The sequence below is a fragment of the Mauremys mutica genome, chromosome 12, assembly GCF_020497125.1.
Source record: "Mauremys mutica isolate MM-2020 ecotype Southern chromosome 12, ASM2049712v1, whole genome shotgun sequence".
NCBI lineage: Eukaryota > Metazoa > Chordata > Testudines > Geoemydidae > Mauremys > Mauremys mutica.
The window spans coordinates 51,101,388-51,173,476 of NC_059083.1; the positions used below are offsets into that span (position 1 = coordinate 51,101,388).

Here is a 72,089-nt window from a genome sequence, read left to right on the forward strand (position 1 = left end):
CCATTGAGCCACCTTCTCCCAGCTCAAATCTACACACTTATAAAATGATTTTATTATGATTTGTGTGTCCGTCTATGGAGGACGAGGGACCCATTGTGCTGAGCTCTGTAGAGATGCTGAGAGAATAAACCTGAGGGGCTTACAATTGCGAGCCCTGACCCTGCAAACTCTTTACACACATCGCTCTTCTCCAACATCCTACCTTTCTTTGGGCAGGGCTGGGCTCTCCCATTGGACCTTCTCACTCTTTCATGGATGGAGGAGATGTTCTCCCTCTGACACCACCCCCCTCCCTTCTCTCTGGGCTGGGGATGGGGCTACCCCATCCAGTGCTGCCTCCTGCTCTCTGGTCTTAATTGGCTCTTCCCCAGTGCTGCCCCTTCCTCTCTGTTCCCTGGCCTGGGAGTGGAGGATGCTCCATTCCCAGCATTAGAGATACAGCAAGGAAGGTTTTAGTGAGGAGGAAGCAGAAGAGGCAGGTAATAGCTGTAAACCCCTGAGGGGAACCCCCACCCCCACCCCCACTAAAACCTTCCTGGCTGTGTCTCTGCCACTGGGAATGAAGCAGCCCCAGCAGGGGGAGGTGGGAGATGAAACCTCTGGAAGGAAATGAGAAACCAATGAAATCTGTCCCATTAAGCAGACTGAGGAACTGCAGTGACAGCTCTGCTCAGTGTCAGGTGCCCAGGACAGAGGCAGCTCCCTGGGACCCAGGACGGACCCAGCCAGGAGAGTGTGAGAAATGGTCCCAGCCTCCTCCAGAGCTAAGCTCTGCCCTAATGCTCTGATTCTCTCTCTCCCCAGTGAACGTGACTCTACATCCAGACATGACTCATCCCCAACTCATCCTGTCTGAGGATCAGAAAAGTGTGAGATGGGGAGACACACGGCAGCGACTACCCAACAACCCTGAGAGATTTGACCCTGAGCCCTGTGTGCTGGGCTGTGAGGGATTCACCTTGGGGAGACATTGCTGGGAGATGAAGGTGGGGGCTGGGGGATGCTGGGCTGTGGAGGTGGCCAGAGAGTCTGTGAGAAGGAAGGGACGGATCAGCCTTAACTCTAAGGGGGGGATCTGGGATTTGGAGGGGTGAAGGAGTCAGTTCCAGGCTCTCACCTTCCCTATGACCCCCCTGCCATTCAGCCAGGTCCCCAGCAGGATCCGGGTTTGTCTGGACTGTGACCAGGGGCAGGTGACATTTATCGATGCTGGGGATGACACCTCAATCTTCTCTTTCCCACCAGGCTCCGTTCCTGGAGAGAGAATCTGTCCCTGGATCTGGGTGCTGGGACCCCAGCTCAGACTGTGTTTCTGAGTCACAGGGGACAGGGGTGAGGGGGAATGTCCCACCTCAGTCAGTCAGACAGCGCAGGCTTTATGACTGCCTCCTGTGGAATTTCTATCATTCTGTCTCTGTGACCCTGGAGGCTGCATCAGGTCTCAACTCTGCAGCCTCTGCACTGCCAACCCATTGAGAGCATTGAGTGAGCGAGGTAGAGAAGCCAACCTCATGGCTCCAGGAATTGTGCAACTCTTCTGCCACTGTGTTCTGTGATCCAGGAGGATTCTCAGGATGCTGGGTGAGACAGTGTCAAAGAATCTGCCCCTGGTTCTGGGTGTGGCTGGGATCCTGGCTCAGAGTGTGTCCCTGAGACATGGAGGGTGGGGGGAATATCTCACTCAGGGCCCTGAAATCAGCCTCTCTAGCTTCAGATAAGCTTGTGGGGCGGGGCAGGGGAGGAAGCCGGTCAGTTCTGTTGTAGGAGCAGCAGTGATCTATATGCTCTATATAACCTGTAGGTTCGAAAGGTCTGTTACATCTCCGCCCCCTCCGCCTTTTTGTCTCTTCTCCCTCTCTGAATATCTGTGAAGTGGCTTTCCCCCTCCACCTCCCCCCTGGAATGCTGTGGGATGAATGGGCTGCTTGAACAGCTGGAAGATCAGGAGAGCTCCCAGGTAGACAAGGTGTCTGGGACTCTAATGAGGCAGCACTCACACACCCAGTGAATGGACACTGCATGGACACTGGCTGAGGTGGAGTGTGACCAAACAGATGCAGCCAAGTCATCTCTAGTCGCAGGCCATGAGGAGCAGGTCCTTAAAAGGGGAAGGGGCCATTTGCTCAGCAGTGCACTCATAAGCTTGTACCTCCCGTGGAGGCCCTTCATCCGGACCGCCTGGCCAGTGGTTCGCCGTGTTGCATTCCATCATGCCTCGGGAAGACTTATCTTCATCACACCATCCATTGCTGCACTGTGGGACACTTACCTTGAAGGATCCTGACACCTCCAGTGCTGTGCCTGTCCTGGGAGCATGAGTACGTGAGTGTGAGTGTAACCCCCCGCCCTCTTCTTTTGAGCTTTGCTATCAGTATAATAAACGTGATGCTTTCTGCCAAACTCTGGTGGGTCATTAGTCCTCCCTAAGCTTACTAGCTGGCCCAATTTCAGGTAACAAGTTCCAGGCTCTCACCTCCCCTCTGACCCCCCTGCCCCTGCGCCAGGTCCCCAGCAGGATCCGGATTTGTCTAGACTGTGAACAGGGGAAGGTGACATTTATTGATGCAATCAAAATGTGTGAGAAACGTTTGTAATGTGGAACACCTGCAGTTTGCTGCATGCCAGACCAGATGCTACAGATTATAACGGTTTAGTTATGGTCTGAATTAAAGAAAGCATTGAAATATCTGAAAATAAAATTATGACCTGCAACCACAAAATGACCCCTATTACTTGAGTTTCAGGAGTAATTGCTATTGTGCTCACACTGTATTTGTGTTACATTCAGGAGGCAGCATTTTATTGCCCTAGGCACAGGGCTAAGAAGATGGAGTCCCCTGAGAGCTGGCTCCTGCTCTGCCTCTGCTGCTCTGTAGATGAAACTCCCCCCATGGCCTGGAGAGCCACAGCAACCCCCCTCCCCAAATAATGAACCCCTAGAGACTGCGAGGGAGGCTGTACAGAGTGATCAGGCTGGGCTGCTGCGGCCCTGAGGACCATGGCACAGTTCTCCATTCACCCAAGTGCTGCAGAGGGGCTGCAGCCAGCACTCCTGCCCAGGGGCTGGGGGCACAGTGACTCTGGGAGGGTATGTCTACACTACGGAATTACTCCGAATTTACAGAATTTGATTTTGGGCAACCGATTGTATAAAGTCGAGTGCATGCAGCCACAGTAAGCACATTAATTTGGCAGTGTGCATCCATGTATCGAGGCTAGTGTCCATTTCTGGAGTGTTGCACTGTGGGTAGCTATCCCATAACTACCCCATAGTTCCCACAGTCTCCCCCACCCATTGGAATTCTGGGTTAAAATCCCAGCGCCTGATGGGGCAAAAAACATTATCGCGGGTGGTTCTGGGTACAGCCTCACCCCTTCCTCCGTGAAAGCAACGGCAGACAACCGTTTCACGCCTTTTTTCCTGGGTGACCTGCGCAGACACCATACCACGGCAAGCATGGACCCTGCTCAGCTCAAGTCAGCAGTCATGAACATTGTAAACACCTCACGCATTATCATGCAGTTTATGCTGAACCAGGACCTGAAAAACCAGGCGAGGAGGAGGCAGCTATGGCAGTGCGGCGACGAGAGCAATGAGGACATGGACATGGACACAGAATTCTCTCAAACCGCGGGCCCCAGCACGTTGGAGATCATGCTGGTAATGGGGCAGGTTCTAGCCATGGAACACTGATTTTGGGCCCGGGAAACAAGCACTGACTGGTGGGACCGCATAGTGTTGCAGGTGTGGGATGATTCCCAGTGGCTGCAAAACTTTCGCATGCGTAAGGGCACTTTCATGGAACTTTGTTACTTGCTTTCCCCTGCCCTGAAACGCCAGAATACCAAGATGAGAGCAGCCGTCACAGTTGAGAAGCGAGTGGCAATAGCCCTCTGGAAGCTTGCAACGCCAGACAGCTACCGGTCAGTTGGGAATCAATTTGGAGTGGGCAAATCAACTGTGGGGGCTGCTGTGATGCAAGTAGCCAAAGCAATTACTGAGCTGCTGCTACCAAAGGTAGTGACTCTGGGAAATGTGGAGGTCATAGTGGATGGCTTTGCTGCAATGGGATTCCCTAACTGTGGTGGGGCGATAGATGAAACCCATATCCCTATCTTGGCACCGGAGCACCAGGGCAGCCAGTATATAAAGCGCAAGGGGTACTTTTCCATGGTGCTGCAAGAACTGGTGGATCACAGGGGATGTTTCACCAACATCCACGTGGGATGGCCGGGAAGGGTTCATGATGCTCGCGTCTTCAGGAACACTACTCTGCTTAAACGGCTGCAGCAAGGGATTTACTTCCCAGACCAATTCGCCTATATATTTCCACTGAGGTTAATGGATCTTTTTTGACTGCAGGGATTGCAGCATTAATGCCAGATCGAGGGATCAGAGCAGTATATGCTAGTGTTTTACACATGATAAGTCGGGGAAGTTTCTCTTTATTTCCAACTTAAACAGAGGCTGAAATTAACCCCTAGTGAATTTCAATATCAGCTCTGCCCTGTAGTGACACATTGGAGGTGGGGTGTATGTGTGTGTGCTTGGGGTGTGTGTGTGGGGGGGGAATCTAACCTGTCTTGAAAAGTCAGTTTAATGTAATTTAGGACCACAGTAAAAACAGTAAAACATCTCAGTCAGACTCTGATGGTTATTACATGATGGTACTAGAGGGCTGAGCTAAGGTGGGTTGGGTGCCCTAACTATACATTTCCATATCTGACCATCTTTGGATTTATTTTATGGGGAACTTTAACTGTGCATTTATAATGCTCATTGTGTGGTTAACGACAACATCCCTGCAATGCATTTTACCCAAAGTCACTGATATGTCCTCTCCTCTGTAACTCCACTTTAACACAGTTTTTGTCAAGCGATAGATTAGATAATATCTATGCTGGAAAGGGGGAGGGGAAAGAGCCATCCAGATGATCATTACTTGTACCTTAGTCTCCTTCTTTACTTAACAATAAAACTTCCCAAGAAACAGACAGTTAATGTGACCATTGGGAACAAACACTATCGGAGCTGATAAGGGGAGTTTTCTTTTATTGCTGCCAAGTCTGAAGGTTAAATCAATTCCTGCTTCCAGAGATGGGAGGGACAAAGATTTTCACATAAACTGTGGTTCTAGGGTTTGAAGGACAATAATTCACAAAAAATTTGAAGCCAACATTCATATTTAGGCATCTAAATAAGTGGTCTGGCTTTCGAAGGTACTGAGTACTTGCACCTACCATTTAAGTTAGTTAGATGAGTTGTTGCTCCGTACCTTGGAAATCAGGGCACTTATTTAGGTGAGCAGGTCTCACATTTACTCTAAAATATGCAACATCTGCCCTGAAGCCCTATCAGGCTTAAAGCCTTGGAGATATGTGGAGATTCTTCCATGGATACAGACTTGGCTTTCTTCTGAATATTGCCCAGGACAGGGAACTCTGAAGACCTTGGGCAGGTCATTAACTGCTCTGTGCCTCAGTTTCCCCTTCTGAAATATGGGGATTATAACGTTCATCCACCTGTGAAAGCACTTTACAATTTGCAGTTGAAAAACTTGAATATCAGGGCTAACTATTACTATAGGTAGTGATGCCGGCAGTTCAGGATGCCTGGCAGTTCCCATTATAAGATTCTATTTTCAATTTCTGATAACTTTGATACACTTTCGCAGTTAAGACTAAAATTTTCCATGCTCGGTGTCTGCCTGCAGCTGAGCATTTCTGGAAAATTTCAGGAAAAATGGTTCAGCCATTTCTGAGAATGAGAACAGGGAAAAAATTATAAAAGGTTTAGAAAACCTGAGCTATGAGGAAAGGTTTAAAAAACCTGGACATGTTTAGTCTTGAGAAAAGAAGACTGAGGGGGGACTACTCACAGAGTAAATGTGAGACCTGCTCACCTAAATAAGTGCCCTGATTTCCAAGGTACGGAGCAACAACTCATCTAACTAACTTAAATGGTAGGTGCAAGTACTCAGTACCTTCGAAAGCCAGACCACTTATTTAGATGCCTAAATATGAATGTTGGTCTTCAACTATGTTAAGGCTGGTATAAAAGACACTGACCAATTATTCTCCATGTGCACTGATGGTAGAACAAGAAGTAACGGGCTTAATCTGCAGCAAAGGGGATTTAGGTTAGATATTAGGAGAAACATTCTAACACTAAGGGCAGTTAAGATCTCGAACAGGCTTCCAGCAGAGGTTGCAGAGTCCCTGATATTGGAGGTATTTAAGAGCAGGTTGGACAAACACCTGTCAGGGATGGTCTGGAGAGATGAGGTGGGTGCTGTAATATCTTTTATTGGACCAACTTCTTCCAATAAGAGATATTACGTCATTCATCTTGTCTCTTTAATATCCTGGGGCGGATACAACTACAACAACACTGCAGACAGGGATGGTCCAGGTTCACTTGGTCCTACCGCAGAGCAGGAGGCTGGACTTGATGACTTCCTGAGGTCCCTTCCAACCCTGCATTCTGTGATTGCCCTTGTGTAGCCGGGTGGTCACCCACTCCTGCCCTGAAGGGCTTCAAACAGCCTGGGGAGAGGACTGTGGCAGGGAAAACAGCTAATAGGCTGACTGAGGAAGCAACTGCAGCTGGGCCACGCCCAATCAGGCCTCAGCTGGCCCTATATAGGAGGCTGGGAGCCAGGAGCTCAGCAGTCTTCTTCTGCCGGGGGGGGGCGGGTATGGCTGCTGGGAAGCTCAGGGTGCCTAGAGTGAGGCAGGGCTGCGGAAAGGCCAGAGGGGCTGAGGCATTCCAGGCTGGCAACTCCCCAGGCTGCAGGGCCTTGTCCCAGGCCCTATAGAGGCACTGGGTTACAGAGAGAGGCAGCAGGTCCAGACTCAACCTTGCCTATGCTGAGTGGCTTTTACACTGCAGTCTGTGCCATGGAGTGGGGGCTTGATGATGACTGGCAGTAGCCCAGACTGAGGCAAGGTGGGGATTAGAGGGTTGGGGGTTCCCCAGAGAGGGGAGACCCAGAGGCAGAGTGTGGGGGTATTACCGGGGGCATCACCCCAGATAAAAGGGCACTGGGGTATGGGCGGGACATGGGGCCAGCGGCAAGCGGGACACCGGCCTGCAGAGCGTGCTCCAGAGGCTGGATGAGCTAATTCCCTGAGACACCAGCAGGAGGCGCTGCAGGGGTGCGTCCTGCACGTTTACACCTTGTCTAAAAAAAAATAAAAAATCTCACAGCTCTTTCACTGAGAAGGTCTCCTGCCTCCCTACTTTGGAGCAGGGACTAAAAATTTGGCAGGGGAGTCCACCTGGTGTCAGGGATGTGTCTTGTGCCGACCCAGTGAAAATCTGCCCAAATCTGGCCAATTCCTAAGCCTCTGAAAAATCACTGTTCACACATGCAGCTAAATTCTCTGTACTGAATGTTCTCCAGCCTCTCACAGCTCCTACCTGTGACTGATCTGCACATGTGCCACCCACACGGAGCAACTGAGCATGTTTCAGGCAAGACTGCAGGTGCTGAGCAGGAGGTTACCTACAATTGCACCTCCTGACTGCCAGGGGCCCTGTGGTGTCAGGCACTTGAACTGAGAGCAGGGAGACTCTCCTGAGTGTTCAGGTTGCAAAGTCGAGCTGTGAGTGAGGAAATGCCAATACTACAGTTGCCTGTGAAAACTTAATTCAGGCCTCTTCTGCATATGTATATGATACAGACTTTCATGACAAGGTCAGATGCTGTTTTTCCACAGGGTCTAGGATTTAACTTTATTTGAACTGCTGAGACTCCTCCCTTAGTTTCAGCCATCTGTAAGACACCGCTAAGCACCCCACCTATGGCAAACAAAGGGGGGTGGGCATGAGCCCAACCAGCAATTTTGAATCTGTTGGCAGAGGTTCCACAGGGTATTGTCTTTGGGGAGAGGCAGGTGAGTGGAGAAGCAAGACACAGACAGACAGACAGATACAGCTTGTACAAGCAGCTGGCAGCACAACCCTGGAAAACACCCAGAGGAAGTTTTGGGGGGCTGGCTGAAGAGTGGTTTGGGTGCTGTAAGCAAGGACACAGTCCCCTATTCTTGGCTCCTTCTGTGTTCAGGGAAACAGTTTTGTCCATTCCTTGTGAATAAACAAGATTGCACCAAAAGTCCCAGATTCCACCTTCAATTTCTCCTCCCACCTGGAAAACCAACAGAGCCCAAAATTTGAGTAGCTGCTCAGGCCAAAAGTGGTAGCGCTGTTTTATCTTCCCTCAGGAGCAGAAAGCTCTGGCAGAAGGTGCCATACAAACAGAATTTATTACTGTTATAGTGACCAGCGGAGAGCAGGAAAAGCAGATTTCAGAACTGACACGCCCCAGGTTGGCTCACATGGATCAAGGAGACTGCTGGCACCAGACCCGCCATCTCGGTGCTTGCTGAGGGTGTGTGCCCATCTTAGGGGACTTTGATCACTGTGCTGCAATCAGCCTGTCCCAGGGAGTCTATGATCATAACTTTCCAACCACTTTGTTACTTTCATTTTAGCAGCAGGTTGAAGCAGCAGGAGGCAGAACGTTCAGTTCAACTAAAAATACATTAAATGAATCAATAAAGTATGAAGAGTCTAGTCTGCAGCCCCTGGGCTCTGGGACTCCCTGTGCAGAATGGAGGAGACAGCCTCAGCAAGGGAAATGGACACTTATGATACAAGCACTTCCTAGAATGGCTGTGGATGGGAGCTCCCTGCAGAGACAGAAACAGCTGGCCAGCTTCTTTCCAAGGTGCAGCAGGTAAGGGAGCTCTGGAGTTTGGCGGGTCTGTCTGAGATTTCCTTACTCAGAGCACTTCTTCTCTAGAGCAGTGGTCCAAAAACTTTTCTGTCGCACCCCCCTTACCCCTCTCCATGCCCCCCTCTGCCCCAAGGAGCTGCGGTTGGAGCTGGGCCGGCAGCAAGGCCACAGCTCCCGGGAGGGGCGTGGGCAGGTGTAAGGGGGCCAGGCAGGGGCTGGAGCTGTGGCCAGGCCAGGAGCTGGGCTGAGGTCACAACTGCGGGGCAGGACAGGGGCTGAGAGTGGTGCCGGAAGCAGAGCTGCTGCCGGGGCTGGGAGTGGAGCTACAGCTGGGGCCATGGCCAGAGTACAGCTGGGAGCAGAGCAGGGCTGGGTGACGCTCCCTTCCTGCCCCCCATTGAGGGATGGCCCAGGGTCCACCGCACACACACCCCGCACAAATGTTCGCCACACAGTTTGGGGACCACTGCTCTAGGTGAGCTGTTACTGTCAAAGGGCCTCGTTCCTGGTGATCGCAGGGATAAGCCAGCGCCTCCTCACTCTGAATTTAAGCATGGCTGTGGAAATGTCCATGTAAATTCAGAGATATCTGCTCATTGGAACACAGACAGGGACACTGACACAGGGCTGGTTCTCCTTTTCACTCATCTGCTACAGTTACTAATATTAAATGTAGATAGGTGATCGGCCGCTTGCTGGATTGGGCCCCTCAGGCAAGTGTTCACAAAAAGAGTAGGCCTTCCCTCTAACCTCTAGCCCAGTGGTTTGGGTACTCACATGGGCAGTGGGAGACCCCCAGTTCAAATCCCCCTGTATCTAAGGGGGTAGACGGGATGTGACCTGGGATCTGTCACCTCTTAGGTAAGGGCCTTAACCTCTGAGCTGTGGGGTATGTCGATATGGGGCTTCCTCACTTCTGAGGCACGACCCCGCCAGACTACAGAGTTATTCTCATGTGGGTGCTCTCACTCTCTCTTGCCCAAATGGGAGAGCACAAGCTCCAGTATGATTCTGCAACCTGGTGGTTAAAACCCTCATCCAGTATGTGGGAGACCCAGGATCCAGTCCCCCACTGCAGTGATCCTCTCATTATTTATACACAGTGGAACGGCTTCACCGGGACAGACAGAGGGACCCCACAGCAGATATGCTGGAGCCCAGTGATTCAGGAACTGACGTGCAAGATGGCAGATCCCTGTTTAAATTACTTCTCACACTCTGCCTGACGGGGGACTTAAACCAGGGCCTGCCACACCCCAGGGGAGTGCCCTAACTGCTGGGCTAAAAGCTACGAGGGAGGAGCACCTCCTCCTTTCCCCACCCCCCAGCTTCTGGCTAAAATGGCAGAATTGCCCAGCTCCAAAGCCAGTCCCCCGCTGTTGGTCGCTACCAGAGCTAGGTGCCTCCCTGCAGCCCTGAGAGAGGGGCGGGGCTTAGCACACTCCCCCTCTCTGGCTCCTCCCCTGGGGTAGCTTGTGCAGCTCCCTGCCTAGTGTGCTGGCTTTTGTGAATGGCAGTCTAGGGCACCCACCTCTTCCTGTTCATTGTATGGGACCCTGGGCACCTAACTCAGGCTTTGTGAGTCCCTGTGATCTCCTAGCCACCTAAAAGTTAGGTGCTGTCGCTGTGATGCTGAGCTCACAAAGCCGAACTCCGGCCTGCGTCACTAAAGTGACATTCCACAGCGAGGGGGTGAAAGAGGAGAAGAGAAAAACCTTGGCCCAGATTCAGTGAATCCCTCCCAGCCCCTCCTGAGACTGCAGGGCCATTGTCCCAGAGAGCAGGTTCTGTTACTACGGGTGTCTGCCAGGGCAGGGGTTGCTTCACCTCCCCTAGAGCTCTGTCAGTGGGAGTCATGGGGAGTGGGGGAGGCCATGAATCTGCACCCTGGAGCCCTGGTCAGGCTCCCTTCCTGGCCAGAGCTGGCCACTCTGTGGGCAACACAGGCCCTGGTGGCTGTCCCTGTCTAGGGGCAGTTCCAGGCACAGTCTGGTTCCTGGCTGGGAGGACTTGACACCACCGCACAGCCTGGCAGGAGCTGTACAGTTGGGTGCAGGGTGAGCCTGAGTGACTCTAACACTTTATCTAAAGCTCTTTGTCTGTCACAGCAGTTTGGATGTTGCAGATCCCAGGAGGCACAGCCATGCCTCACTGAATTCATCCCTAACATTCAGGGGTGGATCTAGGCATTTTGCCACCCCAAGCACGCTGCCCTCGCGGCGCCGGCAGAGCACCCCCCGCGGCTTGCCGCCCCAAGCATGTGCTTGGCGTGCTGGGGCCTGGAGCTGCCCCTGCTGACATTGCACCAATGCTGGAGTCAGTGAAGATGGGTCACTGACACATAAAATCACCACAGCCACGTAGGGAGGTCCCCAGAAAGCCCTCACCTGGGACAGGTGTGGCTGGGAGGTGGGGCCACTTCGCCCCAACAATAACTTTATATTTAATATTGAAACGACTCCTCCACTTCCAGCTCTGGCTACTGCTCCCTCAGGCCTTGTCTACATTGGTTTTGTCTCTTAACGTGTCCCTGGATTGCTGCCATTGGTTTCCACGGGTGGTAGCCATGGTGCAAGCACTAATGAAGACAAGCAGCCACTGAATGTGGCATTTTAACCACCACGTCATCTAACCCTGGTCAGAGCAGGTGCAGACACGCCTGTTTCTCTGACTCCGTTCCCTTCTGGTACAGCACGTCTGACCTCCTCCCCATGCCCCGTGGAGCTGTCACTGCATCCCACTCACTCGCCGTCTGGTTTGTTATTTCTCCTGTTCCCCAGACCCAGCTACGATGACGGGGAAGGTTCTCACATTCTCCCCCGGCTCAACAGTGAGCTCCGCTCTGCCCGGCTACATCGCTGTCTGCTTCGCTCTACAGGTTCACAGGCTGGTGTCAGGTAGGAGCTGCGGCCTCCTCGCTGGGTTTGCTGCCTATTGCTATTATTGTTGGTCATCATCGTCCATCTCACATCACTGCCTTGTCTGATAAACAGCGTCTGCTCAACCCGCTGCCTGGTGTGTCTTTTGCTTGTTACACAACAATCAGCCACATGGAGAAACCACAGGGAACAGCTGGGTCCCCAGGAACCATGGTTACTATCTGTACGGAATCCTGTCAGGCCTACTACACACATGCTGCTGCTCTGACTGGTGGCTTCTAAAGCATAGCACATGGTGAGCATCATTACAGGGCCCACAGTCTATTTAAAGGGACACTACCCAATTCCTGTGCACTGCATTGCTGGACCGTATAAGTCACAGATCAGACTCTTCAGCCACAAACAAGTCATGAATCCCTGACTCTCCAGTTATGAAGTAACAACCCACAAGTCATTCACACTGTGCTAGGGCTAAGCACTAAATCTCATCTCAGAATGGGGATCTGAGGATATTTGCTGGTTTCTTCATTCTGTGCTCTCGGTGCAGCCCATTTCGTGACCTACTCCACACCTGGGGCTGCCTCCACAGCTACTCGGGCTCTGTGGTTTCCCCCCTGCTGTGGTTTCCAACCTGCTAATTTAACCAGTTGTCTCTGTGTCTCCTGATGCTGCATCTCTGCCCTGAGACCCCCTTTTCTGTGAAGTTCCATAACGGCTGGTTCTCTGCCCCCTGCTCTTTTCTATCTGCCTCCTCCCCACTCTCCATTATCTCACCTCTGACTTGCCTATAAAGCCACCAACTGGAGAGCGGTGATGAGTATCTGTTTTCACATCTTTACACCTTGCAGGCCCTTACACCATCCCTACACCAGCTGGGGAGGGCCCCGCACTGCAGCAGCATGAAAAGATCTTGGTGTATCAGAGAATCAGTCCTCCCAGTATCCTTTAACCCAAGGTGCCCAAGAGAAGGTTCAGCCCTATTCAGATATAATCAGGACATTGTCTAAAGTTCACATGTGACCTCTGTGTGACAGATATTGCAGCCACATGCGGCATTTAGGAGACTATCAAATTCACTTTATGAATGTTCCGTGTATTTTTCTACCCCCATCTATAAATAGTATCTATATGTGCTATGTGTAACTTTGTGGGCTCGGGATTGTAATCTACTCCATGGGAGATGGTCACCCCATCTCCTCCAGGATTTACACACCATGGGGAGTAATTACTTCTGGGACAGGTGACAGCTCCAGAGAAGTGCCACCTCTAGGGAGAATTGCACAGACTAGTTCAGACCAGGTCCCCAGAAGCCAAAGAGAACAAAGATTTTTGGAACAAACCCTTGAGGCCTGGGAACTTGGGCTACAAACTGACAGGATCTGTTAACCAAGAGGGCAAACCCTTAGAGAAAAGTTTGAAAGACTTTGGACCCTACCAGAGAGTCCCATGTGCCAGATGAGAATCCTTTGGGATAAGTGTAACGTGTTCAGACCTTCAGTTGGTTTATGGTAACTTTTCTCTGTCAGGCTTTTCTACTTCTATGTTCTGTGCTTTGGAAGAGCCATTTGGTTACTGGTAGCTGCTGGCACATGCTGTTCATAGCCCTGGGAGTGAAAGCAAAGTGCAGGTGCTGGTCTTTGGTCAGGCCTGCTGGGAAAACCACAGTGAATTGCAGGGAGACTGCAAGTGTAAAACCCCCATGTGGAGGGAGAGGTCCCTGGGTCCCTGCCCAGGAAGAGGTGACAGCTGGCGCTCTGAGACCTAAGGGGACATTTCTTGAGCAGGCCACAGAGGGGGTCAGAGATGCAGTTACCGCAAGCCTGTGACTCTCTGCACTCATAGACATGTGTAGGGAACTGCCTGGATATGGGGTGTTGACTTCTAACACAAGGTGTTCTCTTACTGGTGTCTGACTGCTGAATTAATGCCACCCCCAGCTCCTCACCGGTTTAACTTCCATTTTTTATTGTACAATTTCACAGCACAGTTCACAGTGACTGGACCTGACCATCCAGTCACTGCCTCCCTAGGTGGGGAGGCCGTCCTGTCCTGCCACCTCTCCCCCAGGATGAGCGCTGAGAACATGGAGGTGAGGTGGTTCCGATCCGAGTACTCGCCAGTTGTGCACCTGTACCGTGATGGGCAGGATCAGTACGGTGAGCAGATGCTGGAATATCGAGAAAGAACTGAGCTCTTGAAAAACGACATCACCACTGGGAGAGTTTCCCTGAGAATACGTGATATCCAACCCTCCGACAATGGGCAGTACAAGTGTTTTTTTAAATCCAGTGTGTCTTATGAAGATGCTTTATTGGAACTGCAGGTGGCAGGTCAGTGACTTCTTCTGATACTTTGATGTCTTCAAAAGGGTAATAAGGGGTCATTGTGAGATGACAGCTGATTTGTCTCATAGTGGGGCAGTAGCTCTGCTCTGGTTAAGGTTGATTCTAGTTTACTGTTTAACACAGGCCTGCACAACTTGTAAAGCGGCGAGGGCCATATTACTCCAAAGAAAACAGCTGAGGGCCGAACCCCCTCTGGCCCCGCCAACCCCCCCCCGGCGCTGCCAAACCCCCGCACCAGCTGGGATTGATCTTGGCTGGTGCCTGGCACCTACAGGGTTATAATGGTTGATGCACAGGGTCCTGTAGCCCAGAGCCTGGTATAAGAGTGGGAGAGTTGGGGAATCCCCCCCCGCAGATGGTTAAGGGCAGGAGGCCTGACCCCTGAACCAGAGAGACCGGAAGGGGACAGGTGTAGCTAGTTCTGTAATGGTGAAGTGAGGTTTAGGTCAGGTGCAGCAAACACCAGACTGCTGACAATCCCCATGGCAAGGAGACACCTCTGTGCACTTCTACTGACACAGCCTACAGACCTCAGCACTGAAATGTGGCAAACGTGATCCCTCTCCTCACATTGCAGTGACAGCTCTGCCAGCCTGCTTGAATGAATCCCTCCCCCAGTCACTACAGCGACTGCGAACACGGGGGAGGCAGTGGGAGTGCAGGCAGAGAGATGCTAGAATCCAAATCTGAGAAACACAACACCAGCAATGGCACCTTCTCACAGCCCTTCCTCATGCCTGTGTATTATGGCACCACACTCACTGAACCGTGCCCTGTTGCCAGTCCAGGAGGCAGAGTTAAGGTTGCAGGGCTGGGGTGCTGTAAGCCGTTACTTTGTATCTCTTGGGTTTCAGAAATTTAACTTTAGCCTCTCTCTGCATTTTGGAAAGGCACAAGGCCCTGCCGGGCAACCGTAATTCTGCATTGACGAGTATCTGTTGGGAACTAATATGTAACTATAGAGCCCCTGTGGCCGAGATGGAGTCTGCTCTGCAGAGCGGCTCCTGCCAGGAACAGGGACACAATGGAGCACAGCAGGGTAACTCCCTTCCAACCCAGGGCACAGGAGATGCGTTAGGGAGCATGCAGGGTCATGTGCTCACCCAGATTTGCTGCCTGGCTAGTAATACTGCTGAAGCCAGCTGCCCTCTCTCTGACTCCCCACCCCTCCACACACACACTGTCAGCAGGCACAAGTCGTCCCAGCCCCAGGGACACCTGCTCGAAATCCTCTGGGTAAGCGCACGCATGGGAATAGTACAACAAATATAGGAAGGGGAAACATTTATTTACAGAGGGACGAAGGTAGAAAAACAACTGGAGGACTATTGCGGGGGGAGGGGTGATAAAACAGGCTGAGATCCAACACGGGGCCCCAGTGGTACCACAACATACAAGGGTAGGCATCAAGCACTACGTCTACTCAGAGTTCAGAAGTTCTGGGCAGAGTTCCAGTCCAGTGGTGAGACTTGGGTGCTCCTGATGGTCTTTGGCGCCAGTGAACTTTCCCCACCAAACCCCTCCGGTGCCCTCTTCTGCCGCTCTCTGCAAAGCCACACAGGTGAGTCTTGCCCACATGCTCAGGGTTTAACAGATCGCCATATTTGGGGTCGGGAAGGAATTTTCCTCCAGGGCAGATTGGCAGAGGCCTGGAGGTTTTTCACCTTCCTCTGCAGCATGGGGCACAGGTCACTTGCTGGAGGATTCACTGCAGCTTGAGGTCTTCAAACCACAATCTGAGGACTTCAGTAACTCAGACATAGGTTAGGGGTTTGTTATTGAAGTGGGTGGGTGAGATTCTGCGGCCTGTATTGTGCAGGAAGTCAGACTAGATGATCATAATGGTCCCTTCTGACCTTAAAGTCTATGAGTCTATGAGCTACAAGCTCCCTACTTACCTGCCTACAGCCTCCCTCTTTATTCCCAATGCAAGGTCACAAGCCCCAGTACTCAGGGCACCATACAGCTCTGGGTGACAGGGATACTGGGTCCGGCTCTGGTTTGTCCTTCTCAGGTGATTCCTTCCCGTCACAATGCTCCTCCTGGCTCCTGTCCTGGGGTATCCCCAGTCAGCTGCTCTGTCCCTCCTGGGCTTCGGACAGGTTCTCAGCTGCTTCGCTTGTTGGGAGCTACAGACACACACACCCTGTCACTCTTCCTCTCTCCACCCTCCTCCCCATAGACGCCAACTCCATGGGTGCTCCGGGGCTTGAGCACCCATGGAAAAAAAATAGCGGGTGCTTAGCACCCACTGGCAGCCATCTACCCCCTTCCCCCAGCGCCTGCCATCTGCCGGTGGCCCCGCTGATCAATTCCTCCCCCTCCCTCCCAGCGCCTACCGCCCAATGCCATCAGCTGTTCCATGGTGTGCAGGAGGCGCTGGGAGGGAGGGGGAGGAGCAATGGCCAGGAGTGCTCAGGGGAGGGGGCGGGGCAGGAAGAGGTGAAGTGGGGGTGGGCACTTGGGATAAGGGGTGGGGGTGGGGCCTGGGTAGAGCCGGGGGTTGAGCACCCCTCACGGAGCCTGGAGGAAGCCAGTGCCCCAGGACAGGTTTTAAAGGGGCCATGCTCTCTAAACCCCAAGCGGGGGGGGGGGTACAAATATGTTTCTAAAATTAGCTTTGTAAGTGAAAGGAGTGGAAGAGTTTAGCCTTCGTGCTCATCCGTTAAGCAGTGCTCAGCTCCTTCCAATGGTTCTTCTTATTCAACCCTTTGTCCCTGCTGCACAGTGTATGGGAGATGCATTGTCTGTGATCATCAAAGGGAGAACCAATCCTTGTCCCCCCTCACCCTTCCGCTCAGGAAACTGCAGGATTATGGAGCAGCTCATCCACCATCACTAGAGAAAATGAAGTGTATGCACATAAGCTAGAACAGCACTGAATGAGAGGCATGGCTGCCTAGTGGATAGTGCAGTGGACTGCTGCCTGGTCTGCACTACAGAGTTGGGTCGATGTAAGACAGCTTACGTCAACCTAGTTATGTCAGTGTCCACACTACAGCCTTATCCTGCGGATGTAAGTGCTGTACTACAGCTCCACGAGAGGTGTAGGGCTTATGTCGGTGTAGTTAGGGAGACGCAGTGTCCATGCAGACAGTGGGGTTACTTACATCGACTGTTGTCTGTCTTGTCAATTTCACAGTTTCATGCTGGAGTCGTAAAATTGACAAGAAAGTCCGGCTCACAGCTTGGGCTGTCACCCCAGGGCAGGAGGGGACTCCAAATAGAGCCCAGCTGCCCCCCAGGCTCCCAGCTCCCCACTCCCAGATGGGCTTGTGCCCGGTTTTCCTGTCCAGAGCCAAGCTGTCGCCAGGATCCCCACTCCCTGGGGGGGTGGGGTGGGGCTGCTGCTCCCTAGGACCCTGCTGTGATCGGGGCTGATGCATGGACTCTGGGATTCCTGCTTCCTGCTGGGAGCCCGGGTGCTGCCTGAATTGGAGCCTCGGTGCAGCTGGGCTCCCAGCAGGGAGTCAAGGGCCCAGGGTGGGGGCAGCCAGACTCACAGCAGGGAGCCGAGGGTCCAGGAGACACCCAGGCGCCGAGCATGGGGATCCTGGTGGGGAGCTGGGAACCTCAGTGCAGTCAGGCTCTGGGCAGGCAATAGGGAGCCCATAGCCCAGGTGGCACCTGGACTCCTGCAGGGAGCCTGGACAGCAGCCTGGCTCAGATCAGGGAGTCTGGGGGTCAGCTGGGTTCCCAGTGGGGAGCTGTACATGGAGCTGTGTGTGGAGCTGAGAGCCCAGGCTCTCAGCCCCCCCCCTCATTGCTCCCCTTAAGAGAATGGAAGCGCTCCTGCGGAGGACGTGCACCACCGACGGACCTTAACCCTGCATTTCCTTGTTATTCAGGGTTTGTGTTTCTGTTTTGCTGAGTGTATTTCCTGGCTTTCAGAGGTACCCAGGGTAACTGGAACAGTGTGTATAGTAGGGGTGCTGAGATCCACTGAAACAAATTGTGAACACTGTATAAGATGGAAACCACTACAGCACCTATGGAGGTACCAGTTTTCTGCTACCCACTTATGCATTCTGGAAGGGCACAAGGAACTGCCAAGGCAACCCGAACTCCCCTATAATAAGGTTTTTATTAGTGAATTAATTTAAGGCTTCTCTACACATACATGTGCACTGGTTTCAATGCATGAGTGCAAACCTCTGCATGGACACTTTTAAATGAATTTGGAAATGGCTTATATTGATTTATCTTGAGTCAGTTCCTTCCTGATCTCAGAGTGTCCACACAGGGATTTGCTATTGATTAACTAAATCATTTTAGCTAAATTGGAGCAAATGTGTGCATAGAAAAGCCCTGACATTAACATTAAATCTACATGCTGTATATTAAATAGGAATCTGACCAGATTAACTAGCCAGCTGCACACGTGGACTCACATTCAATTATTAGTTTAATAGGAAATGGCTTTTGATAACGGTGTAATGAAGCTATTTGCTCATTATTGGGCACTGTAGAATTATCACAAGTTCATTTATTTCTTCTGTAGGGTTGGGCTCTGCTCCTGTCATCTCTGTGGAGGGACATCAGGACGGAGGGATCCGAGTTGTCTGTCGATCATCTGGATGGTACCCACAGCCCAAAGCTCAGTGGAGAGATCTCCAGAGGCAGCTCTTACCATCAGCCTCTGAAAAAATATCCCCAGAGGCCAATGGCCTGTTTCAAACAGAGATTGACATTGTTATAACAGAAGAGTCCAACCAGAAAGTGTCCTGCTGTGTCAGGAACCCCCGTCTCAACCAGGAGAGAGAGTCAGCGATTTCCATTGCAGGTCAGTGCCCGTCCATGCCACACATGGGTAGACTGAGATGCTGCAGACATAGGCAGAGAGTATTTATCATTGTGTCTCCTGTTTATTGGCCTGAACCTTCAAGGTGCTGAGCACGTCTTGTAAAGTTCTGAGCAATCTCAGTTCTCTTTGGATGTGTCTACACTGCAATTAGACACCCGCGGGTGGCCTGTGCCAGCTGGCTCAGGCTAAGGGCCTCAGTCTAAGGGGCTGTTAAATTCCAGTGTAGACATTCGGGCTGGGGCTGGAGTCCAGGCTTCAGACCCCTGTGAGGTAGGAAGGTCCCAGAGCTTGGGCTTCAGCTTGAGCCCAAATATCTACACTGCAGTTAAACATCCCCTTAGCCCGAGCCCCATGAGCCTGAGTCAGTTGGCAGGGGCCAGTAGCGGGTGCTAATTACAGTGTAGACGTGCCCTTTGACTCCAGTAGGAGCTGAGGGTGTTTAGCACCTGCAGGCGGGGATGTCATTGGCAAGACTGTCATAACAGCTCAGTACCCAGCAATCATCATTCTTCTCATTGGGGCTGGAGGAGGGAATTCTCCTTTGTTCTTGTGGTATAGAGAGGATTGTGTTGGAATTGCAAGCTATTGCTTTAAGAGAGGGGGGATTAAAGGGCTCTGTAGGAAAGTGTGTGAGCAGAATCAGGGCTTGTCTACAGGAACAGTTAGTTCACGGGGAGCTGGGGTGTAAATCTGTCTCACACTGGCCTGCTGGCCACTCTCTGTCTGTGTGGACCCTGCTACATGCACTAACAATTCCGTAGTGCGCTTTGATCTACTCTCCTTTGAAACCGGAACAGAGCAACGTGCACCAAGAAACGTTCAGTGCATGGCTGCAGGGTCCATATGGATAGTTAGTGGCAGCAGGCTAGTGTGAGGTGGATTTACACCCTAGCCTGCTGTTCACAAACTGTTCCTATAGACAAGCCAACATAAAGCAAGGTGGGGTGAGTTGTGCCCACTGCTTTGGGGAGCAGTGTTAGGATATAGATATTCAGGCCTGTCTGCAAAGGCCTATACTTTAAGAATGTAGGTGTATTCTTATCACTTAGCTAGTTATAGAGGTATAAAAGAAAGAATCAAAGATCAGTGTCTGTGGAATGGCCTTCTCTTACTGTGACAGGCTAAGGCCATCAGCTAAGATGTAGTTAGGCAGCCATGAGCTGGGAAGTGTATGGTCACATCCTCACATTCCAAACTAGTCACATTGAAATAAGGTGCTATTGGGCTGTTAGGAATACAATCCTGCCCTGATATTCCTATCACCTCCAGAGAAAGGGAAGAGCCTAGAAGATGTAAAAGGAAACTTGGTTTGATAGCGTCCTGTCTGGCAAGAACTCACGTATCAATAGACACAGCTGGAAAACCCTTATGTCTGTATAGATGTAGTTGTGAAATCCTCACTTCTGTATTGTTTTGTATGTTTATTTGCATGGTCTCTGTCTGGTTCTGTAATTGTTTCTGTCTGCTGTATAATTAATTTTGTTGGGTGTAAACCAATGAAGGTGGTGGAATATAATTGGTTAAATAACCATGTTACAATATGTTAGGATTGGTTAGTTAAATTTCAGTAAAATGATTGGCTAAGGAATAGCTAAGCAAAACTCAGGTTTTACTATATAGTCTGCAGTCAATCAGAAAGTGGGGTGGGGTGGGGGGAATGGGAACAGGGACTAGGGATGGGGGAATTAAAATCATGTCTTGCTAAAGGGGAAAATGGGAACAGGGGATGGGAACAGGAACAGGGACACAGGCAAGGCTCTGTGGTGTCAGAGCTGGGAAGGGGGACACTAAGGAAGGAAACTGGAATCATACTTGCTGGAAGTTCACCCCAATAAACATCAAATTGTTTGCGTCTTTGGACTTTGGGTATTGTTTCTCTCTGTTCATGCGAGAAGGACCAGGGAAGTGAGAGGGTGAAGGAATAAGCCCCCTAACAAGCAGCTCTCCCCCCACCCTCTGGTTTGGGTTCTTGTGTGTTGAGGTTCTGGATTCTAAGGGTACGTCTACACTACGGGACTATTCCGAATTTGCATAAACCGGTTTTGTAAAACAGATTTTATACAATCGATTGCGCGCGGCCACACTAAGCCCATTAATTCGGTGGTGTGCGTCCGCGGTCCGAGGCTAGCGTCGGCTTCTGGAGCGTTGCACTGTGGGTAGCTATTCCCTAGCTATCCCATAGTTCCCGCAGCCTCCCCCGCCCCTTGGAACTTCCGGGTTGAGATCCCAGTGCCTGATGGGGCAAAAATCATTGTCGCGGGTGGTTCTGGGTAAATGTCGTCGGTCACTCCTTCCTCTGGGAAAGCAACGGCAGACAAGCATTTCGCGCCTTTTTCCCCTGGATTGCCCTGGCAGATGCCATAGCATGGCAATCATGGAGCTTGTTTTGCCTTTTGTGACTCTCACCGTATGTGTACTAGATGCCGCTCACAGAGGCGATTCAGCAGCGCTACACAGAAGCATGCTTTTGCTTTTGCATGACAGCAGAGATGATTACCAGTCATACTGCACCATCCAAACCCTTCCATAAATTGGAACTGGTGAGGATGATCATGGCTACCAGTCCTTTTGTACCATTTGCTGCTGTCATAAGTGCCCCTGGCTGCTCTTAGCCAGGGGCACAAAAGCCAAAATTGGGAATGACTCCCTGAGTCAATCCCTCCTTTTTGGTATCTAAAAATAGAATCAGTCCTGCCTAGAATATAGGCAAGTGTACTAGATAACCACTGTATCATAGAACCAGAGAGCACAGCTGCTCTGTGTCAGATCCTGCAGAAACTATGATCTGTATGCTATTCACAGGGGGTGCTCCTGTAACAACCCCACCTGTTGATTCCGTTCTTCCCCCAGCCTTTCTGGGCTACCGTAGCATTGTCCCCCCACTTGTGTGATGAAGTAATAAAGAATGCAGGAATAAAAAGACATGGTGACTTGTTAGTGAGAAATGAGTGGAAGGCAGCCTCCAGCTGCTATGATAGTCCAGACAGGACATTAAGCAGTATGTAGGAGAGAAGCCCAGCATCCCTCTGCTAGTCCAGGGGCAACTGAATCTGTTCTTTACACATGAAGGGTGGGGGCTGATGGAGCTCAGCCCCCTGTTGCTATGATGACGATAGTTACCAGCCATACTGCACCATCCACCATCCACCAGAAAAAATTAGGGCCAGGCGCCCTTGATCGACCTGACGGATGCTAATCAGCATGGTTACTGCCCCATGTGCCAATAGGCTGATGACGAGGACGGTTACCAGTCCTTTTGTACCATCAGCCACCCATGGCAGGGGGGGGAGTGAGGATGTTGGTGTTGACGGCTGCAGCATCGTGTCTATCTGCAGCATTCAGTAAAGATAGGGTGACATGTAAAAGAGTCAGAGGATTGTTTTCCCTTTCGCTTCTGGGGGTGGGTCGGGGGGGGTGAGTAGATTGCCAAGCTATGCCCTGACCCACCGCGGACACTGTGTTTGACCCTAGAAGCATTTGGAGCTCAGCCAAGAATGCAAATACTTTTCGGAGGCTGCAGGAACTGTGGGATAGCTTCAGTCCTCCAGTCCATGAGCGTCCATTTGATTCTTTGGCTTTCCGTTACGCTTGTCACGCTGCAGTGTGCTGAGTCCCTGCTATGGCGTCTGTCTGGAGATTTTTAAAAAAGGATTCTGAATTTCATCTTCTGTAACGGAGCGCTGATAGAACGGATTTGCCTGCCCTTACAGCGATCACATCCGCATGGTCCGTGCTGGAGCTCTTTCTTTATTTTGATTTCGGACTGCATCGCCACCCGTGCTGATCGGAGCTCCACGCTGGGCAAACAGGAAATATTCCAAAGTTCGTGGGGCTTTTCCTGTCTACCTGACCGCTGCATCCGAGTTCAGATTGCGGTCCAGAGCGGTCACTGCTGCACTGTGGGATAGCTCCCGGAGGCCAATACCGTCGATCAGCGTCCACACTAACCCTAATCCGATATGTTAATACCGATACTAGCGTTACTCCTCTCGTTAGGGAGGAGTACAGAAACCGGTTTAAAGAGCCATTAAAATCGATATATGGTGCCTCCTAGTGTGGACGGTTGTGGCGTTAAATCGGTTTTACGCTCCTAAAACCGGTTTAAACGCCTAGTGTAGACCAGGCTTAAGACATAAAGTCGTGTTACGCTGCAACCTTCCAGCAAGAGTATTTATGTTTGTGTCTAACTTCTGTGTGTGCTGTGACCATCACAGTTCTCAGTGGGGGTGGGGGAGGGAATTTGCCTTTGTTCTCAGTCAGAGCTGCTGGGTACTGAGTATTTATGGAAATCTGGCTAATGAAGTCATTTTTCCTGACTAGCACAAGAGCCCCGGTTATGCTTTGCTTAGGTGACACCTGAAAACCCCACATCAGTGTGAGAGCTGCACGACGGGCCCTGTCCTGCAGTTCAGACTCTGACAAAACTCCCATTGGCTTAAATGAGAGTTTTGCCAGTCAGAACTGAGGATCAGGTTGTAACTTGTATTTAATTGCACAGAAGGCAGGAAACGCAGAGCTCCATGGCTAACATAATTCTGATCTCCCCGGTGAATGTCCATTATAGTTTTTCACTTTACAGTCACACAATGGCCCTGATCCTGCCTTTCTGCATAACCAAGTCGGTGTTGGGAGCATTGGGAGTGCTGGCAACAAAGGATCAGGTCCAAAATATTCAGAAACAAAATAATATGTAAGAGCAGCTTAATTTTTAGAAAAAAGGTTAATGTTTTATGTATTATCTATCAAATAACTTTGTTAATACAGAATGAATATTTCATCACTGTAATAATAAGAATATGGCGTTTGTAAAGTACTATTAATCTGAGATTTCAAAGTGCTGCACATGCTTTGTATGCTCAGAATGACTTGATTGTTATAGAATCACAGGACTGGAAGGGACCTCGAGAGGTCATCTAGTCCAGTCCCCCGCACTCATGGCAGGATTATCTAAACAATCCCTGACAGGAGTTTGTCCAACCTGCTCTTAAAAATCCCCAGTGGTGGAGATTCCACAGCCTCCCTAGGCAATTTATTTCAGAGCTTAACCACCCTGACAGTTAGGACATTTTATCTAATGTTCAACCTAAACTTCCCTTGCTGCAATTTAAGCCCATTGCTTCTTGTCCTAGCCTCAGAGGTTAAGAAGAAGAATTTTTCTTCATCCTCCTTGTAACAACCTTTTATGTACTTGAAAACTGTTATCATGTCCCCTCTCAGACTTCTCTTCTCCACACTACACAAACCCAGTTCTTTCAATCTTCCCTCATGGGTCATGTTTTCTAGACCTTTAAACATTTTTGTTGCTCTTCTCTGGACTTTCTCCAGTTTCTCAACTCCTTCCTGAAATGTGGCACCCAGAACTGGACACAATACTCCAGATGAGGCCGTATCAGCGCAGAGTAGTGCGGAAGAATTACTTCTCATGACTTGCTTACAATACTCCTGCTAATACATCCCAGAATGATGTTCACTTTTTTTGCAACAGCATTACACTGTTTACTCATATTTAGCTTGTGATCCACTATGACCCCCAGATCCCTTTCTGCAGTTCTCCTTCCTAGACAGTCATTTCCCATTTTGTATGTGTGCAACTGACTGTTCCTTCCTAAATGGAGTACTTTGCATTTGTTTTTACTGAATTTCATCCAGTTTACTTCAGACCATTTCTTCAGTTTGCCCAGATCATTTTGAATTTTAATCTTATTCTGCAAACTACTTGCAACCCCTCCCATCTTGGTATCATCTGCAAACTGGATGTGTGTTCTCTCTATACCATTATCTAAATCATTGATGAAGATATGGAACAGAACCAGACCCAGAACTGATCCCTGCGGGACCCCACTTGATATGCCCTTCCAGCTTGACTGTGAACCACTAACTACTCTTTGGGAATGGTTTTCCAACCAGTTATACACCCACCTTATAGTAGCTCCATCTAGGTTGTATTTCCCTAGTTTGTTTATGAGAAGTTCATACAAGACAGTATCAAAAGCCTCACTAAAGTCAAGATATACCAGGTTGACCACTTCCCCCCTATTCACAAGGCTTGTAACCCTGTCAAAGAAAGCTGTCCGGTTGGTTTGACACAATTTCTTTTTGACAAATCCATGCTGACTGTCACTTATCACCTTATTATCTATAGTTAATAAATCTGTTTATTTATTCTACCTGAAGCCGTGTGTTTGGTCTGAAACGTGTCAGAGACTCCCCTTGGGATAACAAGCCCGGTACATATCAATTTCTTTGTTACATTGATGAACTCGTATACGCTTGCAGCATCCAGTGGGGATAACTGGACACTGCAAGATGGAGGTTCCTAGGGTTGTGTATGGGACTGGAGATATTGGCTAGGGTCATTCGGTTGCAAGTAGCTGGGAGAAGCTTACATGCCAGAGGCCGTGCCTGAACAGCCCAGGAGTGGGGATTCTCACAGCAGAGCAGGGTAAGGCTGGCTCCCAGAGTTAAGGATTGGAGCGACCTACCAGATCACCTGTCCAGATAACACCAGAGGGGAAGGTCACAAAAAGTACTGAAGTGCAATCACTTTATCATGAAAGTTGAACTTACAAATGTAGAATTATGTACAAAAAAAACTGCATTAAAAATAAAACAATGTAAAACTTTAGAGTCTACAAGTCCACTCAGTCCTATTTCGTGTCCACTCAGACACACAAATTTGTTTACATTTGCAGGAAATAATGCTGCCTGCTTCTTGTTTACAGTGTCACCTGAAAGTGAGAACAGCCGTTCACATGGCACTATTGTAGCCAGCATCGCAAAATATTTACGTGCCAGATGCGCTAAAGATTCATAAAATAGCAAAGAATCCTGTGGCACCTTATAGACTAACAGACGTTTTGGAGCATGAGCTTTCGTGTGTGAATACCCACCTCATCTTCGTGCTTCAGCCACCATTCCAGAGGACATGCGTCCGTGCTGATGATGTGTTCTGCTCGATAACAATCCAAAGCAGCATGGACCAGCACATGCTCATTTTCATCATCTGAGTCAGATGCCACCAGCAGAAGGTTGATTTTCCTTTTTGGAGGTTCAGGTTCAGTAGTTTCCACATTGGAGTGTTGCTCTTTTAAGACATCTGAAAGCATGCTCCACACCTTGTCCCTCTCAGATTTTGGAAGGCACTTCAGATTCTTAAACCTTGGGTCAAGTGCTGTAGCTGTCTTTAGAAATCTCACATTGGTATCTTCTTTGCGCTTTGTCAAATCTGCAGGGAAAGTGTTCTTAAAGTGAACAACATGTGCTGTAGACTTTGTATTCTGTGTTATAATTGAAAATGTAGAAGAACATCCACAAATATTTAATAAATTTCAGTTGGTATTCTATTGTTTAGCAGTAGATTAAAATTGCGATTAATTGTGATTAATTTTTTGAATTAATTGTGTGAGTTAGCTGTGATTAATCAACAGCCCTAATATTTATATTTTACCTCTATATCCTAAATATATCTGATACATTCAGCATTGGCCACAGGAGGATTGCTGTAGCATAGTGGAGCTCCACCCTATTCCCTCCCTACCCACGACATGCCCCTCCAATTAATTAACCACGTTCAGTAACCAGGCTAAAGCCTGGACTTTCATTGGCTTAATAATAAAGCACAGAGGAGCCACATCTCCCTGTGTATTTCCCTGTGAGAGTCTTTTAACTAGTCACAGAGTCACCACTGTCACAGTGTCCTGCCTTCATTCTGCACACGTTTGCTCCCAAGTCAATGGCACTTTCTCTTGCAGAGCTGTTTTTCCCACGAGTCAATCCTTGGATGGTGGCTCTGGGGGTGATCCTGGCTGTTCTTCTTCCCCTGGTCGGTTACTGCTTTTGGAGGCAACACAGAGCGAAAGGTGAAGTAACAAGAGGGGGGAATTTGGTGAGAGAGAGAGAGAGAGAGAGAGAAATTGCTTGCTTGCTTGACTGAAAAACAAAAACAAAAGTAGAGTTACTAAGGTTGCCAACTTCGATTGAACCTATTCCGGGAGATATTTTTCCCAACATGACATAATGTCATTTTTTAAAAATATCCTATTAAAATCTCCTGGATTGCTTTCAATAGTCACTGGGACATGGATGCTGATCCCAGGAGATTCCAGGCCAATCCTGGAGGGTTGGCAAACCTAAGAGATACAGGGATTCAGTGTTTGGAGGACGTGTCAGGCAGTGGGAGCCGGGCTGAGGGTGAAGAGGGAGCTGAAAAAATTATGACATTGACTGAACTGAGAAGTGTCAAGAGGTTTCATTCCTTCAGATCTCACTGAAGGATCCCAATTCAATGTGCTTCTGAACTTTTCCACGGGGATCAGCATTGCTCAGATTGAAACACCATGTGGGGCTCAGTGAGCTGGGCTTGGAGTGCCGACATATATAACTTGGCTGCTTGCAGGAAAAAAACAGAAAGCAAAGGAGGAGAGAGGGAGGTTTTTAGGGCCAATTCTGCCCCCCAGTCGGTGCTTGCACCCACCCATCTAGCTGAGTAGGAGCTGCAGAAGGGCAAAGCAGTGGCTGTGAAAATGGACAGGTTAGCAGTTACCTTAGCTACACTAAGACTTGTTCAGCCTGAGATCCTGCTGACCTGAGCATCCAGCTAAAGAAAGGCACCTTCACCCCATTCTCCCTCCCTCCCCCATCTAACTAGACCATAGGAGGAGCTGTTACCACTTATCATTAGACCAGGGGCAAATACCACCTACAAGGTCAGGAATTGGCCTAGGATGGAGCCAACCAAACCCCGTCTCTTATCCAGCCCAGGTCAGTGCCCCATTCCCATCGCTCACTTCCCTCCCCCACCCCCACAGGCAGGAGCTGGGGAGATCTGAGGTCGTTCAGGGGATGGGCACAGAGGGGAGCAGCCAGATCAGACAGGAGTGTGACAGGGCCCAGGCAGCAGGGACGCTGAGTGCAGGGATGATGAGACAGACCTGTCTGTGTGTCCTGTCAGTCTGTCTGCCTCGCTTTCATAATTACAGAAAAATTACATGAATAGTGGGAACTGCACCATAAACACAATAGAGTGAAATCTCACCTCTCACCCTTTTCTCTCCCTAGATACCCTACAACCTGATATGGAGAGTAGGAAAGGTCAATGTCTGGGCCCATTACATTGACTGACAGTAGAGTTATCTCATAAACACGACAGGGTGAAATCTCACCATTAATGAACTGTTGCAACAATTTCCCAAGGGTTGTGGTGGATTCTCCAGCACTGGAAGCTTTTAAATCAAGATTGGATGTTTTTTCTAAAAGATCCTCTCTAGAAATTGTTGTGGGGAAGCCCAGGGGCTTCTGTTACACAGGGGTCAGACTAGGTGATCACAATGGTCTCCTCCGGCCTTGGAATCTGTGAATGGATGACCTCTCGCCGTGTTCTCTCTCTAGAGACCCTGCTGTCTGGGCCAGTTACATTAACTGATATTAACATTATCCCCAAACACGACAGGGTGAAATCTCACGTCTCCCTTTTCTCCCTCTAGAGGTCCTGCGATCTGAGATGGAGAGACAGACAGGTCAGTGTCTGGAACAGTTACATTAGCTGTGGGGTTACCAGGGCCGGCTCTAGGCAGCAGCGAAGGAAGCAGGTGCCTGAGGTGGCCAATAGAAAGGGGCGGCACTCCGTCCATTGTTGGGGCAGCACGTATGGGTCTTTGGTGGCAATTCGGCAGCGGGTCTTTCATTCCCTCTCTTCCTCTTCAGTAGAACTTTGGTGGCAGCTCAATCGGTTTGGTTTTGGTTTGGTTTTTTTCCTCTTCACCACTTGGGGTGGCAAAAAAGCTGGAGCCAGCCCTGGGGGTTACCATTATAAATATGACAGGTGGAATCTCATGTCTCTCCCTTTTCTCCCTCTAGAGGCTCTGCAATCTGAGATGAAGAGACAGGAAGGTCAGTGTCTGGAACAGTTACCTTAGCTGTGGGGTTACCGTTATAACATGACAGGGTGAAATCTCACATCTCTCCCTTTTCTCCCCCTAGAGATCCTTCAATCTGAGATGGAGAGACAGAAAGGTCAGTGTGTGGAACAGTTACATGAGCTGTGGGGTTACCGTTATAACTACGACAGGGGGAATCTCATGTCTCTCCGTTTTCTCCCTCTAGAGACTCTGCTATCTGAGATGGAGAGGCAGAAAGGTCAGTGTGTGGAACAGTTACATGAGCTGTGGGGTTACCGTTATAAATACAACAAGGGGAATCTCACATTTATCCCTTTTCTCCCTCTAGAGATCCTTCAATCTGAGATGGAGAGACAGAAAGGTCAGTGTGTGGAACAGTTACATGAGCTTTGGGGTTACCGTTATAAATACAATAAGGGGAATCTCACATTTATCCCTTTTCTCCCTCTAGAGATCCTTCAATCTGAGATGGAGAGACAGAAAGGTCAGTGTCTGGGACCAATGGGATGGGTTGAAGTTTTCATGTCATGTCAGTCGAGTTAGCCCACTCGAGCCAACTTAATTCAATTGAAAGTCACTTTTAATGCTGTGGAATCTCAGTATAAAACTTTTAACTTGGTTTTAGCCCTGCAGCCCTCCATATCGGCACCAGAGCCCAAGCAGGGAGCTCAGGGGCTGCTCGTGCTGACACAGACGGGCTCTGAAGGGGAAGGGACCATTTGTCCTAATAAACCCCTCAGGAATTACAGAAATGGCACCTTGAGCCCAGGGGCATGAATACACCAGCCCAGCTGGGTCAGCTTCATTGACATGGCCTGCTCTAGGCACCAGCGCTCCAAGCATGTGCTTGTGGTGGCACTTTTCAAGGGGCGGCACTCCAGCCCTTTTTTTTTTTTTTTTGGCTTGAGGTGCAAAAAGCCGGGAGCCGGCCCTGGCCAGAGCCCTGCCACTGGAGCCGAGCCAGGGCTGTGGTGGCGAGAGGGGCTCCCGGAGTGCATGAGGAGCCAGGGAGGGAGAGAAGTGGGGCCCAGGATGCAGGGAGGGAGGAGGGGTCCTGCCGCTACCACCGCTGCTGCTCTGCTCTGAATCTCCCCAGGGTAGTGCGGCATTTCCCTGCCCGAGTGGGCTGTGCAGGGCGCCACCAGGCTGGGCAGGGGGCGCGGATCCCGGCTCGCGCACTGACAGGGCAAGTGGCTGGGCAGCCCGAGCTGCCAGGGAGCTGCCCCCTCCTGACCCCGGACCCAGCCCGCCGTGCACCTCCCCCGCCTCAGTCCCGCACTGCCTGCCCTGGGTGGGGAGAGGCAGAGCCCGGCGCTGAGCGGGGCAGTGGGGGATACTGCCCTGCCAGGGGACCCCCCACGGCTCGGGCACCTGGGGGTCAGTGTCTGTCCTCTCGGCTCTGCCTGCACAGGGCTGGGGAAGCAGCTATCAGTGCCTGTCCCTCTCAGCCCTTGCACCCCCCCATCCCACTCACAGCCCCTCCACTTGTACCTCCCCCCGTCGCTCCTTCACTGCACCCCTTCCTCTTGTATTCTCCCTTCACCTGCACCTCTCCTCTGGTACCCTCCCCCAGCCCTCCCACACCTCCCCCTTCCCCTGAACCTCTTCTCCTGCAGCCCTCCTGATACCCAGCGGTGGCTCCAGGCTTTGGCGGAAATTTGGCGGACCTCCTGCAGGCATGCCGCCGAATCAGTGGGACCGGGGACCTCCTGCAGGCGTGCCGCCGACTGCCATGCTTGGGGCAGCAAAAAAGCTAGAGCCACTCGTGTTCATTGGTGGAGACTGTGGACACATCTACTGTGCAAAAACCCACCCGTGGCTGTGAGTCTCAGAGCCTGGGTCAACTAACTGGGGGTCGCGCTGCAGGGCTAAATATTAGCAATGTGGACATTCCTGCTCAGGCTGGAATCCAGGCTCTGTGACACTCCCGCCTTGCTGGGTTTCAGAGTCCAGCTGCCAGCCTGAGTGGGAATGTCTACACTGCTCTTTTTCCGCCCCATACTGTGAGCCTCATAATCCTGAGACAGTTGACCCAGGCTCTAAGACCCACTGCTGAGGGGTTTTTTTTTAGTGTATATGAACCCAGAGAGACTTGTTCAGTATTTAACAGGATCCTCAGACGGGATTCCCCTGTGTTCTGGCCCTTCCATATACTAGTAATGTGGAAGGGGGCAGGATTTCACCCTCAGCTCCACCTTGCAGCATAAATCTCTGCTGTAAAAGTTCTCTCAGTGTCTACATTTCTACCTCGTGGCACATGGAGCTCACCTCTGCCTCACTCTAGATGTCTGGGGACCTGTCTCCCTCCTGTGCCCCAGAGCGACACCCAAACTAGGGGAAGATTGGTGGAGGAGCACCTGTCTCACCCATGGGGTCTGATCCAATAGAGGTGCCCAGATGACACCCAACACTACACTACAGCGTTTGCCAGAAGCTGGGATTGGGTGACAGGGCATGGATCACTTGATGATCACCTGTTCTGTTCATTCTCTCTGGGGCACCTGGCATTGGCTACTGTCAGAAGACAGTTTACTGGACTTGATGGACCATTGGTCTGACCCAGTATGGCCGTTCTTATGTTACAGTGCCCAGCTGGGATGTGGGAGACTCTGGTTTAGGTTCCCCCTCTCTGTGAGATGAAGAGAAAGGATTTGAACAGGGATCTCCCACCTCTCAGGAGAATGCTCTAAGCACTGGGCTGTGGGACATTCTGATGTGAGTCTCCTTCAGTCTCTTTTGTTCAAGTTGTTACATTTCAATAAAATATTAATTGAGAATCAGTCTTTAACCCCTAGGCCATCTTGTGTGGAGCACAACAGGTGCCTTGCTCTGTCACACAAGACACACTCAGGTGCCTAAGCCACTGGCTCCAGAAAAGAGGCTCCTGGCTGTGAATTGCTGAGAGAGAGGCTCTAAACTCCTAAAAGGGGAGGGACTTAGCACATATCCCTCTTGTCACCATCTCCCATTGGCTGGCTTACATGGCTCCTAGCACACTGGGTTTTGTGAATCCCATTCTAAGGTGCCTGCTTCTCCCCATTCATTGTACAGGGAGTTTTGTGGGAGGAGGGAGATGGGGCAGTACCTGGAGGGGTGGGTGGGGAATAGGGGCAGGTTTCTGAGTAAAGTTAGACCTGGGCATAAATATTTTCAGGGTCAGGAGCCCAGATTGTAAACTCTTTGGAGTAGGGATTGTGTCACCTTCCAGTGCTAAGTGTGTATGTGTACAGGACCTAGCGCAGTGGGGCCCACCGTGAGTATGTGTGTACGGGACCTAGCACAGTGGGGCCCGGCCCTGAGTGTGTGTGTACAGGACCTAGCGCTGTGTCCTTGGCGCCCTTCCTCGCCCCAACCCCCCGCCCCAGCCCAGTGAAAGTGGGTGAGGGTGGGGGACAACAAGCAATGGAGAGGGGGGAGATGGAGTGAGTGGGGCGCAGGGCCTTGTGGAAGGGGCGGGGCCTCAGGAAAGAGGTGTTGGGTTTTGTTCAATTAGAAAGTTGGCAACTCTAGACAGGTTGGGTCCCTGCCTCCATAAGAAGCCGGCTCCTGTGCTGTGCTCTGCTTAGCGTCTTATGGACAAATCTTGCAAAACATTCATATCACCAGTGAAGATGTCACTATTAGCTTGACTATTGTGCATTAAATTTTGAGACTCAATGTTAGCTCACAATGTCTTTTACTTTCCAGCGGAATACGAGGCAGCGAAAGGGATGTGTGTTTTTATTAGTTTTCATTATGCTTTAAATTGGAAAAGGAACACTCAGAGCTGTGTGTGCAAATAAATGTTAGTGTAAAAAATTAATGTGTTACTGTTACAAGTAATGTACACAACAAGGGGAAATCCAGATATTATCCAGAACTAATGGATGGAAAAATTGTGGTATTGAAATATGAGTATTAAGAGTTTCATTTTTCACCTCAACCCTTGGAAATACTTGTAAACACAAACAAACAAACTTCACTCCCTGACACTACAGACACCCTGTAACAAGAACAACAATTATTTATACCAATAGGGCCCAGCCGTGTGAGTTCTCCACTGACAGGCTCCCACACCATTGGTTTGCTTGGAGTAGGATTGGGCCCCCTGAGCCCTATTGGCTTCCACACACAACAGCTGTAGGATCAGGCACATGGGTCCAATCCCACTGAAGCCAGCAGCAGTTGCAGGCACTCAGCACCTCTTGGGGTCACTCCTGCATCATCCACATTATGGAAACACATAACAGAAGAGTTCTTTGAGCTGGAGACCCGGATTTTCTGCTGTGCCAGGATCTGCTTGGGGTGGGGGTCGGGCAGTGAGGGAGCAGGTTACGGCTTCCTGATTCTCAGGCTGCCCCAGGGGCTGCTCTAATTTGCTCCAGCTGCCTGTGGTCCCTGAGATTGGTGACTGTGCTCTGCTCTGCCCCAGCACACACACCCCAGCCCCTCCCACCCCAACAAGCCTCCTACACCAGAATGGAGGCGGGGGGAGTTGGCGCAGGAGCCAGCTGTGCTGCATTACCCCAGCTGAGCTCTCCCTAAGCCCGGGGAATTCTCTGATATCCAGCGCATGGTTCCTGCCAGTCTGCGCCATCCCTGAACGCAGTGATCAGAGCAGGGGAGAGAATCCGACCCTTTATCACTATGGTCCCCATTCTGCCATCCTGACTCACATGAGTGATCCTCACAGGTGCAGTCCCATTGATTTCTGTGGGGAGGGTTTGCAGGATCAGGTGTGATAAAGCACAAGTCCTAACTACTGATCAGGAGCGTAATGCTGGTGTCCTTACTCAGGCAAAATTCCCACTGAAGCCAATGTAATTTGGGTTTAGAACTGGGCATTTATGTAATTGAGAATCTCTCCTATTGATTCATTTATGTTCTTTTTTCTCTTTTCTCCCCTCTCATTCCCATGGACCCTCTGGCAGAACTGGGTAAGCTCCGTTTCTGGTTTGTGGAGTTTGTTTTTCACAGTATGTGACTTGTCAAGTCTGTATTTCGAGTCTGTAAATTCTCATGTCTGATTATTTCAGGACTCATCAGAGCCCGAAGCTATGCAGGTAACTAACTCTGATACTGCTTCAGTCACTCTCAGTTCCATTTCCCTGGGGTATTCAGTCCCTGCTCAGTCCTCGTACAGGTCTCACAATAACTAAGGGGTTGGGCAAAATGTCATTGTCCCTGTGAAAGTCTGAGGGTTTGCTTATTCACACCCCCACTAGGGTACCTGCTGAGGGTGGGAGGGATCTGGTGCAAACAGACAATTGTTTTCCTGCTCTCTGTTGCTGTGATATAGCCTCCAGTCAATGAATTGTTTCTTTCACTGCTGACCATTTTTGGCAGAAACATCCTGTTGATGAGCTTATCCAATCCTGACCCTGCTGGATGCGATAGCAGAGTGGATGGAGGGCAGAGGGGCTGCTGGTGGCTCTAGGAGGGTTGCTGTGGTGAGGAATAAGTAATTTAAACCTCCTCTCCCCACACTTACGACTTGTCAGCGTGGGGAATTCACAGGGAAGAGCCCAGCGTAGCTAGTGTGGAATATTCTGTACTTGTCTTCTTCCAATGTGGAGTAACACAAATGAGACAAGGACACTCTTGGTATGGAATAAGAGTGTCCACACAGGCAGCCAGTGCTGACTAGCTGTTCTGCACTAGCTACTCAGAGCTTTTCCCCATGTAGAAAAGCCCTTAAACTTACTCCCAGGGGAAAGAGGAGAATCATCCCCTCAGGCCCCTCCTGTGGACCACAAGCCCTGACTACCCTCTGCTGTGGCAAAGCTGTGCCTAGATCTGCTGGTTCCTAGGTCAGCACTTCAACCACAAGAGCATCAGTTCACTACCCCGATAACAGACAAGACACTGGACTGGCCAGGGAGGGGCAGTGGCAGGGGAGGGCTTGGAGAGCAGAGCCCCGTAACGCCAGGGGACTGTCGCAGAGCTTGGGTCTAATGTGCCACCATAGAACATGGACCTTACACATATGCACTGTGCTAGTGCCCAGTGCCCGGGTGAGTCGGTGTGAATTAAACTGGCATAGGGGTGGCGTGTGGGGCAGTTGATGCTGGGAAGCCAGATGAGAGCAGGGGGTTCTGAGGAAGGAAGGAGGAGGAGGTGGTTGGATGATACTCAGCAGCAGGGAGTTTGTTCCCTTCTCCCACCAGCTCCCACTATGCCTGGAACAAAGGGAGAAAGAAGATGAGTGGGGGTGGTAGACGGAGAGCAGCAGGAGGTGTCAGGTGGGCAGGGCGGATCCTAGGGGTGGGGACAAGGAATGGAGTGAGTGAAGGGGATGGCAGTGTGTGTGAGGGGGCTGTGACGAGTTCGGTTACAGAGATCCCCTTGGGACTGTCACCTGATGTGCTGAAATTATCTCTGAGCCTGTTTTCCCTGCCAGCTTGGGACTCCAGAACCCTGCCTTGTTGAGCCAGACACACTAGCCTGCTGCAACACAGACCCAGGGTCTGGGCCACACCCCAAAGCTGCAGACTTTAACTAAAAATAGCTCAGCACCTGTCTCCAGCACCCAGACACCCAGCTCCCAATGGGATCCAAACCCCAAATAAATCCATTGTACTCTGTATAAAGCTTATACAGGGAAAATTCATAAATGGTTTTATCCTCTATATCACCAATAGATTTGCACAGCTGCTTGCTCTCCCAGATATTAATCACTTACTCTGAGTTTATTAATAAACAAAGAGAGAAGGACCGGGATATCATAACACAGAGAAGGACCAGGCTATCATACAGGAAGATCTGGATGACCTTGTAAACTGGAGTAATAGTAATAGAATGAAATTTAATAGTGAAAAGTGAAAGGTCATGCATTTAGGAATTAATAACAAGAATTTTAGTTATAAATTGGGGACACATCAGTTGGAAATAACAGAGGAGGAGAAGGACCTCGGAGTATTGGTTGATCACAGGATGACTATGAGCCATTAAAAAAGCTAATGCAGTTTTAGGATGCATCAGGTGAGGTATTTCCAGCAAAGATAAGGAGGTGTTAGTACCGTTATACAAGGCACTGGTGAGACCTCATCTGGAATACCGTGTGCAGTTCTGGTCTCCCATGTTTAAGAAGGATGAATTCAAACTGGAACAGGTTCAGAGACAGGCTACTAGGATGATCCAAGGAATGGAAAACCTATCTTATGAAAGGAGACTCAAAGAGCTTGGCTTGTTTAGCCTAACAAAAGAAGGTTGAGGGGGGATATGATTGCTCTTTATAAATATATCAGAGGGATTAATATCAGGGAGGAAGAGGAATTATTTAAGCTTAGTACCAATGTGGACACAAGAACAAATGGATATAAACTGGACACTAGGAAGTTTAGACTTGAAATTAGATGAAGGTTTCTAACCATTAGAGGAGTGAAGTTCTGGAACAGCCTTCGAAGGGGACTAGTTGGGGCAAAAGACATATCTGGCTTTAAGACCAAGCTTGATAAGTTTATGGAAGGGATGGTATGATGGGATAGCCTAATTTTGGCAATTAATCAAAGATCAATTGACAAATTATCAGCAGGCAAGTATGCCCAGTGGTCTGGGATGGGATGTTAGATGGGATGGGATCTGAGTTACTACAAAGAATTCTTCCTGGGTGCTGGCTGGTGAGTCTTGCCCACATGCTCAGGGTTTAACTGATCGCCATATTTGGGGTCGGGAAGGAATTTTCCTCTAGGGCAGATTGGCTGAGGCCCTGGAGGTTTTTCACCTTCCTCTGCAGCATGGGGCACGGGTCACTTGCTGGAAGATTCTCTGCAGCTTGAGGTCTTCAAACCACAATTTGAGGACTTCAATAACTCAGACATAGGTTAGGGGTTGTTATAGAAGTGGATGGGTAGGATTCTGTGGCCTGCGTTGTGCAGGAGGTCAGACTAGATGATCATAATGGTCCCTTCTGACCTTAAAGTCTATGAGTCTATAAAAGTGATTTTATTAAGTATAAAAAGTAGGATGTAAGTGGTTTCAAGTAATAACAGACAGAACAAAGTAAGTCACAATGCAACATATAACAAAACACGCAAGCCTAAGCCTAATACATTAAGAAACTGTTTACAGGTAATATCTCACCCTCAACGATGTTCTAATAAGCATCTTTCATAGACTAAACTCCTTCTTTGTCTGGGCCCAGTCTGTGTTGATTACTTAAGAATGTTCAGTTATCACTTTGAGGGTTAACAGGCTTTTGTCCCAAGATCAGGCCCAGTGTTATTTAAATTATTATATAGTTGGGAACCCCAATGTGCACAGCTGCAACATTCACACTGTAGGAACTCTTTTATATTTACAAATCGTTTATTAATACATTTAGCAAAGTCACAAACATCCCAGCCCAGGAAGGTAGATAGAGATGCTGCAGAATGTCCAACTGCACATTCATATACTTAAATCAGTTTTTGTAAAACAACCTAACATGTTAGCCATTGTTTTCTATATGATGGCCAGAGTTAGGTGGCAGCGATCAGAACAGAATGGCAGGGGAAGGCTAGAGTCAGGAAGGCCAAATGCTCCTTCTGGTTATTTCAGACCCCTGCCAGCCCTGTTCCCCTCCCCCCTCATTTCCCCCAGCCCAGCCCAGCACAGTCTATGACCATTGTGCATGGCTGTGCTGTGGGCTATTTCACACCCCTGGCCCCTGAGCCTGTTGGAATCCTGAGACCAGCTCCTCAGTGCTTCATTCTAGGGACTCTCCAACCCCTGGGAAGCCTCCTGTCACCCCACCGACTTCCGGAAGCCCCTTCCTTGGCAGGGTCCCAGGCCTTGAGAAACTCACTGGCTGCTCCAGGCTAGCCAGGCCCAGGGTCACCAGCTGGGCTGTTGGTGCTGGTACCACACTCGCTGCCAGAGCTCCCAGCCCCTAATCCAATCTGGTCTGTTGTCCCAGTGCTGCCCCTGCCCCTGCGAGTGGGGACCCTGCTGTTCTCAATGGCTGAGCCTCTCTCTCTGCCACCGCCTCTGTTGCTGCGCTCGCAGGCTCAGCACGTTCCAGGGCCAGTGCGGCGCTGCTGGGGCTGCTCCTTCCCTTGGCACATGGGTTCTCTGTGTCTGGGGCAAATGTCGGGTGAGTGGGCAGGGAGCTGCTCAGAGACACACACCTGTGCTGCACCCAGAGAGCAGAGACCAGCTAGGGCTGGGCAGCAAAGTGCCACTGCGCTGGGATTAACCCTTTCCTTTCACCCACCCTAGTAGCCCTGGCCAGTCAGTGCCACTCGACTGCCCACACTCTGACCCCAGGGACCCGGGTCCGGCAGCTCGGGGGAGTCGCTGGGTGAATGTGTTGGGCAGAGTAACCAGGGCTCCCTGCGCCCCAGGGTCCCCATGTGCAATGGGGAAGGCCCCACGCTGTCATGCAGCCTTTAGGGACTGGGCAGTGAGTGTTATTATTGATATAGTGCCCATGGGTGAGCCAGGTACTGCAGAGACAGAACAAAGGGCTGCCAGCCCCACAGGGCTCCTGGTCTGAGTGCAGACAAGGCCCAGCAAGGGCAGCAGCAAGCATTGGGGGTTGGCGCACGAGGGTCCCATTGTGGGGCCAGCCCCTCCCTGAGCCCATCCTGTGCCTGTCTTCTGGGGGTGGTAGACAGTATTGTAGTGACCCTGATGGCTCCATGCTGGGCCTGGGTCACCCCCAGGGAACAGGACAGGGCAGAGGCAGCCTGAGGTCGGGGGGATCTGGAGGCTGTGGGGGAGCAGCCTGGGAGCTGGAACAGGGACACTGGAAGCCAGGTGGGTGCCCAAACCCCTGTGCTGTGTTCGGTCCAGGTTCCCACTCTGTGATGAAGGCTCTGTTGGGGTCTGATGCTGCGGTGAGGGACAGACAGACTGAAGAGAGAGAGGCTCTGTCTGCATGGGGAAGGGGCATCAGTTCTGTTAAAAGGGTTTTAATTTTGTACATGCATCATGGGATGGCGCCCTCAGGTACTACCCTCAGTCATTTCAGGGTATCTTGGCAAGCATCGTGCCTCAGTTTACCCTCTTCAGCACTACTTAAATTGTGCCTCACAGTCTAAAAGATCTGAGAGAAAAGTCTCATCCTGGGATCCAAGTAAACCTCAAAATAAAATCTTTTCCTTCACTCTGCTCCAGCTTCCAGCTCTCATTCAAGCTCCTCACTGTCCTCAAGTCAGGAGACCTCAGTCCTTCCCAGAGCTGGGCTTGGATTAGTTTCCATCGTGGAATCAGATGACTCCAGCCCTCCCTCCTGGAGCTGGGTCCATTTCAGACTGTGTCTTTATTCTCTGCATCCACTTTCTCCAGCTGGGGGCAGCTCTCCAGGGTTCTGTCCTGCTGCAGTTGCTGCTGTCATTGTCATCTCTGGCAGCTCCTCACCGTTAGGGGGAGCTTCTCTGTCTATGGAAGTGGTCTCCAAACTTTTTTGGTCATGCCCTCCCTTACCTGGTTTGCGCCCCCACCCCGGGAGCTGCGGTCGGGAGCTGGGCCGGGAGCTGGGCCAGGAACAGGGCTGCAACTGGGGCCAGGAGCCGGGGTCTGTGGCTGGGAGTGGATCCGCAGTTGAGACCGAGAGCTGCGGGCTTCAGCCGGGAGCAAAGCTGCTGTTGCAGCTGGGGCTGCAGTTGGGGCCGGGAGCTGGGGCCAGAAGCTGGGGGCTTCGGCTGGGGGTGGAACCACGGTTGGGGCTGGAGCTGCAGCTGGGGTGGCAGCCTGGAGCAGAGCCAGGAGTGGGTGGAGGAACTGGGGCCGGAGCTGCAGCTGGGGCTTAGGATGGGGCCGGAGTGGAGCTGGAGGCAGATCAGGGCTGGGTGGCATTTCCTTCCTGCCACCCATGGGGGCTTCTCCAGGCCCTGCCATGCCCCCCAAATGTTCCTCCACATCCTCTAGGGGGGCACGACCCACAGTTTGGGGAGCACTGCTCTAGGGGACCCCGTCCAGGCTCCTTGCTCTGGTGAGCTCTCCTGGGAGCTTCTCTCCTCAGCAGCTTCCTGTCCCTAGGGTCCCTTCAGCTGAGCCCTGGTAACCTTTTATCAGCCTCATTAGTTGTTTCGCTGCCAACTAGCCACCCAGGGATTTAATTACTTCCAGGTTGGTCTGGGTTGTCTCATTCTCCCTTACAGGGGCTTGTCACAGGTAGTCTGGTCCCTGACTCCCCTAAAAGGGCCAGTCCTCTTGATACATTCCCCCCCCCCTCACCCCCAGAGCCAACCTGTATTCAAAGGGAGGCTTGACCATGGCTGACATTTGGTTATGTTCTGCAGCCAGGGTGAGGTGGGAGGGTATTTCCTGTCCTGCTGCTACAAGGAAATCTGCAAGGCCCTTGGCCATAATTTTATTCTCACCACTGAAGTATGAAGAGTCCAGGAGTTTGATTCCCTAACTGTCTATGTAGCACATGTCGTGGGTAAAATCCCCCATAGTCTTCAGCATGTCATAGTTCAGAAGAACTCTTTGGCCATAGCAGAGGTAGTTAGTAGCACTGGACTTTCATCATTACTGTGATCAGGGGTGGCTCTAGCAATTGCGCCGCCCCAAGGAGGGCGGCACACCGCGTGAGGCGCTCTGGCGGTCGCCGGTCCCACGGCTCCAGTGGACCTCCTGCAGACGTGCCTGCGGAGGGTCCGCTGGTCCCGCGGCTCCGGTGGACCATCCGCAGGCATGCCTGCGGGAGATCCACCCGAGCTGCGGGACCAGCGGACCCTCCGCAGGCATGCCTGTGGCAGGTCCACCGGAGCTGCCGGACGACCGGACCCTCCGCAGGCATGCCTGCGGGAGGTCCACCGGAGCCGCCTGCCGCCCTCCCGGTGGCATGCTGCACCAAGCGCGCGCTTGGCGCGCTGGGGTCTAGAGCCGGCCCTGACTGTGATGGTCATGTAGCAGATATGGGCTGGCTACAGAGCTTCCCTCTCAGCCAGATACACACCAGATGTATCACAAAATCCTTTAATGCTGTGCCAAGTATGGCTGAGGTCAGCTTAAATATGGTATTTTACACACAGCACTACCTAGGGATGAACAGCTGTGACGGTGCTGCCCGTGGGAGCCAGCTGAGGTCACTTAATCAGGGTGAACTGCAAACCAAACGGGGCAGACAAACCCCAAATGCTGGTGGTTATTCCAATACTTAGATTTACCAACCAGCACAAAACAGCTTCTACAGTACCTCACTGGTCACTAAGAAGTCCAAACCACGCAGTTCCCTTAAAGTGCCCAGCCTCAGGCCTCCGTCCAGACACACCTGTCAGATATGATGATGATTCCTAAGAATCTTACTTCATCATATAAAAGAAAAGGTTCTTCCAATCCCAAAGGATCAGCCACATACCCAGGTCCAATTATAACTTAGATCTTACCCAAAATACACGCTATAGTCAATTCTTATTAACTAAGCTAAAATTTATTAAAAAAGAAAAGAGAGAGAGTGTTGGTTAAAAGATTAATCTACAGAGAGACTTGAATTCAATTCTTGACGTTTAGATACACAGCAGAGATGAGCTTGTAGTTGCCAAAAGTCCTTTTAGAAATAGTCCATAGGTTATAGTCCAATGTCCATATTCAGGGTGGCTCCAGTCAATGACTGGGGATCTCAATCCTTATGGCTTAAGGTTTCCCCCTCTTGAAACCCAAAGCAGATCTGAGATGAAGAAGGATCGTGTCCCAGGCTTCTTATACATTTCCAACAGCCTTTCGGCCTGAGAAAACAATAGGCTTAACTCCTTCTCCCAAACATCCTGGCAATTAGCACAGAGTAATTTATCCATTAAACAGTTCAGATACAGGTTAGCACAACCTTCAAAGAGACACATAGACAATAATACTATTTCACTCAAGTATCATCATAAATGTTAATATTCCTTTTATTGATCTTTGAATTAAAACTATAGCAATAGACAAGACTTGTTTGCTGACATCACAAGACCTGAGCAAACATCTCCCCTTCTACCTCTAACAATGCAGACTTGCATTTCAAAGCTCTAGTCATTTACATATCTTCCTAACCCGTCCTCAAGGTTCACCCATGGGTCAGGTCAGTCTATGAGTTAATTAACTCTTTCTGGCCCTGTCATCTTTCAATGAGATATTATATCACAGTCATAATGTCACAACAGCATAATACAGTTTAGCGTTCCATTCCATCTCCCCCTTTAAGTTCTACATTCCTACCATTTATAATATTTCCGTTATCAGACTGTCTTTGAAGTTCAGTGCGGATCAGTCTGTTAGGTGTCTCTGAATGGTGCTGGTGTTCTAATTACATGACCCGAACAGGTAATAGCTTGGTCATCTGGCTGTCCATTAGTTCCACCGACTGACTATGGTTTGTCTGGAATCCTTGAGTCATCTTCTTGTTCTGCATCCACCATCTGTAGAGTTTCCTCAGTTGATTGTTCTTTCTGAGGAACAAACTGTAGATGTTGACAGTTTCTGTTGAACTCTCTTCTCTTGGTCTGGATCACATACAATCTGGGTGTTGAATTCTTTTACTGCACAACAGCTGGAGTATTCCATTCTTTTTCTCCATCCAGTTTGGCACAAACATGGTCACCGGGTTCTAGGCCTGGTAGTTTTCTGCATGATGTCTGTTGTAGAAGTGTTCACAAGCTCTTTTTGTCTTTATTTGATTTGGCTACTCTCTGCATCTGACAACTTCAGAGACAGATTGTTTTCCAAAGTTGGGAGGGTTGTTCTGAGCTATCTTACCATCAAGAGTTGTGCTGCACTATATCCAGTAGCTGCTATTGGTGTTGATCTATAACTCAGTAGAGGAAAGAATGGATCTTCCTACTGAAGGATATTCTTGGCTGTCTGCACAGCTCTCAGCCTCTCCATTCGCTTGCGAGTAATATGGGCTTCTCGTAACATGAGGAAGATCATATTTTGTTTGGATAAATTAAATTCTACGTCAGTGAATTGTGGTCCATGCTCTGTCGCAAGTTCTTCTGGAACCCTGAAATGACCAAAAGTGCACGTCAATTGCTCTATAACACTCTGGTGTGTTACATCTTTCAAGTACACTATTTCTATACACCTGGAAAAATAGTCCATGGCTAGCAGGTAAAAATGTCATCTGAATTCACATAAATCTTCAACTAGTCTCTTTTAAGTTCTCTTTCATTCAGACTAGCTCCTTATTAGTGTCACTAATTATTACTGGCCATATCTTTTTCCCTGCCGCCTTCAGTAAAAGAGCTATGGGAGCCCAAGGGGAAATGTTTCTACCAAGGGCAAATTTAACAGCGGCTCTGGAGTGTTTCATAACTAATGTCCTGAGCCTGGCCTGCTCGTACCAGTGCGTTTCTGGGGATGTTGACAGTCGCTCAATGCAAATCACTGGGATTTGGGCTCCTAAATTGCTGGAACACATTTGAAATAGAGCTGGGGGTAATTTTGGTGGTAAATAGTTTATTTGCTGAAAAATTATAAATTGGATCGACTGAAATTATTCCTGAGTCCATGTCAAGTTTGCTGAATAGTTTCAATGAACACAAAAAGGTGCCACCTCTTCCCTTGTAGTCTTTAGCCCAGTGGCTGGGCCCTCAGCTGGGAGCCCCAGGTTCAATCCCCCTGGATGATGTGGGAAAGAATTGGAATGTGGGTCTCACGCCCTCAGGTGAGGGCTGGAACCGCTGCGCTCCAGGTGTCTGATGTGGGGCTCCCTCAATCTCTCCTGCTGAAAATGTCCCCCTGTGTCTAAACACTGCCATGGGCACTGGGCAAGAGTTTGGGAGTGAGAATGACTCTGCAGCCTAGTGGGTCAGGCCCCTACCTGGGAGCCCAGAGTCCAGCTCCTCTGCTCCAGTGACCCTGTAATTATTGATCCATAACCCCAGTGAGGGGAGGGGTTATGGCCCCTGGCACAGCAGTGTCTCAGCCATGTCAGTGCCCCACTGCAAACCCCTAGTGCAGATGCGGGTCTGAACTGGGACTGGCCCATGGTGCAGCTTCTCCCAGATGGAGGGGGCAGGATCCTTTCTGAGGATTGGAAACATGTGAGACGCAGAGACACATGCCAGGATCTGCCTGACAATCCTGAGAGATTCGATTATCAGTGTGTGTGGGGATGGCACCAACCTGCTCTTAGTAACAAACCAGCCACACACGGCTCCAAAGCAACAGAGATTCCCTGGGGCCTGGTCCCTTCACCTCCCTCTTGCCCCCCTTCATCTTCCCTGGCACCTGCCCCTCCCTTACCCTTTCCTCTCCTGGCACACACTCCACCTGCCCCTTCCCTCCTTTTGTCTACCCCTTCCTTTTCCCTCTTCAGTCCCCCATCACCTGCCCCTCCCCCTGCCCCTCTGGTGCTCACCTCTTCCCTTGCCCCCCTCTACCTCCAACATCTCCTTTTGCTCATTGTTCTCCTGGTGCCTGCCCCTCCCCCAGCAGCATTGCTGCTCTTCTTGCCCTCCTTCAGCCACTGGTGACTGCCCATGCCCTAGCTCCTGCAGCCCCTGGGAACTTTTCCTTCCCACCCCCCACTGTCCTCCTGGTGCCTGCTCCTCTTCCCCCCCGCCCATGCCCTTGTGCCTGCCCCTCCTCTTTGCCCCTTCCCCTCTACTCCTGTCACCTCCCCTCCCCTTTCCTCTCCTACCATCAGCCTGTCCCCTCCCACCCCTGCCCCCAATGACACCTTCTCACCCCTCTCCTGCTTCTCCTGCCCTTTCATTGTCTCCTCACAGGCAGACCGAGCCCTGACTCCCCTCAGGCAACAACCCCTCCCCCCAGTGATTAACAGGGGCGCAGGTTAATTTCCCTTTGATCCCAGTGACCAGCCCCTGCCCCCCGGCTCTGACTCTGTGACTCTCTCCTCAGTGGACGTGACGCTGGATCCAGACACGGCAAATCCCTGGCTCGTCCTGTCTGAGGATCGGAAATGTGTGAGACGCGGAGACACATGCCAGGATCTGCACGACAATCCTGAGAGATTTGATCATTGTTTCTGTGTCCTCGGAACTGAGCAGTTCACGGGTGGGAGGCACTACTGGGAGGTGGATGTGGGAGACAAGCTACGCTGGGACCTGGGAGTTTGTAAGGAATCTGTGCGCAGGAAGGGGAAGGTCACGTACACACCTAGGAATGGATACTGGGTCATGTGGCTGAGGGGGGGGATGTACAAGGCCAGTACCCACCCCAAGACCTCCCTCCCCATGAGCATCAGGCCCAGCCGGGTGGGGATTTTCCTGGACTATGAGGCGGGTGAGGTCTCGTTTTACAATGTGACTGACAGGTCCCATCTCTTCACTTTCACTGGCACCTTCTCCGGGGCGCTCCGCCCTTATTTCCATCCCTGTCGCTGGGGTAAAAAGGTGGCTCCCCTGAAAATCTGCCCAGTCCCAGCTCAGGCCGGAGGGAATCTCTGTCCCTGACAGTGACCCCGCGGCACAGACTGGCCCCTCCCAGCCATGCTGCTCTTCCCGCCCCCAGTGGGGGAGGCCAATTGCTGCAGCAATTGGACTTCCTGTGCTGACAATACACTGCCAGTTTCCCTTTTCAACTGGAGGTTCCAGTCAAAAACCAGACACCTGGGAACCCCCAGCCCCCACCTTTCCCGTCCCCTGCCCCAGGGGTAGCAGATGGTGGTGCATGGGGGTGATTCACTCCTATCAGAAATGTAGTACCTCTGTGAAATCTCAATGTAAAATATGAATGAAAGAAGATTATTCTAATTTAGAAAATATTATTGCAACAAGGTGTAGATACAAGAATATTTTAATTTTCATTTCAACTCTATTTCAAAAACAAGCATCTAAACATATTTTTAGACATGGAATTATTTACATTTATTTTTTTATTCTTTCCTCAAATCTATATTGAAGTTTAACTTCTCTAAATAACCTCATTTGTATTTCAACTGTGGAATTTCAAGAAATCCAAAATATTTATCTTAACAAAATAAACGATTAAATTGTCAGACTGGGTTGTTCAGTGACAATGTACAGCACAGGTGTGTCATAAACATCACAACTACACATGTGCAGCTGCTCTCTCTCTCTCCCCCCCTCTCTTTATTGTCTTCACTGGTTCTCTGGCAGGCAGGGCGCATACACCCACCTCCTGCACTACACCTTTGAAAATTAATAGGTGAAAAAATGATCGAATTAATTAAGCAATATATTTAAGTAAACTCACACAAGATTATATAATATTCTTTAAGCTTCTGTCTGCATTAATTCATATAATTTTTAACTTTCTAGCTACTTATAATTGGTAATCAAGATATGACCTTTCCTTTCTTTTTCTCACATCAATTAACAAAACACCATCCCCAGCCTCAAATGCTATCAATAGAAATCTCTTCTACAATCTCCATTTTTTAGTTTATTTTTCTTTAGAAATATTATTTGCAGGCAATGCACTGTCAGTGTCCATTGTTGATTTCAATGTACTGCCGGGCTCTTTGTGTTCTTGGTTATAAGGACACAACAAATGTAGTTCGATAAAGAAATAGAGAAGGGGTTGTATTCCTTTACTGAATCACCACAAATTAACTTAATTGTATTAAAGATGCTGCTACTTAATGACACACAACATGAAATTTGGTGAAGCTTTCTTGGGAAACCTTTCTTCTCTGCCATAAATCAGTCGAAAGGGTGATATTTTTGTTGTCATGTGAGGTTTAGAGTACAAAGAAAAAAAAGTTACTGCAGGAAATCCATCACAATTCCTCAGTTCTGTCCACCACCTTCTGGAAAGCTAAATAATAATAAATAGAGATCTACCTATCTCCTACAACTGGAAGGGACCAGTCATTGAGCCTAACCCACTACCTTCACTAGCAGGACCAAGTACTGATTTTTACCCTAGATCCCTAAGCAGCCCCATCAAGGATTGAACTCACAATCAGGGGTTTAGTAGACCAATGCTCAAACCACTGAGCTATCTGTCCCCTTTCTGTAAAAATAGTGGCCAATTGGTCTAATTCCTTGAAATTACCAATTGAACCTAATTTTTAGAAGAGTTAGCTGAGCAGAGCATAAGGAGAGGCACATTACATGGCATTGCTAAGACTATTTTTTGTTTTAAAGGTGATGCGTTAGTGTCACGGAGTGTGGGGGAGTCTGGTCCTGCACCCCTCTTCCTGGGACCCACAGTGACTCTCAGCCAGCCAGTAAAACAGAAGGTTTATTGGACACAGTAATGCAGGATACAGCAGAGCTTGGAAATACGGCCAGGACCCCTCAATCTGGTCCTTTTAGGGGTGCAGGGAGCTTCGTTCCCAGCTTGGGATTCCCTGCACTGCACCACCCAGCCCCAAACCGAACCGGACCCACCCCTCTCCACTCGGCTCTCTGCCTTTGTCTAGCTTCCCGGGCAAAGGTGTTGACCTCCACTCCCCACTGCCTAGCTCAGGTTACAGGCTCAGGTATTGTCCATCACCTAAAGTCCTCCCCGGCTCCCCAATCCCCCACAGAAACAGTCCCTACTCCATCACAGTTAGAAACATTTTCAATGTAATAATTCAGTTTTGAAAATTTATTCACAATATGCCATTCATGGCCGAGTGCCCTAAGCTTACCTTGATTATTTGAAAATAAATACCCAAAAATTATCTTTTGATGGATTCTTTTGTGGGTTTTAGCCAGTCTGCTGGTGTCTAAGTGGCTTGGGCTGCTGAAGCTATCTGCTTTTTCTAGTTTTTAACATAGGGAAATGTTAATCCAAAAATAAATAATTTTCCCCTAAAATTTCCTTCAGTAATATCTGTGTTCCTTTCCCTATTTCTCACAGAATTATGTGAAATTATTGTGGTTTCCTATTCAATCTACTTATTAACTGGGAAAATATGTTGGCAAATAGGGTAACATACAACACGGTTTTTATTATCTGACAAGACAAAAAAATGTGTTGTCACTCAGAGTAATTTACAGGACTTACCGGTACTGCCGGAGACCTGAGGGGTGTGTGTCCTCATCTGGAAGAGGCGTGGCCTCTCAAGATTTAAAGGCCCTGGGGAACCAGCTGTGGCTGGGAGACCCAAGGCCTTTAAATCAACCAGGGGTTCCCAGCTGCAGAGATGGCTGGGAGCCCCCTGGGGCTCAGGGGCAAATTAAAGGGCTCGGGGCTCTGGCTGCCAGGGGGAACCCTGAGATTTGCGGGGCTGGGGCAGGCATTTAAAGGGCCCAGAGCTCCTGCTGCTGAGGGAAGCCCCGAGCCCTTTAAATCTGCCCCAGCCCAGCCGCCGCAGCTGCGGCTGGGATTTAAAGGGCTCTGGGCTGCCCACAGTCTTGGGGAGCTCTGAGCCCTTTAAATCCCAGCTGCGGCAGGATTCAAAGGGCTCTGAGCTGCCTGCAGCCCAGATCCCTTTCAATCCCCGCCGTGGAAGTCGATGCGGTCCAGCACGGCGTACTGGCTCTTGCCGGTATGCTGGACCGGACCGGCTTACTTTCACCTCTGACTGTGTGTATGTGTCTGTGTCTGAATGTGTCACAAACAATGCAGCTGCAGCCTGCCACCGACCAGCAGCGACCCCAGCAACCGGCCCCTGTGGGCTGCTGCCTGCAGAGAGCCAGCAGGTGCTGCTGGGCTGGGTCTGCCAAGGAGTAAGTAACCAAGGCAAAAACCACAGCCAGCCAGGGAGGGAGTGGGAGGAGGGGAAGTCAGGGGTGAATGAAGGACAACTGAAATAGCCTTCATGAAATATAGAAGATATTTAGAGAAAGCTTTGTCAATTTCAGCCTCTGCACTCTGCAGGCAGGACCAAACAAAAAGAGATCTGAGATTGCACCTGATGTCCTAAGGACATTTCAGGTGTTTAAATCAATATAGAAAGAGGGTGGATTGGAATGAAAACTACTATTTCTTTCAAAGGAGGCACAATAATTTCCCTGAATATTCAGTTTTCCCCTCCAATCATTTGTGGTTTTGTCTATGGGGGCTATTTGTTTTCCCTATGAATCATTAGTTGCTTTAGCAAAATTGCTTTGCCCAAAATAAACCCTAATAATCATGACATCTTTCCACCATGTTTTTTGTGTTTTTTTTTTTTAACAGTAACATTTCAAAGAGGATCTGCAAGCAGTTTGGACATCACAACCATGATCCTCTGCTGGGGAGGGAATGGGATAGATTTGAACTTGGAAATGGTTCCTGATTTTGATTGTGTTTAGGAGATCCCCTCATCCCGGGGGCAGAAAAGAACTGCCCTTGCCATGGGCACACACACCCAACAACAACTGGGAGTGAAATTAACAAGGATGCCAGAAACGGCTCCTAACTCTGGGCACTGAACTGCACAGGGAACAGCTGAGTTTAAACTGTTCTTTTGCAGGCAGCAGCAGCAGGCATCTCAGCCAGTGTCCCTACTACAAGCTAGAGCCTAGAGGAGAACCCCTGCTGCGGGGGGAGGAATGCAGAGCCTTGTCTACAACCTGGCTGGAGGAGGGGGAGGGAGGAGCCAAGAAACCAATGTGACAGTGAGTTTTCCCCTTCCACCTGCTTTTATTAGCTCTGGATTTAAGCTGTGCAGCCAAATGCTTGTATTTGTTGTGTACATTAGTATTGGAGAGATCCCCTCATCCCAGGGGCAGAAAAGGCCTGCCCCTGCCATGGCAAACACACCCTCCCCTCAACCCTCTCCCACCAGCTACTGTGAGTGAAATTAACAAGGATGCCAGAAACCTAGCCCTGGGGGCTGAACCATCAGGGAACAGCTGAGTTTAAACTATTCTTATGCAGGGAGCAGGCTTCTCTCTCCCTCCCTCAGTCAGTCTCCTTTTCTTACTGGTCCTCCGTACTGGCCCTCCGTACTGGCCCGTACCAGCTTACTTTCACCTCTGCTCAGAATTGACAGCATGAAGTGTTATGAAGAGATTGCAGGCAATGTTCAAATTTAAATTTCTAACTATGAATGGGCTCCCCCATCAGTTCCTGCAACCCCTGGCTGGCAGACATCTTTGTGAATTAAGCAGCATCCAGTCAGCCAGGGAATTGCCACCAAGTGTCTTAATTACTTTTTATGGTAAATCACAACATAGCAGCAGTTATGAGGAGCCCCCTTCCTGCTCCCTGATTCAGACTTTTATACAGCTGCTTTCTCAGCACTGAGCTAGTGACCTCATCAGGCTCCCTACAGGTGCAAGTGATCTCCTCTGCCCTTCCAAACCCAAACTGCTCAGTCCCTCCTACTCTAACTGCACCTGGTGCCCAGGGTGTGCTCAGTGACCAGGGTGCTGGCTTCCAAAGGGCTCAGTTTATAGCTGCTAACAGCCCCCTGTCACACAACCATGATTGTGTAGTTGATCAGCTAGTGACGATAACACCAAATATAGACTGTTACCTCATTATTCAATTCAGAACCTAGATCTGCCAGTATCTGCTCTGCACAGCCATGTTGATGTATAATTTTACATGTCTTCTTCTCCACCTCATGTGCTTTCATAGTTCTAAGTGGAAATTCTTCTACCTATTTTGAAAAATCATCTGTAGCTGCCAGTACATACAGGTATCGCTTCTGTAGTACTGGATAGAGCCCAATTAAATCTGCTCCCAGCAATTCCCAGGGTTTAACAACCTCTGTGCAAGAACACAGGCTAAACTTATCATTTGGATCTTCTCTATGACATTTTTGTTATTATCCCATCTATAGTAAGCAAAGTAAATGTTATGATGTGGTTTCTATAATAGCTGATGTCTCCACACAGTCAGAATCTAACTTTTGGTGTTGTTCAGAAGTAAATAAATACAGACCAAACTTCTGCAACTGAAAACTTGCATAAATATGCTGTGCAGTTGTGGTGAGTTATAGGGGCCAGTGGTGCCCATGATCCAGCAATATTCAGGGCCCGGGGGCCTGGCTCCACCAATGTTCGGGGCCACGTCTTTGCCATGGCCCTGCCTACTGTCTCCATGCACCTCTCCCGGAGCATCTCCTGGCCCCGCCTGGCACCCCCTGGAGCATCTCCCTGCCACTGCCTGCCACCACCACAGAAGGCGGCTGCCCAGCTGCTCCACACTGCACTTCCTCACTGGCTGCTGTTGCTGCTGGCTACAACAAAGGGTTCATCGCTGGCGGCAGTCTGAGGTGATCGCTGTGCCTGCTGAGGAGGGAGCAGGTGCACATGTGATGGCAGCCCCCCCCCCGCACCCACTGGCTCTGATGTCGAGGGGGCTTCCTGGACTCTGGACCTGAGCAGCTGGGGCTTGGGTGAGTACCAGACCCATGACACCCTGCCCCCGCACCCACAATCACCACTCCTGTACCATGCTTGGCAAGGGGCAGCCCCATCCCACACCCTCACTGAGGCTACAGTGAGGGGAAGCAGCAGGGGAGGAGGTGCACATGTGATGGCAGCCTTTTCCCAGCAACCAACACCACCTGGACCTGAGCAGCTGTGGTTTGTTTGAGTGTTGTGACACCCTGAGCCCCCTCACCCCCACCCGCAGTCAACACTTCCTACCCCAGGCCGGGTACGGGGCCATCCCATCCCCCACTGAACAATGATGAAGTGTTTGCTGCCCCCTGAAGAACATCAAAAAAGAAGAGGATATAGTTGGTTTTAATTTTAGAAAGTACCGGTATTTGATTTTGTGGGTTATTGATCCAAGAGTGCTGGTAGAGGGAAACTGTTAAACATGTACTATTTCCAGTCCATTTTTACATTATTTAATAAAAATATAGATCAATTTACAAGGCAGGTGTGGGGGAGGTGGGACTTGGACCCATTCTGAGCGCCACCAAAAATGATACAAACCTGCCACCCCAATGCTGTCCCAGCACAACGGGCAATAGAAGTCGTTGCTGCACTTTGTCATCCATTAGTTCACAGGGGCACTTGTTATAGCTGATTAGAGGCTTTATTGTGCAGCAATAATAAATACAGATAATGATAAACAATTAGCTTGGCCAATGTTTAAAAACACTTCCGATGTATTTAACATGGGGAAAGATACAAAGTGTTTGATCTAATGAGGAGCCATCCACTCAGGTCCACTTCATTGCAGGGGTTGTAAAGTTAAGTCCAATACAAGCAGGACATTTGTCTTGCATGAAATCCTGTATGAACCTGGAGTGTCCTAATTTCTGTCCCCACCAACTGTGTCTGAGGAAGGGGGAGGCCAATGCTAATGTGGCTGCATCCTCCAGACTTTCCAGAGTTCCACATCCTAGCTGCGGGGCGGGGGGAAGAGGGGCTGCATGAGGGGATTTGCCCATCCCAGCTGTGGAGGGACTCATCCAGACATGCAGGACTGTGGTCAGAGCTATGACTGAGAACAGGAGGTCTCATGGGGAGTGTGAGATGTGGATGGAGAACTGGTCCTAGAGTCAGTATTTTCTGTGGCCAACATCTCAGCGACTCTATTGTTTCTGGTTCTGTTTTTGAATATAAATAATTTAGGGGCAAAAGCAGCAGGGGGGATGGGGAGAAATTAACAAAGGGGAAAGTGAGACTGAGTCTCAGGAGAAACGTCATGGCAGTGAGACCTGTGGGGTTGGGGAACCATCCCCCTAGGGCCAGCGCTGGGCACCCCATTATTCCACGTTGCCTCTGGGAACCCTGCATCACCAAGCCCCCCGAGACCTCACAGTGCATATGAGCTGAAACAGCCCCACAGCCACCTCTGTGCCCTGCTCTGGGCTCCTCCCTGTGCTGCCTGCAGGGCCGTCCTTAGGATTTATGGTGCCCTAGGCAGGATTATTAAACTGGTGCCCCTGTGCCTGTCTTGCTCTTAGCAACACAAACATAAGCTTACACTATTGGAAAACTTGCCACATGCATGTTATTAAAACCAGTTTAACTTAATTAAGCACACTGTAGTGCTGATGGACTAGCACTAAAGAAGTAGCACTATAGAAAAAATTCTGATTTGACAGAATGATGCAAATAATGTAATTTTTTTAATTTGTCAAAATTTTATTGGAAATTTATATGACGAGGTATTTAAACAAGGTTTAGTTTTTAATTAAAAGCATTCTTTCTGGCTTTTTTGGCTGCAAAATCAGTAATAATGTCATCGTATGACAAAGCCAAAGTGTTGTCTTGTTTGATTGCAAGAATAGCAAGACCAGTCAAGTGTTCCTGACTCCTTGTAGAGCAGATATAGTTTTTAATGAGCTTTAGTTTTGAGAAACTCCGTTCTCCTGATGCTACTGTTACAGGAATTGTCAGTAGAATACGAGTGGCAATGTACACATTAGGATATATGTCAACAAGTTTGCTGGTATGAGTAAACTGTACAATGTCCATTATCGATTTTGCATGTGGCAACGTTGATGACAGTGTACTCAATTCTTCGTACAGTTCAAGTCCATTTAAATCAAAACAATCGCCGTGCTTCAGGAGGCTCTCTAGGTCAGGGGTCCACAATGCAGTGCCTGTGGGTGCCTTGGCGCCCGCAGGGGCCTCTCAGTGCATCTGCGTACTGGCTGGCGGACGAGCATCCGCCGAAATGCCGCCGAAATTCAGCGGCATTTCGGCGGCGACGCCTCCGGATGATGCCGCTTGCCACCAATAAGCAGCATCATCCAGAGGCGTCGCCGCTGAAATGCCGCTGAATTTCGGCGGATGCTTGTCCACTGCCATGGTAAAAGGTTGGGGACCACTGCTCTAGGTTCTTGCACTTTGTCATTAATTGCTCTTGTTTTCCTATTTTGTTGAATTTAGTCCTGCTCAGCCCGCTACCAGCTAAGTGAATGGAACCCCAGGCCGACAGCGGGTTGAGTGGCTCAGCCAGGGTCTCAGCTGCCAGCCTGCTCAGCCCGCTGCCAGCCTGGGGTTCCTTGGGGGTCCCCAGGCCAGTGGTGGGTGCTGAGTGGGGCCGGTGGCTGGGACCCCGGGTGGCAATGGGGCAGCAGCCAGAACCCCAGAGCAGCGGCGGGCTGAGCCACTCAGCCCGCCGCTGCGTGCCATCGAAAATCAGCTCGCGTGGCACCTTTGGCACGTGTGCCATAGGTTGCTGACCCCTGCTCTATACATTAGTAAGGAGATGAGCATATTACAGTTGTTGGAGGGCTCTATTTAGGAGTAACAGGGCTATAGGAAAGTCAGTCAACATTGTTTGTTTCTCTGATGAAAACTGGCCCACTCCCTTCCCCATACCAAACTTGTCACAAATAATTGTCAACAACTTAATTTTCTGTATTTGGCTAAGATATAGATTTTTTTTAAAAATTGAAATTTAATTCAGGATTGTTAGCAAGCTCTTTTGGCAAACAAAGTTGTTAAATGACAATCTAAATGGCAACTCAGTATTGCTTTCATGCTTGGCTCACTCCCCAGCCTGCTGGTCCAACAGCTGCAGTAGAGGAGGAGATAGGTGGAAAACTGCAGGACCCCAAAATCCACCTCTTGGGGTGCAGAGTGGAAACAGCAGCAGCAAACCCTCATCTCTGATCACACGCCAATGGGCACCACTGCCAGCGCAACGACCTTGGTGAAGTTAGCACAGCATCTGATCTCAGGGACGGGGCACCCATGGTGCCACAGCAGCGCATCCTGCCCTGTGCAGCTCCCCCTGGATGAGATGGATCGCTGCCAGCCCGGGGGAGAGACGCGCTCCCCAGCTAGGGTGACCAGATCCAGGTGTCCTAATTTTATAGGGCCAGTCCCGATATTTGGGGCTTTTTCTTATATAGGTACCAATTACCCCCACCCAGGGTGACCAGACAGCAAATGTGAAAAATCGGGATGGGGGTGGGGGGGAATAGGAGCCTATATAAGAAAAAGACCCAAAAATCGGGACTGTCCCTATAAAATTGGGACATCTGGTCACCCTACAGGTGAGTTCCTTCCCCCACCCCTTCCCAGAGACCCCAGCAGCCAATCCCCTCCCGACTGTGCTCCATTCGGCTCTTTCTAGGACCCAGCAGGCCTGCTCTTACATGCTCCACTGCTTCCCGTCTGTCCGGGCTCACAGCAGAGCGGTGCCCCCAGACCTAGTGGTGCCCTAGGCGGCTGCCTGTTCTGCCTATGGCTAAGGACGGCCCTGGCTGCCTGCAGGCTAAGTGGGACACAGGCATTGGTAGCAGCCTGGTGTATTGCAGGCTCCAGGATTCCCCAGTGGCAGCAGGCGGTGCTGCCCCCCACAGTATGTCAGCTGCACTGCACAGCAGTTACATTCCTGCTGGGACTTCACTCCACCCTCCCCCAAGGAGGAGCTGCCCCTGCTGGTGACAGGTCTCTGCAGGGCCAGGGCCCCTAAGCAAGAGCCCCTGGTGAGTCGCACGGGAACACACAGTGCAACAGGAGAGAGTCTAAGGGGAGATCCTGGGGGAAGCAGAATCAATTGTGCACAGGCCCTAAAGTGCCAGGGCTCAGGGCTGTTCTGTCTGTAGTTAGTTCCATGAGGTGAGACCCATTGATGTGAAATGAATGAATGAGACTGAATTTCCCCTCCCTGTTCCTCTCCCAGGTGCCCTGGCTGCTGTAGGTCCCCCCCACCCACTCCATCTCTAAGAGGCTCTCACCTGCCTGGTCGGCCTTGATTTTGAACTGTGGGCAGAATTTCTGCTGAGTCTGCATCACTTGCATCTGGGAGGAGTTAGATGAGACTTTCACCAGGAGGTGTAAACAACGTCCACCGTCCCGGCAGGGCGTGTGGAGTCCTCCTGCAAAATTCCTGCCCTGTTCACCAGAACCCAACTGGCTGGGGCTGGGGCTGGGGCTGGGGCTTCCCCGTGAGGAGTTATTGTTGCTCCCATTGCTGTAGGTGGCTTCTCAATAGACTACAGAGGGGATTAAAGGTGCAGTTACCCCCAACCTGTCATCAAGGGCCCCCATTTTCCCACCCCATCCAGTGCCAGGGCCTCCAAGTGTCTCCCATTTCCTGCTTCCAGATTTCTGACACAATCAGCGCAGTTCTGCCTGCTGATGGCTAGAACATTCACTGAAGTGCTGGAATTGATCAGGTGCAGCATTGAATCATTATTGTGTTACAGACAGAGAGGTCAGAGGTGAAATGAGTTGAATGTAAGACAAAAAATACACGTGTGCCTGCTGGTTGGTATGAAGAGGGGTGTTGGGGGCAGAGGAGTAGGCGGTTTGGGGGAGAGGGGTTTGGTTCTGCACTGGGGGATGGGAGATTATACAGATGGGGATAAATGGGAATGGGTGTCAGGGGAGGGAAGAGAGGTTGAGGGCTCACCTGAGAGGAGGAGGTGGGTGTGATGGGTCCCCACAGCACAACCTGGACTGTGGGACTGCTGAGCCCTCCAAACCCACCAACCAGGGCTGCCTTTCACCCTGTGATGCTGGTGTCAAGCTACTAGCCCTGACTGGCACTGCACATACACAGCCACTCACAGGCAGGGACACACCCAGCTGTGTTACATGAAAGATCTCCCAACCATTCATGGACCATCAATAGGGAGGCTCCAGCCAATTCCCCCCAGCCTTACACACCAGAATTATACTGCCTTGCACTGGTCAGGAGCCTGGCCCGTGTAAATTCATTACTTACTTCACCACTTCTTCATAGGAAAGGGGATATGCACCAGCCTTTGTAATCTGAGCTGAGATTCCTCCAAGCACTTCAACCAAACACACCCTGGTGTAGGTAAAATATAAAACAGATTGATTACCTACAGAAGGATAGCTTTTAAGTGCTAAGTATCAGGCACAGAGATCAAAGCTGGTTACCTAAGAAATACAAATAGAAATGCAGTCTAAATTCAGACTTTGATAGACTAAGCAAGTTTGAATCAAGCAAAGTCTTGCCCTAACACATGGTACAAGCAGGTTACAGTTCCTTAAAACACAGACAGGACTCCAGGGCAGCCTGGGACCAAACTTTCCCAGTTCGAAGTCTTTGTATGTCAGATATTCTTCCCTGTGTTGAGAGGAGGAAGGGAGGAAGAGGCCAAATGATGATGCCACTCTCCTTCTTTTATACTTTCTTCCAGCTGATAGAAAGATCCTTGGGAGGGGTGTTAGGCCTTGTCTACAGTACAGCGTTTTGTCGATGCAAGTTACACTGACAATCAAAAATCAGTATAATTACATCACTTGTGCATGTTCACACTATGCTCCTTCTGTCGGCGGAGCACAGCCACGCTTGGTGCTCTAGCATCAACAGTGAGAGCAGCAGTCAGAAAGGCTGGATCCCGCACTCCTCTCTACTGGGGTGGTCACTGTTATGAATTAGGTCTGTTGATTAATCACAGTTAACTCATGCAATTAACTAAAACAATTAAATTATTAAAACAATTTTAAATTAATCATGATTAATCACAGTTTTAATTGCACTGTTAAACAGTAGAATACCAGTTGAAATATATTAAATATTTTTGGATGTTTTTCTACATTTAAAAATATATTTATTTCAATTATAACACAGAACACGTTGTGGGGAGCTGGGTTGGGCTGGGGGAGACAGCAGCTGGGGCTGGGGAGTCTCCATGGGAGACAAGGTTCTTCTCACTGTAGAGGATTTTACATCATACGTTAATAACCAGAGGAAAAGGGGAGATATCAGTGGGGATTTTACTTCCAAATGGAAGAATTAGAGAGAAAACAGCAACATTTGCAGCTGGAGATGAGTGACTAGTATTTGAAAAATGGCCTTTCCTTAAAGGTGACCTGAAGGGGAGAGAATAACTGGGATCTGCTTCTATTTGTGATTCTCTGGGTCACATAGGGGAGGCCTGGCAGCTTCCTGGCAGGGTTTTTTTCCACCTGAAAAAATGAATTGCTCTTGAGTTTTCTCCCCAAAATACCTTCACTCCCCTGTTGTTGCAGTGGCTGGTTGGGAAACTACCATGTGTACTGGGAGCTTTCTTAGGGCCAGTCTACACTTAAAACACAGCAGTGGCACAGCTGTGCTGCTGTAACATGTCAGTGAAGATGCTCCCGACACCAACGGGAGGCGTCTCCACTTCCCTGTGAGCTGGTAGCTGTGTTGGAAGAAGCCCTCCCTAGTTGATGGGTTTACACAGGGGTTAGGTCAGTTTAACTGTGCAAATCGTGGGGGGGATGGATTTTTCACACCCCGAGCGGCGTAGTTCTACCGACTTAATTTCCTACTAGAGACCTGGCCTCAGATTCCCAGCGCCCAGAGAGGTGCTGAATCTTGAACTAACAGAGCTTTTGTGGCAAGTGTTCTTAAGACCAGAATTTTTAATTAGTAAAAGAATAAAAAAGCTCAAAGGCCTTTTTCATCTCTATTGATCCCAAGGAAACAACGACCAGAAAACTCATTATTTTATCTTTTCCCGGTCACCTTTACAAATTGTGGCTGCATCACCTCAATTCAGGATTAGGTGGAAGGGAGCTTGATGGTGGTAAAAGTCTGTGCTCCAGAAAGGTCTAATCACACCTTTCTGCCATTAGTTAATTACACTAATAAATAAAATGCTGATGAGGAAGGTAAAGCATTGACACTAGGAAGTGTAATTTCTGAGTCATAAAATATGAAGTGTAGCCTTTTCTATTTAGAGTAAATGTAGTGATGTTGTCTTACATCACTCTGGGTTCAGCTCTGGTTGCTACAGTTTCAAGCTCAGACTGAAAGTTACCTCTGCTACGTGTTTCAGATGTAGGGTCTCTAGGAACTCATGAAGACCAAGGATAGTGAACACACATATATCCGCCATGTCTAATCTGTATTACAAGTTTTATTAGAGTCACAAGCAAGGTTATAATTACCAAAGTGTATATAAATCTTGTGAATACCCATGCACACACTATTAATATAGTCATACTCGTATCCTCAAAGATATCCTTAGGGTCTGATGGATTCCTCAGCAATTGATCATCCATAGAGGGCTGGTTCCTGCTGGGAATTTTCCCTGGGCACTCCCAATTATACTCAACCTGGGAACCTGCCTTCCCTCTAAGGTGTAGGCCTGGGCAGCTGCACAAGAGGGCATCAAGTGCCGTACACCTAATTAGTGGAGCCATGCAGGTGTGGCTCCACTAATTAGGCACCTGAACCCCGGAGAGGATGTACATGTAAGACGGTGAGGTGGTGGTGCGGGAGTTGGAATAGGGGGCAATGGAGGGGTGAGGGACAGCAGGGAGTTTGGGGTGTGCAGGGCTGCCGAGGCGAGGGAGCAACGCTTCTCCCCTAACCCCTGCTGAGCTGCCCTGGCCCCGGGAAGAGAGAGGCGTCTCTCTCCCAGCCCCAGCTCCGGGGCTGAGATACCAGGTTGTATCACAGGTGCTGCCAAACCAGAGCCGGCCTTTGGGAATCCAGCTGATCTCTGCAGACAGGTTTGTATATTCCTGTTACATGGGGGAAGGGGAACCTTCTCTCTGCAGGAATTAAAGCTCTCACTGGGAGGTGACTGGCCTGATCTTTTGTGAGCTCCTGCTCTCCACTAACCTCTCAGGCAGCCCAGCTCCAGGACTTCTGCGGCCCGGGAGAGAGAGACGCTTCTCTGTCAAAATGACAGTTTGGACCTATACAAAGAATGCTTCCACCAACATGCACAGGCAGAAATTGTGGAAAAACAACATTGCTTGCCTCTTAACCTAAGTCGTGCAGAACGCAATACCATCCACAGCTTCAGAAACCACCAGGACATTATAATCAAAGAGGCTGATAAAGGAGGTGCTGTTGTCATCAGGAACAGGTCTGATTACCAAAAGGAGGCCGCCAGACAACTCTCCAATACCAAATTCTACAGGCCATTTCCCTCAGATCCCACTGAGGAATACACTAAGAAACTGCATCATCTACTCAGGGCACTCCCTACACTAACACCGTAACAAATCAATATACCCTTAGAGCCCTGACCGGAGTTATTCTATCTACTACCCAAGATCCACAAACCGGGAAATCCTGGACGCCCCATCATCTTGGGCATTAGCACTCTCACTGAAGGACTGTCTGGATATGTGGACTCTCTGCTCAGACTCTATGCCACCAGTACTCCCAGCTATATCCGTGACACCACTGATTTCCTGTGAAAACTACAATGCATTGGTGACCTTCCAGCAAACACCATCCTAAGCCACCATGGATGTAGAGGCTCTCTACACAAACATCCCACACACAGATGGAATACAAGCTGTCAGGAACAGCTGATGATGCCACAGCACAACTGGTTGCTGAGCTCTGTGACTTTATCCTCACACACAACTATTTCAAATTTGATGACAATATATACCTCCAGATCAGTGGCACCGCTATGGGCACCCGCCTGGCCGCACAATATGCCAACATTTTTATGGCTGACCTGGAACAACGCTTCTTCAGCTCTCGTCCACTCATGCCTCTTCTCTACCTATGCTACGTTGATGACATCTTCATCCTTGACTTCAGACTTTGACTCCCTCAGGGAGCTGATAGGCAGGATCTCCTGGGAAAATAACATGAGAGGGAAAGGAGTCCAGGAAAGCTGGCTGTATTTTAAAGAATCCTTATTGAGGTTGCAGGAAAAAAAACATCCCAACGTGTAGGAAGAATAGTAAATATGGCAGGCTTGGCTTAACAGTGAAATCCTTGCTGATCTTAAACGCAAAAAAGAAGCTTACAAGAAGTGGAAGATTGGACAAATGACCAGGGAGGAGTATAAAAATATTGCTCAGGCATGCAGGAATGAAATCAGAAAGACCAAATCACACTTGGAGTTGCAGCTAGCAAGAGATGTTAAGAGTAACAAGAAGGGTTTCTTCAAATATGTTAGCAACAAGAAGAAAGTCAAGGAAAGTGTGGGCCCCTTACTGAACAAGGGAAGCAACCTAGTGACAGAGGATGTGGAAAAAGCTAATGTACTCAATGATTTTTTTGCCTCTGTCTTCACAAACAAGGTCAGCTCCCAGACTGCAGCACTGGGCAGCACAGTATGGGGAGAAAGTGACCAGCCCTCTGTGGAGAAAGAAGTGGTTCGGGACTATTTAGAAAAACTGGACGAGCACAAGTCCATGGGGCTGGATGCGCTGCATCCAAGGGTGCTAAAGGAGTTCGTGGATGTGCTTGCAGAGCCATTGGCCATTATCTTTGAAAACTCATGGTGAACGGGTGAGGTCCCGGATGACTGGAAAAAGGCTAATGTAGTGCCCATCTTTAAAAAGGAGAAGAAGGAGGATCCGGGGAACTACACGCCTGTCAGCCTCACCTCAGTCCCTGGAAAAATCATGGAGCAGATCCTCAAGGAATCAATTCTGAGGCACTTAGAGGAGAGGAAAGTGATCAGGAACAGTCAGCATGGATTCACCAAGGGCAAGTCAGGCCTGACTAACCTAATGGCCTTCTATGAGGAGATAACTGGCTCTGTGGATGAGGGGAAAGCAGTGGATGTGTTATTTCTTGACTTTAGCAAAGCTTTTGATACAGTCTCCCACAGTATTCTTGCCAGCAAGTTAAAGAAGTATGGGCTGGATGATGGGACTATAAGATGGATAGAAAGCTGGCTAGATTGTCGGGCTCAGCAGGCAGTGATCAACGGCTCCATGTCTAGTTGGCAGTCAGTTTCAAGCGGAGTGCCCCAAGGGTCGGTCCTGGGGCCGGTTTTGTTCAATATCTTCATTAATGATCTGGAGGATGGCGTGGACTGCACTCTCAGCAAGTTTGCAGATGACACTAAACTGGGAGGAGTGGTAGATATGCTGGAGGGTAGGGATAGGATACAGAGGGACCTACACAAATTAGAGGACTGGGACAAAAGAAACCTGATGAGGTTCAACAAGGACAAGTGCAGAGTCCTGCACTTAGGACGGAAGAATCCCATTCACTGTTACAGACTAGGGACCAAGTGGCTAGGAAGCAGTTATGCAGAAAAGGACCTAGGGGTTACAGTGGACGAGAAGCTGGATATGAGTCAGCAGTGTGCCCTTGTTGCCAAGAAGGCTAACAGCATTTTGGGCTGTATAAGTAGGGGCATTGCCAGCAGATCGAGGGATGTGATCATTCCCCTCTATTCAACATTGGTAAGGCCTCATCTGGAATACTGGGTCCAGTTTTGGGCCCCACAGTACAAGAAGGATGTGGATAAATTGAAAAGAGTCCAGTGGAGGGCAACAAAAATTATTAGGGGGCTGGAGCACATGACTTATGAGGAGACTCTGAGGGAACTGGGATTGTTTAGTCTGCAGAAGAGAAGAATGAGGGGGGATTTGATGGCTGCTTTCAACTACCTGAAAGGGGGTTCCAAAGACGATGGATCTAGACTGTTCTCAGTGGTAGCAGATAACAGAACAAGGAGTAATGGTCTCAAGTTGCAGTGGGGGAGGTTTAGGTTGGATATTAGGAAAAACTTTTTCACTCAGAGAGTGGTGAAGCACTGGAATGGGTTACCTAGGGAGGTGGTGGAATCTCCTTCCTTAGAGGTTTTTAAGGTCAGGCTCGACAAAGCCCTGGCTTGGATGATTTAGTTAGGGATTGGTCCTGCTTTGAGCAGGGGGTTGGACTAGATGACCTCCTGACGTCCCTTCCAACCCTGATATTCTATGATTCTATGATCATCTGGACCCATGGGAAGGAGACTCTGGAAAAATTCCACCATGATTTCAACAGCTTCCACCCCACCATCAGCTTCAGCCTGAAACAATCTACATGGGAGGTCCACTTCCTAGACACTACGGTGCAAACAAGTGATGGTCACGTTAACACCACCCTATACCAAAAACCCACCAACCACTATGCCTAACTTCATGCCTCCAGCTTCCATCCCAGACACACCACATGACCCATTGTCTACAGCCAAGCACTGAAGTACAACCGCATCTGCTCCAACCCCTCAGACTGAGACCAACACCTGCAAAATCTTCACCAAGCATTCTCAAATCTACAATACCCGCACAAGGTCATAAGGAAACAGATCAACAGAGCCAGATGTGTACCCAGAAGCCTCCTACTGCAAGACAAGCCCAAGAAAGAAACCAACAAGTTTTGAAGCATATTATCACCAGTAACTGCACACTGCACCATAGTAACTCTAACTCAGGAATCAATCCATGCAACAAACCTCGATGCCAACTCTGCCCACATATCTACATCAGCGACACCATCACAGGGCCTAACCAGATCAGCCACACCATCACCAGTTCATTCACCTGCACATCCACCAATATAATATACGCCATCATATGCCAGCAATGCCCCTCTGCTATGTACATCGGTCAAACTGGACAGTCCGTCCGTAAAAGGATAAATGGACACAAATCAGGTATTAGGAATGGCAATATACAAAAACCTGTAGGAGAACACTTCAGTCTTCCTGGACACACAGTAGCAGATTTAAAGGTAGCCATCTTGCAGCAAAAAAACTTCAGGACCAGACTTCAAAGAGAAACTGCTGAGCTTCAGTTCATGTGCAAATGTGACACCATCAGCTCAGGATTAAACAAAGACTGTGAATGGCTAGCCAACTACAAAAGCAGTTTCTCCTCCCTTGGTGTTCACACCTCAGCTGCCGGAAGAGGGCCTCATCCTCCCTGATTGAACTAACCTCGTTATCTCCAGCCTGCTTCTTGCTTGCATATGTATACCTGCCTCTGGAAATTTCCACTACATGCATCCAACGAAGTGGGTATTCACCCACGAAAGCTCATGCTCCAATACGTCTGTTAGTCTAAAAGGTGCCACAGGACTCTTTTCTGCTTCTCCACCAGCCTCTGCTGAGTTGCAATGGCTGGGCAGATAAGAGCTTTGCTGAATCAACCTTCCTGAATATGCCTCACTACAGAGCTTTCTGCTTCAGTGACATAAATCCTTAGAAATGCTGGTTCCTTCTCCTGACATTCCCAGCCATGTATTTGCCTTCCTGCCTCCTTCCTCCCTATCTCCAAGCCATGTCTTTGTTTTCCTCACAAAGCAGAGTTCAGTGGATTTCTTCTTCTCAGGGTCTTACCCTTAAAGTGGCAGAGCCGGAGCAGTCAGGACCTCTCTCCAAATGAGGAAAGCGGTAGGGACAACAAGAGCAATTACAGGCCGGAGGGGGCTTCTCTCAGAAATCGGAGTTAGGCTTTGACAGGGAAGGCGTGCGGCATTTCCATTGATAATAACTTACATTTACAAATAGGCACAGTAAGAAAAATGCAGCATGAGAACTTATTAGAGTTTGATTTAAGGATGTTTACTTAGTATATTTTGAAATGTGGTGCTGACAATTTGTGTTTTAATGGTTACGAAGTTTGAACTTTTTGAATCTCATTATCTACTGCCATTAAATAATTATTGTGTGACCAAAATATTGTCTGACCCCCCCCATAAATTCCCACAGCTGTGAACATTTAAATTAATTAAAACTGTGCAACTGTGAACATTTAAATAGATAAATATAAAAATACTTAAAAATAAATATTAATTTTATCTGTCAAAATTATATATTAAATAAAATGAATTCTACCCAAGCCCAAATATCTCTCCTTAGACACACAATTCTGCAAGCTCGTCAGGACAGGGGGATGGATGCTGATGTCCATCTGATGCCCCAGTGACCCTCCATACCAGCACAGGGGCTGACTGCAGGACCCAGGGCCAGCTCTAGGCACCAGCTAAGGAAGCAGGTGCCTGGGGCGGCAAATCTGAAGTGGCAACACTCTGTCCATTCTTGGGGCTCCAACTTTTTTTTCCCCCTTCTTCGGCAGCGCTTCAGTGGCAGCTTTTTGTTATTTTTTTTCCTTTGCTTCGCCGCTTGGGCCGTCCAAAAAGGTAGAGCCAGCCCTGGCAGGACCAGAGCCCTAGGGGGCACACTTTTCACCAAAACCTCCAGGGCAGTAATGTTGGCTCTATCTAATTCAGCAAACAGAGCGAGTCTGTTCCAGGAAGCAAAACACCCCCTTGCTGCTGCAGGCGGGGGGCATAGTGTGATCTCAGGGAATCTAAACTTACCCTGTTACTCTGCCCAGAGGGAGCCATGGCTGCAGAGAACCCCGTGGAAAGTCTCCAGGAGGAAGCCACATGTCCCGTCTGTCTGATTGTCCAGCTGTGGTTCTCTCTGTTGAAAGTACAGCTGGCCAAAAAAGTGGGGGGTGAGGGAATTTTCAAAAATAATTGAAATTTCAAAGTTGTTTCCATTTCTTAGTTTTCAAAATGGAATTTCTTTTGATTTGTTTGAAAAATATGTTGAAATAACTTTTGAAAAATGTCTCATTTTTCCTTTCACCCTTTTCCCAAAATGGAACAAAATAGGGTTCATTTCCCCCCATTTTTCTTTTTAGTACTTCCTCTCTGTACCTCTTCAAAAGATCTCCCAGTTTTGAAAAAGTGGCAAAAAGAAAAAGGAAACACTAAGGGGAAAAAACCTGGAAATTATTCATTTTAGTGCACTCAGTAGAAAAAAGGACTAAAAAGAGAAAGAAAGAAAGAAAGAAAGAAAGAAAGAAAGAAAGAAAGAAAGATGAACGTTTAAAAATTTTTCAGCTTTTTAAAAGCAAAATGAAAATTTCAGTTTGAAATGACACAAAAATGTTTGTTTCATTTTGAAATTTCCTGTCAAAAAATTGAAAAATTTGTTGCAAGTGACTTTTTCCCATGAAAAAAAGTTGTTTTCTACTAAACCCCTTTTATCTGCAGGAAGGTTTTTTTTTGGTGAAATTTTTCAGTCACTTTAGTTGAAAGACTAAATGAGAAATTATTAGTGAAAATATTTGGATGATTAAAACTCTCTTTAATGCTGCGTTTTCCTGCTTACTCTGAATTAAAGCAGAACAGTTTTTCTTTACAATGAGAAGAAATAAGTGATCATCTTACACGGATGAGAACGTGTTACTCACTATTCCTCTGATGATACTCAGACTGAGTCGTTATTGATAATGCCCCGTGCACATTTGCTTCTGAATAATAACAGCACCTACCAGCAGTTCATGGCTTTTATTTTACCCACTCAATTTAAATGAGAGAATTGCTTCTCTCTTTTTCTTCAAAATCTCCAAACGGCTCCGAATTTGTTTCTAACAAAAGAAAAACTGGTTTAGTTTTGGTTGTTTTTGGAGGTCCCCCCCATTTCTTTATATTTGCAAGAATATCAAATACATAATAAAATGGGTGAGTGCTCTAACCACATGACTCTACAGTCAGTCTTATGCTTGTGGTCTCTCTCTCTGTGGCCCAAATGACTGTTTATCCCCAGGGGAACAGCTTCTCCAGGTGAGAGGGAGGGAGCCCCACATCATGACAGCCCATGGTTAGGGCACTCCCCTGAGAGATGGCAGATCCCTGATCTAATCTCCTCTCCTCTACTAGGTGGAGTTGGGACTTGAACTGGCGTTTCCTACTTCCCAGGTGGGCACCCTAACCCCTGGGCTAAAAGTTAGAAGGGAGACTGCCTCTGTGTGTACCAGCTTGTGGGGTCTGGTCTGGCAGGGGTGCTCAGAGACCACCTCCCAGGTTGGGACCCACACTCTACTTAGGCAGCCGAACACCTGTCTTCCTCCAGACTGTGAATGGCTCTAGGGTTTAGGTGGGAAATAGGTGTCCGGATGCCTAGAGGGAGCCAGCACTGCAGTGTGCATGTCTAGAAATATAGGGATGGTGTAAAAGCTGGAACGAGCCAAAACAACATTTTAGTCAATTAAATTGTTGCAAAAACCAGCAGGTACTTTTACAGACAGCTAAGAACAATATTTTAGTAATGAGAACAGACTCATAACACATTGTACTCCTGGGGGAATTCAGTGCTGCTGCACAATGCAGGATTTTCCAGAAATTAATGTTGGGCACCAAAAATTTCCTTTTTCTCCACAGAAATGGGCTGCAGAGATGTTGGCCACCACTAGAGGCTGCTGGACTTGGCAGAGCCCAGCTCGCAAACAGAGACAATGCCAGGGGGAGGGAACTGGAGTGTTCCCAGCAGCTGTTGCAGTTGCCAGTCTGCCCTGAGGGCAGGAAGGGGGCAGCAGCAAGCAGGAAACTCGGTGCAAGCTGAGACCCAGCATCAGGCTGCTTCTCCTTCTGGATCCCTGGGCTCTGGAGAGAGAAGATCTGTGAGTGTCTGGGCCGGGGGGAACCTTACAGCTGGGCTGTGGGGGAGATGGGGTGTGAGTGTGTGGGCCGGGGCTGGTCTCTGGGATCGGAGGAGGCAGAGAAGCAGGAACTGGGCTGTTATCGGAGTTTCTTTAACTCTCTACTCCTGGGGAAAAACTGTGTGTCTGTATTGTTACAGACAGACTTTCTGACAGGTATTTTGAAATAAATCATGAAAATAATTGAAACTGGTGTGATTGACAAATAAAATTTACAGAATTTTAAAATATTGTGCACAAAATTTTAAATTTTTGGTGCAGAATTCCTTCAGGAGTAACATTCTCATTAACTCATTTTGTCTCAAAACCATATTTTAAACATCAAAACCCTTCCAAAAGACCTTGAGGACAATATTGTACCACTGAGAACTGATTACTAGCACACTGTTATTAACCCATTCCAGCAAAGGGACAACATTTATACATATAGCACGTTACCTTGTGGACAATAGTTAGGAATAAGAACTGATTAGTAGCACACTTTTGTTAACCCATTCCAGCCCAGAACCACTTTTTAACACCAATAGGAACCTGGAAGTTCTGAAGTGGCACGGATATAGAAAATTATTACATATTGTACATAGAGATGAGAATACATAATGCTAATGAGAAACCCAGGTAATTTATCTTTTATGTGGCATTCCAGGTAATAATTAGCTTTATTACTAAAGCCGCACAGGACACATGGTTCCGAAGAGACACAGAAATGGCATTTTGATAAATGAAATTGTTGCCAAAAAGAGCAGATACTATGGCAGACACTTAAGAACAACATTTTAGTAATGAGAACAGACTAACAGAACATCGCTATTAACCTGATCTGGCCCAGAACCTCTTTTTTAACTCCTAAAAGGACCCAGAACGCACATTTCTGAAGTGGCTCATGGGACCAAAATGATGCGCATAACACAACTAACTGAGAACAACGCTATCAGGGCCGTCCTTAGGATTTACAGGGCCTACGCAGCATTATTAAACTGGTGCCCCTCTGCTCCACTGACGGTAGTCCCCAGCCAGTGCTGCTGACCCCAGTGTGTCGAGGGGGCACAGCCACCACTCCTGCCTGCAGACCCCCAGAACCTCCCCCGCTATTGCTGACACACATTGGCAGTGGCTCAAGACAGGCTTTGCACTGTCACATGAGGGCTGCATCTTGCCAGCATCCTCGGCCCTCCTGCAGCCCCTCCCCACTCCTGGCTCTCCACGAGCATTGTGATAGGACGTACCAAGCAGTAACAACAACAACAATAATACATGCATGTGTGTGCGTCACAATGTGTGTGAGAGAGAGACTCTGTGTGTGTGTGTGTGTGTGTGTGTGTTAGGGAAGTGTGAGAGACAGTGAGCGCACTGGTACTTTAAGTCCGACCCCCCCCTCCGGTGACTCACGTGGAAGTTTCACGTCTCCTGTCGTGGCCCTGGTCCGGCCCCTGCCGGAGACCAAGCGGTGCAGGCAGGCAGGATGCAGGGAGGGACTCTGCTCCAGGCAGCGTTGGGCTCCCCAGGGCTAGGGCGGCAGAGCCGGCCGCTTGCGGAGCGAGTGAGGAAGGGGGCAGGGTTGGGGTTGGGGAGAAGCCCGCCGGCCCAGCGTAGGGGAGGGGCTGGAGAAGAGAGAAGTCCAGCTGCAGCCAGCGAGGGGAAATGGTGCCCCAAATTTTCTGGTGCCCTATGCAGCCACGTGTGCTGCATATGCCTAGGGACGGCTGTGAACGCTATCCCACAGAAAACCTTTTCTGAATGCACCTACAAGTGCCAGTTAATGGCAAAAATAGCTTTATTTTTTCTGAGGTGGCACAAGGGACCAACATGATTCCCATACACTGCTGTGCCATCTATAAATACAAGTCTGCATTGCATGCCTGACCACCTGTGCATTGTCTAACTGGGGGCCTGCAGGCTGGATCCGACATGCGGGACGATTCTCTCCAGCCCCGACGTAGAACAAAATGGTGTCCTTCACACAGCAGGAGCTCGCACACAATGCATGCGAGATCATGTTTACACCTCAGGCAGGACTCCATTTTGACAGCCTCAGGCATGCAAAAAACGATCACGGTCTTCGACTGTACACATCATACAACTAACTGAGAACAACACTAGAGAAAATCTTTGCTCTAACTAGCTTTATAAATAAAACTGCTGAAGAAACAGTGGAGACTGTTACAGACACTTCAGAACAATATTTTATTAATGAGAACTGACTAATTACATGCTGTTATTAACCCTTTGTAACTCAGAACCTTTTCTTTGAACACAAAAAAGGATCCAGAACACACGGTGTGACAGACCCAAACCAGTGGGGTACAGGAGTCTGGTCCTATTAGTATCCAGGAAGTGGGCAGGCGAAGTCCGCCAACTGCTAAAGGACCTCCCCCCAGCCTAAGGGGAGGATCCACAGGTCTGGGATACTAACTAAATACGTGGGACAACAAATGAAAAAAACAGGATCGGGAGTGAGGTCATAGAGCTAAACGAAGGGAACCTGATGGGGACACCGAGCAGAGAACCCCAGACAGCGCCCACTGCTCCTCGAAGGCGTCAAGGGAGCCAGTGGACGCCGCCCAGAGGAACTCTGCCCGGATGCGTGAACGGACGAAGGAGCGGAAATAGGCCCCACAGTCGCAGGAAATCCCGTCGGCCAACCTCCTCTCTCTGGTTTTGTAGATGGCTAGTTTGGCCAGGGCCAAGAGGAGGTTGACAAGGAGATCCCGCGACTTCGTGGGGCCACGGATGGGGAGTGCATAGATAAACAGGTGAGGGGAAAAGTGCAACCAAAAACGCAAGAGGAGAGCCAAGAGGAGCCGGAACAGGGGCTGCAACCTGGCACACTCTAAATAAACGTGCGCCAGGGTCTCTTTCACGCAGCAAAAGGGGCAGGTGTTGGGGACAAGGGTAAACCGCGCCAAGTACACGCCCGTGCTCACGGCCCCATGAAGGAGCAGCCAACTGACATCCCCGGCAGGCCTCGGGAGCAGGGCAGAATACAGGCTGGGCCACCGGGGCTCCTCACCCTCGAGAGGTGGCAGGAGGTCCCGCCATTTTGTATCGGGGTGGGACGCAAGGGTGAGGTAGTGAAGAGTGTGGAGCACGAGCGTGTACAGATGTTTTTTGGCGCGGTCTGGAACAGAACTGGCTGCAGATCGGGCAGCTGGCTCACCGTGAAAAGGCAAGGGGGGCGATTGGGTCCACGGGGCAGGGGCCCGATATAAAGGTCTACGGGGCCTGGGGTGGAAGGTGGGCGGGGCACGCCCTCTCGCAGGACCCGGTCGAGGTAAACCCGAGTAGCGGGCAGTAAAGCGGCCTACACCTCCTGAAGTACGTGCCGGGGGGGACGAAGGCTGGAGAGCCCCATGCGCTGAGCGAGCATCAGGGGATCCAGACAGTCTCCCCGGTCGTAGTCCAGGAGGTCTCCGACCCTGGTGACTCCTGCCAAGACCAGCCTCTGGCGCACCGCGGGGGACTCCGCCACCTGCACATGGAGCTGGGGGTTGTGTAGCAGGGGCTCCGCGAGGAGATCGACCCCCACGGTGGCCGCCACGGACCTGGTCATTGAAAAGAGCTTCCAGGTCCGGAGGAGGTCTTGGTAGAAGACCGGCAGCCCAGAGAGGTCTCGCGGAAGACCTCTCGGATGGAGATAAAAGAGCTGCCGGTCATATCGGGGCCCTCGGAAGTGGCGGAGGAAGGCGTGCAACAATACGCTCCACGCCGGACTATCAGCACCGTACAGGAGTCTCTGCAGGGCCTGGAGGCGGAAGACGTGGACCTGAGTGCGCAGGCACTTCAGGCCCTGTCCCCCCTCCTCCAGGGGCAAGTGAAGGACCCCTACAGAGACCCAGTGCGTCCCTGGCCAAAAGAACTCCAGAACTGCCATCCGGAGGTTGGCCAGGAAATCCGGGGCCGGGACCAGGGTGTTGAGCCGGTACTAGAGCATGGACAGAACTAGTTGATTCAGCACCAGCGCCCTCCCCCGAAGAGAGAGGCACCGGAGTAGTCCTGTCCATTTCCGGAGCCATGCCCTCACCCCACCCTCTAAACCATGCCAGTTCTCCGGCGGAGACGGATGCGTGGCAGAAAGGTAAACGCCGAGATAGAGCATTGGACCCGCGCTTCACCGGATGGCCTGAAGCGCAGGTGGGAGGGAACTCGCCTGCCACCCGTCCCCGACCACCAGGCCAGAGCTCTTGACTCAGTTGACCCGGGCGGAGGAGGCCGCCGAATAAATGGCCTGGCAAGCGTCCACCCGCGCCAAGTCGCCCGGGTCCTGGACCACGAGGAGCACATCATCGGCGTACGCCGACAAGACCAGCCGCAGCTCCGGCTCCCGGAGCACCAACCCCGTCAGCCTCCGACGGAGGAGACAGAGGAAGGGCTCGATCGCCAGGGCATACACTTGACCCGAGAAGGGACATCCCTGCCGCACTCCTCACCCGAAGCTGACCGGCTCAGTCAGGGCCCAGTTGAGCCTGACCAGACACTCCGTGGAAGTGTACAGCACCTGGAGAAAACCCACAAACTGGGGTCTGAAGCCAAACGCTTGCAGAATGCCCAGGAGATACCCGTGGTCCACCCTGTCGAATGCCTTCTCCTGATCCAGGGACAAGAGGGCGAACGACAGACCATCCCTACACCCTAATTCCAGAAGGTCCCAGACCAGATACAGGTTATCAAAGATCGTGCGGCCCGGGATGGTGTAGGTCTGGTCTGGGTGGACCACGTCCGCCAGCACGGCCCCTAGCCGCAGCGAGATGGCTTTCGCAATGATTTTGTAGTCCGTGCTGAGGAGCGAGATGGGACGCCAATTCCGTAAATCGCGGAGGTCCCCCCTCTTCAGCAGTAAGGCGAGCACGGCTCACCTGCACGAGAGAGGGAGGACCCGGCCCCGCAAAGACTCAGCCCAGACGGTGACTAGGTCTGGGACGAGGACGTCCCACAACACGCGGTAGAACTCCACGGTCAGCCCGTCCATGCCCGGAGATTTATTGGTGGGCATGCGACGGAGGGCCTCCGAGAACTCGGCCAGAGTGAGAGGCAGCTCTAGCCGGTCCCGGTCGCCCACGCTGACCGTCGGGAGTCCGTCCCAGAGCACTTTGCAAGTGTTAGGATCAGTCAGATCCGGGGAGAAAAGAGTCGCGTAGAAGGCCCTGGCCCTCCCGCACATCTCCGCCGGATCCGTGAGGGGGGTGCCGTCCTCCGCCAGGAGGCAGGTGACGTGCTTTTTGGCCCCCCTCCTTTTCTCCAGGGCGTAGAAGAAGCGGGAGCCACGATCCATCTCCCGAAGGAGGCGGATGCGGGATCGAACAAAGGCACCCCGGGCTCGATGATCCTCGAGGGCCCGGAGCTCTTCCCGCTTCTCCCGGCACGCTCCGCAGAGGGATGGATCCTCGGGGCTGGTGGCCAGATGCCTCTCCAGCTCCAAGACCTCCCGTTCCAACTGCTCTATCGCCGCATCCCTCCGTCGGCTGGCGCCCCGGGTGTAGTCGCGGCAGAAGAGCCGGGCGCGCACCTTCCCCAGGTCCCACCACAGCCGCGCCGAGGGAAAGGCGCGCCTCTGCCCTCGCCAGGCCAGCCAGAACTCCCGGAAGGATGCCACGAAGCTCGCGTCCTCCAGCAAACTATTATTAAAGTGCCAATAGGCCAGCC

The 72,089-nt window shown here is 49.9% G+C and overlaps 1 pseudogene; it reads left to right on the forward strand.

Annotated features, from left to right (window-relative positions):
- Nucleotides 1-11,532: 11,532 nt before the first annotated feature.
- Nucleotides 11,533-45,482, forward strand: LOC123345326 (annotated as a pseudogene).
- The last annotated feature ends 26,607 nt before the right edge of the window (nucleotides 45,483-72,089 follow it).